We start from the raw sequence: 59,266 nt of genomic DNA on the forward strand, positions 1-59,266 counted from the left end.
GCAGAGAACAGGGCTCATTTTGCCCTATCAGAGAATGAACTATAGTAGCGACCTCAGGCCAAATCCTCTCTTTTCGTGCTGTACAAACAGGCGTCCGGGCGATAAAGATCATGCACCATCAGCACAAAGTATTGTTGGAGGCCAGACAATAAAAGAAACCGCACTCATCAATGAAAACAAGCATCCTTGACCTGGCTGTGAAAAAAATCTTTCTACTTGATTTTAATGTGACCATAGTAGGTCCTTACCCCGTAGGAAAATAACAATACTCATGACATGCTTTCAAATTCAAAGAGAAACAAACAACTAGGGGAAACTCCCGCTGTACATAATGCCCTATCTCATGTCTGATAATGCACATAATGTGCAGAACAGCTGTTTTCAGTTATTTCACTGTCTAGATGAATCACAGAAGTTCTCATTGTGATTACAATATTGATTTAATCTCACAAACACAATATAGTAAAAAGAAAATTCCCTCACTGCGGTGTTGTGCATCTGTCTGAGTAAAGATAAAAAATTTTAGGAATCATTAGCAAGTATACGTTAAGCCTTAAAGTATGCCTTAGGTTTATCACAAATCTTCCTCTCACATTCTCTGGCTTTGTTTATTCAAACAGCTGCCACTGTATGGTTTTCTGTGCCTTACCTGTAAATGTAAATTCGCAAATGTTGTAAGATTGTAGCAAGTGCTTATATTGCTCTGGGACCTATGTGAATTTGTTTTATTTGCTTCTTTTTATTTTTATTATCTGAGTTTCATTTTGTATGCGACCCCTTAGCACACACAAGAAGACCTGTCTCTAATATGATGGTTAATTCAAGTATTAACATGATAATTTAATGGTGTTAAAAACATATTAGGGCATAAAGTCGCATTTTTGAGGACATGAACACACTCCAACAGTGCAGGCTTCACCCATACTTGTGCACACCCACCCACCCACACACCCACCCACACGGTTTTGGGGGTATGATCAAATGGCTTTAGAGGAACGCCGAGAGAAGGCAGCTGTGACCCCTTTGTAACCCCCAGCCATCCCTTCGCCTCCCATAATCCAATGCTGTGTAATATGAAACAAAATGAGCCTTCATTAAATCACCAAATTGTTGAACACATTTGAGCATTTCACAGTGTTACAATTAAAGCATGATGCTGGTCTTTGTGTACATCAAAATGACTGGTAATGTATGATTTTTTGTATTTTAAGACTGTTGCATTGCCTGTATGTTTATAAGAAGACATTATTAATCTTTGAAAAAGACAAAAAAAATCCTTTTTACTAACTTGTAGTCTTCTTTGCTGATAGATGTGTGGCAGTATCTTCTTTTGGAATGTGAACCAACGCAATAAAAAAGTCACACGTGGTCAAGAAGTGTCAGTGTCAGGGTTTCTATGCTAAGTGCACGCACACATGCACGCACACACGCACGCACGCACGCAAAAAAAAAAAAAAAAACTAAGCTAACTAAAATGAAACTTCAGATGGCAAAAGATTCCATGAAAGTCCCAAATTTTGTAGTGTTTGCTGGCATTTCCTTGTCCTGATCGGACTCTTTTCATGCAGAGGGACTTCACCGTTTTTTGTTGAAAGAAGCAATACTGCAGTGTATAAATACTCTGTTACATGGAAGAATCAAACATTTTACTTATGTAAAATTACAAAGTATTAGCATCAAAATGTACTTCAAGAACCAAAAATAAAAGTACTCATTAAGCAGAAATTGCCCATTTAGAATAATCTGCATTATATTACAGGATCATAATTAGTAATGTATTAATGTGGACACATCACTATTGTTGCAGCTAAAGGGAGGGCTAATTTTAACTATTTTTTTTATACTTCTGAGTGAATTTCCTCCCAAGGATAAATAAAGTCTTATCTTGTCTTATAACAATGCATCATCATTTATTAGTTGATTAATTAATTTTCATTAATCTGAATCCGCAAAGTAACAAGCAACTAAAGCCGTCAGATAGATGTAGAGTGGAGTGGAAAATACATATACTTACTAAAATTTTGTAGTATGAAATAAAAAAATGGAAATGCTCAAATACCTCAAAATTGTCCTTAAGTACAGTACTTGAGTAAATGTACTTAGTTACCTTACACCACTGACTTCTACTCAAGTAGATTTTAGTTTTCCTAAGATGTTACTATTAACATCTTTAGTTTTAGAAATTGAGACAACCCTCACAACACTGATATTTAGTCTTAGACGAAAATTACAAAATGACAGACAACATATCAAATTCACATCTAAGGACAATACATTTACATTTGACCTATCAACACGTCTTTGGACTGTGGAAGGAAAATAATGTCAGAACAGGGAGACAATGCAAACTCCACTTTGGACTTATTACAGTCATAATGCATGCTCCATAAGGACTGAGTCTTTAAAACATTAAGTGCACAGGGGTTTACTTGTTTTACAAAAGGATAAGATAAAAAGAAAATGGGGGTTATTCAAATAGTATTATAATTGATTATTGAGGACTGATGAAAGGTTGGGTGGAGTATGATTAAATCACCACTAAGGGGCAGTATTGTAAAAGGTATTTTGATTTCTGGACCAGTCTTTCTCTCTTCTAGCAAAGGCTGGTTTAAACCGGTTTGAACAGGATTAAAAAGTGCGACCACAAGGACAAAGTAAGAACTGAGCTTATATTTATTTGAGTGAGATTTGGTTGATCAGTTTGGTATTATTTTACATCTGGTCATATGGAGATTTCCTCTGATTCCTTGAGACCCTTCTACTTATAATGTGTGTGTGTGTGTGTGTGTGTGTGTGTGTGTGTGTATGTATGTGTGTATGTATGTATGTATGTATGTATGTATGTATGTATGTAAGAACAGCAATAAACAAGCTGTTCTTTGATGTCACCAACTGTTGTTTAGTACCCTTTTTTTTTTTTTTTTTACTTTCTTAAAAAGTATCGGTTCAGGCACAGTCAATTATGTATATAATTAACGGTGCCTGAACCGATACTTTTTAAGAAAGTAAAAAAAAAATTGCTAAGGCCATATGGTCAAAATTAAATGATTTAATAATAATGTATAACAATAACTTATTTCACTAGTAAATTGCTGTTGAACACAAAAACAACAACCAGATAGGAAAAGGACATTTACAATAACTATAACCACGAGGCTATAGTTTACCAGTTTCATTGAACGCACCGTCTGTGTTGTTTCTCCAACGGCAGCTGCAGATTGTTACATACCGGTTCCTGAATCCTCTACAGTAAAACACAGTCAAACTTTACACCGTTTAGCATTAGATGTCAGCATTTTAACCGTGTTTAAACCAGCTACTAGCTAGCGGTAGGCTAACGTTAGCTGCTGTCGAGTATAGTGTTAACTAGCGTCACGTGCAGCGGTGTTTGTTTCCTGTATCGTCTGTTTCAGAGCAGCAGAGAGAAGCGCAGACCTATCAGTGGCACCAGATTTTTGTCTGTATGCAAACGTCAATATGGAATGGATTAATCTGCGTTAATTTTTTTAACACGTAATTTTTTCTCAGATTAATTAATCGAAATTGAATAATAAATAAAATAACGCGTTAATTAACGCTTAATTTTGACAGCCCTAATATATATATATATATTCGTTGTTTCTCCGAAGACGTGTGTGTGTGTGTATATATATATATATATATATATATATATATATATATATATATATATACACACATATATATATATACTACATATATATACATATATATATATCACATATATATATATACATATATATATATATATATGTATATATGTATGTATATATATGTATGTATATATATATATGTATGTATATATATATATATATGTATGTATATATATATACACACACACACACACACACACACACACACACACACACACACACACGTCTTCAGAGAACGCAACACAGACGGTGCGTTCAATGAAACTGGTAAACTACAGCCTCATGGTGCATTTGAAGTTATTGTAAATGTCCTTTACCATCTGGTGGTTGTTTTTGTCGTTTAACAGCAATTTACTAGTGAAATAAGTTATTGTTATACATTATTATTAAACATTTCATTTTGACCATGTGGCCTTAGCAATAAACAAGCCGTTCAGAACAGCAAATATGAAAACACGACAGCAAATATGAAAACACAACAGCAAATAGGAAAACACGACGGCAAATAGGAAAACACGACAGCAAATATGAAAACACGACGGCAAATATGAAAACACGACAGCAAATATGAAAACACAACGGCAAATATGAAAACACGACAGCAAATATGAAAACATGACAGCAAATAGGAAAACAAAACGGTACAAAACTTCTACCGGAAAAGGTAGGGCCTATCTAGCAGAGGACGGAGCCTCCTGATTGGACAGACGGAATGTCTCTCTGTTAAAAGTAGGCGCTTTTCCGTGTTTTTCACCTCTCCTTCCTGTTAAAAGACAGACAGTCCGTCTGTCCAATCAGGAGGGTCCATCCTCTGCTAGATAGGCCCTACCTTTTCCGGTAGAAGTTAATGCTGTCGTGTTTTCATATTTGCTGTCGTGTTTTCCTATTTTCTGTCGTGTTTTCCTATTTGCCGTCGTGTTTTCCTATTTGCCATCGTGTTTTCCTATTTGCCGTCGTGTTTTCATATTTGCTGTCGTGTTTTCATATTTTCTGTCGCGTTTTCCTATTTTCTGTCGTGTTTTCCTATTTGCCGTCGTGTTTTCCTATTTGCCGTCGTGTTTTCCTATTTGCTGTCGTGTTTTCATATTTGCTGTCGCGTTTTCCTATTTTCTGTCGTGTTTTCCTATTTGCCGTAGTGTTTTCCTATTTGCTGTTGTGTTTTATGATTTGTTGTCGTGTTTTCATGTTTGCTGTCGTGTTTTCATATATGCTGTTGTGTTTTCATATTTGCTGTTGTGTTTTCCTATTTGCTGTCGTGTTTTCCTATTTGCTGTTGTGTTTTATGATTTGTTGAAGTGTTTTTATATTTGCTGTTGTGTTTTCCTATTTGCTGTCGTGTATTCCTATTTGCCGTTGTGTTTTCCTATTTGCAGTTGTGTTTTATGATTTGCTGTTGCGTTTTTCTATTTGCTGTTGTGATATGCACTTCAGGGCCACCGTAGAATGACTGCATTAGTGTCAAATAGACTGCATTAAGACTCATGCATTAAGACTCAACCAGCCATTTGTGATTCATATGGAAGAGATGCTCCGTGTTTCTGCAACAAGCCACAAGCCTGACTTTAAAGGGGTTGCAGAAACTAAGGAATGCTAGCAGGCCCACTAAGTTGAGTAAATGCACATTAAGAAATCACCCCATTAATTATGTGTTGTTATGGAATTGGTTGTGTCTGCTCGTGCATGTTGTGATGTGGCTGATGAAAACATCCCAGCTATGTTTGTGTTCTGTCTGACTGCTTAAAGGGGAATTATATTGTATAATATAATAATATATTGTTAATATAAGGATCGGACTACATGGAAGATGGTGAAATCTTTTGTTGAAATCTCAGGGGGTGACTTGCTAGAAGACAGCGGTGTGGAACCGTTTGGGGTGGAATTTTGAGAAACACCATGTTGTGGTAAGATCAGACAAGGGAAAAATGTAGGTAACATCAGGTCAATCCTGGGTCACTGGTCATGGGACGAGAAGATCTATTTGGCCATACACTTATTCCTAAACCTGTCTTGTTTTCAAGTATGAATTTATGTGTGACTCTAAAGAGATAGAGAGAGTCTAGGCAGCTGCTTGATAAGGTTATATTGTGTTCCGGGACCGTCTCCTATGAAGGTCACTGGAAAACAGGCTAGGGGCAAAACAAGATTTAGGTGAGCATCTGTGTTTTGCATTTGTCATGGCACCACCAATATCTTTGCATAACCCAACCTTGAATGCAGAGTGCCTCAGAGTTAGGATGGCAGTACTTGACACTGCATTGTGGTTAAACTGTACTGCTTAATCCCAAGACTCCTAGATCGAGAGTTCATTACATTTTTTTTTTTTTAATCTGTTTTCATGTAAAGCACTTTGAATTGCCTTGTTGCGGAAATGTGCTATACAAATAAAGCTGCCTTGCCTTGCCTAAATGCTTCTGTGTAAGTCATCAAAGTCTTATCCAGAGTCGAGCTGTTCCTGAGTTTTTCCATAACACTTGTTATTATTATTCTTCCATATGTGGATCGTGAGTTCGAGAGATGGAGAAAGGAGTGCTGGAGAGAGATAGTTGTTTTTAAGTATAGAACGCATAGCTTAGTGTTTTCTAAACAATTTTCAATTGGGCATTTTTGAATTGTGCCAACAAAATGTGAAGCTACACTTCCCGCTGGTTTCATAGGCATTACCTTTTGGGCTAAAGTTGTGGCTAGTTGTGCTAGCTATACAGCTACAAATGGATCCTAACACTCCGGTCCATATGCTGTGCCTTGCAGACAATCAGGTCTGCAGTGTCCATTTTGACCGGGATGACTAATGTTACTTCCAGTCAAAGAGGTGAAGAAATCCTTTACCAAAGCACATTTTCCTAAAGAAAACTGCTGTTCCAAGAGTGGAGAGCTGCAGACAGAGCAGAGGCAAAACTATATAAGGTGACCAGATTTCTGAGACAAAATCCGGGGACATTTTCAGCTCAGAAGCGTAAATACCTCCAAAAAAGGTAATGTTTTTACATAACTACCGGCGCACTTCTGGCCAATCATAACGGCGGAGCCCCTGTATAAAAACAGCCAGTAGTCCTCCCAATGCCTTTCTTGCGAGTAGCACTGATAACTGTCTGTGCACGTTGCATTCTTGGAGCTTCCTCCCTCCGGATCGACTCAAATTCTGCTTGAACGGTATGTGGGCCAAATGTGGTAGGAGTTACCTTTTAGGTTTATTGGGTGTTAATTGTTGTTTTGTGTAAACACTAAGGATTGGACTGAAGCTGCCGGAGATTCTTGTTAGCCGCCGAGCATCTCAACCACCAGCTGTTTGTTTTGCCTACACTCTGATTGAATACAGACTCTACTATTTGTACTGCGGTCTGCCTTCAAGGTGCACAATCCGAACATTTGCTGCCGCAGCCGTGGAGGCTTGCTGTCCGGCCACTGATGTGTGGGCCTGGGTTCTTTTTAAGTGTGTGAATGTAGCAGAAGGGTTAGCCCCCTACATTAACAGAGAAGATCAAGTTGTTTATTTCCCTTTTTTGTTATTTTGTTTTCAATTTAGTTAAAAGTTACGTTTGTTGGTTTTCTTTTCTTTCCACTACTGAGTTTACTTTTCCATTAGTAGATTTTGAGTTTCTTTTGTTCTGTTCTAATTGTTTTGTTCTAATTATGCTAATAATTAGTATTATTGTTATTGTTTTGATTTGATAAGTGTCTTTCGTTGTTTTGAATTGATATCCTGTTTTAAGTTTCTTTCAGTTTGCTTCTTTTCATTTTCAATATTGATTTTGACTCTATTGTTGGGGAGTGAACCCCCTTTAATTGTGTGTGTGTGTGTGTTTCCCATTTCTTCCCCCATTTTTAGTTGCTGAGAGCTGAAGGTGGTGGTGTTGGTGTCCGGGTGGTGGTATCTCTTTCCTGCGTGCTGTGTGTCTCCCCGTTTTCATTTGCTGTGTTCACTGTTTTTGTTTGCGTGTTCACGGGTGACTTTCCCTGGGATCCTTAACGTCCTCATTCCCTTCTCCCCCTCCACTGATAAGCCTCAGCCCTAATTATTATCATTTCTCCCCCTTTTTGGTGTGAATGTGTTTTTAAATTGATTGTTCTTAACTTTGATTATTCTTATTGAAATAAAAAATTTACTTTTTGTGAAAATTGAAGCTTGTCTTTGGCGCTTTTGTAAACTGACCTGTGTGTCTTTAAAAATTATACTGATAGCATTACACGTAGTGATTCAAACAAATTCTCTGGGCGAAATTCCCAGGGTGGCGTTGTCGGTGTTGGGTTTTGTCAGCTCTCCTGCCGCCACATTTTGTTACAATCTTTTGCTGCAAAGTGCATCCACATTCCAGTTGCAATTGCCCCATGCGATTACTTTACAGGGTTCTCCCTCAATACTGGACCAATTTCAAAAAAGAGTCACAAAAACATAGGGAAATAGGTCCAGATTGAAAAGTACAGAAATTTCTCTTTAGGATAAACCAGCACAAATTCCAGACAACCTTGGTCAGAAAGTCCAACAGTGGAAGAGTGGTCTCTCATTGGTGCATTACAGAGGCTACGTCCTACCCTACTGCTGATGGGTGACTTCACAAAACAAGCTTGAGAGAATGCTGCCATTCTCAAAATAAAATGCAAACTGCCATTTCTGTTTCATTTTCATTTCATACGAGCTGAGCTGACATATCTCAAATTCAAATGCAAACGGCTCAGTTTTGATTGTCAAGGTGTACAGCGTCTGCCAAAATGAATATGCAAGGTCCATTTTACATACAATCTCAGGATTACTGTATTTTCCGGACTATAAATCGCATCAGTCAAAAAATGCGTCATTAAGAGGAAAAAAAAACATAAGTCGCACTGGACTATAAGTCGCATTTATTTATAAATTTATTTCACAAAATCCAAGACCAAGAACAAACATTTAATCTGGAAAGGCAAGTTATTAAACTACACAATAGCACACAGAACAAGGGGCTGAATACGGTAGGTGTCCGGTATGTTAACGTAACGTAACTGCACTGTTGACGAGCCTCTCCCAGCAGCACGTTGTTCAAGCACCCATCTGTGGACTCCTTCCTCCAGCTCTGGCCATCTGGATTTCAGCGCGCGACTAGCTTTCTTTGTTTTCTTCATTGCAGTAAGACTAACCTTTTCGCCAGTCCTTCACAAGTTTCTCACTCACTCCAAACTTTCGTTCTGCTGCTCGATTACCGTTTTCGGCTGCGTATTTTACTACCTGCAGTCGCCTGCAGTTTCTTTTCTTTCTCAGTTGTCTTTAGGAGCAGCATATAGTTGTCACAAGCCTAGAGCGCCTCTCACGGCTGTAGACGGTAATGTTTTCAGCATGAAATAACATTTAAAAAAATGTTAAATTATATATATTTTGATATATAAGTCGCACCTGACTATAAGTCGCAGGACCAGCCAAAGTATGAAAAAGAGTGCGACTTATAGTCCGGAAAATAAGGTATACTTAAAAATATTTGTCAGTGGACTTTGTGGATTTTATAAAACATGAAAAAGAAAATGAAAACGAGCAATATGATCTAAAGCCTCTCACACTCAGGAGGTAATATGGGTAGAACAGTACAGCACAGCTACATTTCTTCAAAATAGTCTTCAACAAAGTCTGAGTAAAGGTTCACAACATGTTCTGCATCCTCAGACACACACACAGTTTACATTACTCATATGGCTAGAGACCACTAAAGTAGTGACATTTACTTCCTGTATGGAAACCATTTCTGGTGTGTGTGTGTGTGTGTGTGTGTGAGGTCTAGACAGGTTTAACTTCACATTCATGTCTGACGCAGAAATAAGTAAAATGAGATTAAAATATTCTTATATATAATTTACTCCTTTTTGTTGTCTTAGTAACATTAAAGCTAGAGTTGAAGATTTCAGAAAGAGACAAAACTGCAGATGCAGATACTCAATACTGGTAAGTGTGGTTACTATATTTATCAGAATGTATGTGGGCTTTGAAAGGATCCGATTCTTTTATGATTCGTATGCACTCGCATTAGTTTGATTCTGATCTTGTGACATAGTTTGTGTTATTGCGTCTGTGACTTATTGTTATTGCTGCATATTTTGGCCGAGAAACTCTTGAAAAGGGGATTTCCAATTAATTAATTAATTGTGAATAACAACTAAAATATTCTGGCAAAATACCAATTACCTAAACCATATTTAAACTTTCTGAGTTGACCAAATACCCACATAAACATGTTGTTTACAATGAAATTGTCTTTGTTTCAAGGTGGGATGGAGGATTTTTGTAAATATTTGGGCATCAACAGGACCTTTTCTCTGATATGTTGCATGTTCTGGATTTTCTCACCAGCAGGTAAATTCAATTTACTCTGACAACGAATATGAGCTTCAGGAACAGTTTGACATTTTGGGAAACATGGTAATTCACTTTCTTGCCAAGATGAGAAGGTCGATATCCCTCTCAAGATATAAGGTGTAAATTTGTGATCTTAAGAAGTGCTTGTATGTGGCTATCTATAGACAGAGCCAGGCTAGTAGCCCCCCCGTTTTCAGTCTTTATGCTAATCTTAGCATAAACTGGTAGCAGTTTCATATTTAACAGACATAATATGGGAGTGGCATCGATCTTCTTATCTAACTCTCAGCAAGAAAATGAAGAAACATTGCTTGTACTGTAGCATAACGTGTGACATGACAACATGGTTGAAGTGAAAATGAAACTTATCATCTAAAATTGATGTTTCCCTCTCAGAAGGAAACACCATCTCACAGGTGGTTGGCACCAAAGTGACCCTGCCCTGCAGTCAAACAGTCAAACAGTCAAACAGCTCGTTGGTTCAGCTGTCATGGAAAATGGACAAGTGTATCCTGTTCACTTACAAGCCAAAGACACCCTTACACAACTATTCAATAGCTCTCAACCTGAGCCTAAGTATGTCTATGTCAGAGAGCCAAATGTTCGCTCTGGTCATAGAGAGAGTCCAGAAGTCTCATACAGCAAACTACACCTGTGAAATCAACACGTACAATGGAATTGAAAATCAGAGGTGGGAGCTGATAATAACAGGTAACTAATCTGTCCTAATATTACGTCCTTGTAAGATTTAGATGAAACATAAGTAATCCCTGTGTCAAAAGCAAAATGACGGATGAAAAAAAAAGGAACAGAGTGAATGTGGGGTTAATAAGGATAACAGAGCCAACAATTCTGCTACTGTTGCTATATGGTACCTGCATGACACACACACACACACACACACACACACACACACACACACACACACACACACACACAAAGTGAATACAGGTGAAACAGTCAAAAGAACCACACAGGTACAGTATGGCTGGCTACACTGACATTGTTTCCATGTTAGCCTACTGTGCATCAGAGTGTACAGTCATTTCAGTGAGATGTATTACTCCCTTTACTAAACTGTCAGTGTTTTTCCTCATATATTCTGTTGTTGGAACAAAGAGCTTGGATATTGTAGAGTATAACTACATCATGGCACACAATGTAAGTGCTTAGGACATTTTGAGAGGCCACAGGGTGTGAAAGCACCACTTCAACCTTTTTGAGAAAATGATCTCACACACAGACAGATATCATTACTGTTTTTAAATGAAGTTGAGCTTAATGTAACTGCATATTAGACCTATAGTGAGTTTAATACGGTTTTATTCCCTCCAGAGCTTGAGGAAGCTGGGAATATGGACAAGCTAGTGATTGCTGTGGCAGCTGTTGTTCCTTGTGTGTGTTGCCTGACCTTTGCATTAGCTTTCATCATTCTGCAAAGAGTCTGCAAACGTGCCGAGTAAGTTAAATCCAACATGTGATTCTTTGCTCATAAAGACGTACGGCTAATGGCATTATAGGCTGCTGCTCGAGTATGAACAAAATGTCTCTCTTTCAGGGATAAGGAGGAAGAAGAAGATATTTATGAAAACTGCCTATAAGGTCGACGACGTGGCTATAATCAGCCTCACCATAACAAACCCAGGGTTCACGGACATGAAGCGCAGTCCAAAGAGAGAGAGAAGAAAAGGGAAAGGGAGTACTAGAAGTAGGCACATGTGTGAAACAGCTCATTTTATAGAAACAACCATCTTTTCTGAAATATAAAAAATACATTTTATATAAAAATTGTAAAACCTGTTTTTTTCCATCCTTTTTTCCATCCAATTATTCTCTAAATTTCACTTTGAATTACTTCAGTCCTTTTACTATATTTTTTACATGCAATTTTTAAACTGATTTCTCTATAAGCGTACTGTATGTGATGAAGGTGGCAGCAGAACAAGGTTAACACCTGATATTATCACCATGTAAAGTTGTTACGGTAAATGTGTTCGCAGCTAGCCTATTTACATATATCCTTTAAAAAAGATACTGCATGGGTCCATGAAACAGAGCAGCTGTGTGCCATACAGGAATAAAACAACTGCTCCATGTTCCATAAAGTTGATGGTTATACTGTCACAGATGCTCAAGATTATGGCCTAAAAAATAACCATATTCCACTGTGAAAAGGCTGCCTTTCTCCCTTTTCACTAGGCCCTGTTCCCAAAATTAATACTGTTTGGTGTCTGCTTAATTCTTAATTTCACTGTAATGTTGTAGTTTATTGTTTTAGTTTGTTATTATTTGACATAGGCCTGTTCGGCAGGTTTTATGGGTTCATAGTGTTTTGCTATGCTTCTGCTTGTGATGTGGGGGGTAGCCTAGCTGCTCACCAGCTTAATCAGGGAGAGTGGATGCAGGTTTGCCTCATTAGGTCATTTCTGTAGGGAGGGGCTGGGCAATCCTAAAGTAAAGAACAATTGGTAAGATAGTTCTGTAGTAAATGACATTTTTATAATATTTGGGGTGCCTATTGTAGTGGGTGCACATATATGTATAAATAGTAATGTCAGCAGTAACGGATCTATCCAATTGTGTAATGATGTTTTGAGAGACTTAAGTGTTATGTTGCTTGCTCAGGTTAGCTCACCCTATAATCACCTGTGCAGGTGGTGGGGCTGAGTTAAAAGGGCATCAGGAGAAGAAAAAAGGGTTGGCAGTTTTCTGGGAGGTTTCCGTTTTGTTTGTTTGATGTTATTTTTGCCTCAGTTTAATATTGTTTCTGTATTTTGGTTTGAGTATGTTTTGGTGTTGGTTTAGTTGATAAATACAGGAATTGAGCACTGGAAAAGCTTCCTCTTCAAGTCTTCAATCGTGACACCCTCGCAAGAAATATCAGTGTGTAACGCCCTTTTAAATAAATTGCAGTGGTGCAACTGGCAATGATGTGGGTGGCAATATGTCATATGACATCATAAGACCCATAGTTAAGCTTTTGATTATACAGTAAGCCTACTGATTTAGGATATAATCAGTAAACATTTGGAATACAATTCAAACATGAAATATCAAACAGTAAAGAGTACCGTATTTTCCGGACTATAAGTCACACTTTTTTTTCATACTTTGGCTGGTCCTGCGACTTATAGTCAGGTGCGACTTATATATCAAAATATATATAATGTAACGTCTACTGCCGCGAGAGCCGCTCTAGGCTTGTGACAACTATATTGTGCTCCTAAAGACAACTGAGAAAGAAAAGAAACTGCAGGCGACTGCAGGTAGTAAAATACGTAGCCGAAAACTTGTCGCGCGCTGAAATCCAGATGGCCAGAGCTGGAGGAAGGAGTCCACAGATGGGTGCTTGAACAACGTGCTGCTGGGAGAGGCTCATCAACAGTGCAGTTACGTTACGTTAACATACCGGACACCTACCGTATTCAGCCCCTTGTTCTGTGTGCTATTGTGTAGTTTAATAACTTGCCTTTCCAGATTAAATGTCTGTTCTTGGATTTTGTGAAATAAATTTCTAAATAAATGCGATTTATAGTCCAGTGCGTCCAGTATATATACTTTTTTCCTCTTTATGACGCATTTTTTGACTGATGCGACTTATAGTCCGGAAAATACGGTATACTACTGTAAAAGACAGTAGATTTACTCACTAACATTGTTGTGGAAACAGAATAAGCATGGAAACTAAATGCACACTTCCTGCATTACTGCATTACTTCAAATACTAAGTTACTCCTCTAGTAAACTAGTATTCACATGAAATAAAACAATAAAACATTGAGACCATTCAGAAAAGCACACTGAGTAATAATCAATCGCCTACCGCAGCACGGCTGTCTTGGAACGTAATAGACAGACGGTGGCGGAATAATTCAACTAAAATGTAACAGTGAACAATCAGTGTTCGACCTACAGTCTGCTGAGATGCCTCTCCAAACGAAGCACAAACACACCATAAAATGCTAAGACACGTTAAGAAAAAAGATCCGTATTTTGCCGTAATCCAATGACACGAAGAAAAAAAAAAGCGGAGCATTGTGCATACTGACACCGACTTGATAAAGGAAGAGGTTTAAGTTAAGTGCTGTTATAAATAAAATCAGTTGGGGGCTTGGCAAATAACATATGTTCTGTTGTACACACTACACTACTGATACTACACAACACTGACAGTATCTTGCATACATGTTTGGTATCAGCCATTATTATACCATATACAGACTGTGTGTCCTCTGTAGAGGTTCTCAGGAAAGATGTCAGCTCTAGTACTGTATATACTGTATATACAACTATATTGTGCTCCTAAAGACAACTGAGAAAGAAAAGAAACTGCAGGCGACTGTAGGTAGTAAAATACGTAGCCGAAAACTTGTCGCGCGCTGAAATCCAGATGGCCAGAGCTGGAGGAAGGAGTCCACAGATGGGTGCTTGAACAACGTGCTGCTGGGAGAGGCTCGTCAACAGTGCAGTTACGTTACGTTAACATACCGGACACCTACCGTATTCAGCCCCTTGTTCTGTGTGCTATTGTGTAGTTTAATAACTTGCCTTTCCAGATTAAATGTCTGTTCTTGGATTTTGTAAAATACATTTCTAAATAAATGCGATTTATAGTCCAGTGCGTCCAGTATATATATATTTTTTCCTCTTCATGACGCATTTTTTGACTGATGCGACTTATAGTCCGGAAAATACGGTATACTACTGTAAAAGACAATATTAAGGTAAGAAAGCTACGAAGAAAGGGAGAACTGAAGACCAGAAAAGGTTGAACAGCCCATTAGAGCTTAGATTCTTTTTGTAAACAATGGTAGTTGAGCTTAAAGGGGTACTCCAGTCATTTGGTATTGCACTTTCAAAAAGTTGAGTGACTCTCAAGTGACAGCTGATTAAACAAAATATTTAAAATGGAGAAAAAAATGGGCTTTGCAAATGGTTATTGAAATAAATGATTGTAGTGTCCAGTAACTCAATGCACATATGGGTGAGTATTGTATTAAGACATACATATATGAAAAAAACTAACCTTTAAAAGAGTGTGAAATGGATGTTTTTTTTTTTTTATCACCACACTATTGTACGTGTCACATCACGTTACTATCCACAAGACTCGCAAGGACAAGGATATTTTCTTGGGACTGGCCTTGTGATCACTGCTACTTCCACCCACATGTGGACAAGTAGTCATGAGGCTGTAGTCTGTTCTACTATTTTGTCAACTCAGTGGATCCTGAATACTCTGTGTACTATTCAAGCACTGTTCGACTAACCCAAACTGTGTACACACTGTATAGAAATACTTGAGGCATTTGTAATGTTTATCTAGATTTAATTCGAGAGCAAAGGAAGAGTAATTGACAAGCTAAACACTGCCCTACCACCAAAAGAGAAGATTAAAAAGTAAACAATGAATTTTTCCACAAAACACATAGCATTTGACTTCAGTCTGGGAACTACAGCTTTTATTATTATAAATTATAATTATTATTATTTTATTGTATTATTATTACAACAAAATACCAAACATTACAGCATAATAAAGCAAATATTAAAATATTGCCATAAACACTAACAAACTAAAATAAACTGTTACATTCCTAAACCTATTAGTGCACACTGTAAAACACACAACACACAATTAATGAATGATTTAAGATTTTAAAAGAAAATAAGAACACACTACAAATGTCTGGTAAGCTCACTATCTTCTAACTCCACCCCCCCAGATTTGAAGTCTTCAGACCCAACCAATGCCAAGTGACATCACTGTCCTTGCTGCTGCAACAGTGTGAATTTCCCCATTGTGGGATTAATAAAGGATTTTAAATCTTTGAATCTTGTAGTCAATTCAAAACACCAGTAAACAGACTTTGCTGTGTAAAATCGATGGAGCTCCTTTTTTAAATTATTACAATGTTGTCAAAACTGAACCCAATAAAACATTTTTAATGCACATTTAGCTGCTTTAAATACTGTACCTTTACATAAAGCATTCCATCCATAGTTTTAATGCGTTTGACATGTCTTCAGAAGTACCAGTATTTCTTACATCTTTCTTTTTTGTACTATAAAAAACTTGTAATTATGAACTTTGCTATATTAATAAATTAGCCAGCTGTTGACCCAACTGCTGCACACGCACATTTACAATTTCAATAGTAATAAACATACATTGCATTTTGAGGTTTATTCGTCAGAATAAACATTTTCTATAATAAAATAGACCACTTGTCTAGAGTGGTGATAAGGCACATTTGATTTATTGTTTTGCACCTGCAAAACCTGCTTTATCTTGCTGTCTTGTCCCCCGTGCACTTTTGACCACAGGTAGCGTGCAACAGTTTGATGAGTTTTATTAGGGGGATATAGGAAAAGGATATGGTATGTATGTATGTTGTAACTACAATATCTACGGTTGTGAGTGTAACAGTAGTAATTGAAATAAAGGACTCCTGATGTGACTCCTGAGAGAGTGAGGTAAGTTTGTTTACTGTGTTGCCATTGATTAAATATGTTGCAGGAGAATCACTAATCGGCTTATTACCCATGACCCAGAATGGAAAGGAATGAAGCACTAAAACATAAAGATTTCAGGGTAAGAGTAAAAGTACACATAATTATAATTATGTGACTAAATATGACCAAACTCATATGGAGGACTAAGACTAAATCTAAAAAAATAGAGATGGAACAGTGAATTGGTCGATCCATCCTCGAGGAGCCTCTCGCTGCAGCCTGCGGGAAGGAGGGACTTGATGTAGAATGTTGAAAGCCCCGCCTTCCTGCAGGCTGCAGTGAGATGCACTTGCCATCCTCTGATGGCCCGCATAAGGTTGGCATTTTTTGTTTTGATTGTAATGTCTCGACAGCTATTGGATGGATTGTAAGTACATTTGGCATTCAAGGCCCCCAAAGGATGAATCCTTATAACTTTTCAACAAGGGAAACTAGCAGGCCTCAAGTTTTAATTGTGCAGTGAAATATCACTATATCTGCAGAGACATTGTAGACATTCATGGTCCCCTGATGATGTAACCTACTAAGGGACTGTTCGTTATTTATTTAAGGGGCCACCGGAGGAGTTTTGGGATCTTTCAACAACATAGACTTGACCCTCCCTTCGCCAGCAATGACCCTCTAAAATAATTGGGAAAAGAGTAATGACCCTCCCCAACATTTTATTGATGGCTTCTGTACTGGTTTGCAATTGTCAAACATACAGAAGCCCATAGTTTTTTTTTTGTTTTTATAGCAATGACATATGCAACTTAACCTCTGCTTTCTCATCTTACACATCACACCCCACTGTTATGGTGTGGTGGCCATTTCAGTAGATTTACTCACTAACATTGTTGTGGAAACAGAATAAGCATGGAAACTAAATGCACACTTCCTGCATTACTGCATTACTTCAAATACTAAGTTACTCCTCTAGTAAACTAGTATTCACATGAAATAAAACAATAAAACATTGAGACCATTCAGAAAAGCACACTGAGTAATAATCAATCGCCTACCGCAGCACGGCTGTCTTGGAACGTAATAGACAGACGGTGGCGGAATAATTCAACTAAAATGTAACAGTGAACAATCAGTGTTCGACCTACAGTCTGCTGAGATGCCTCTCCAAACGAAGCACAAACACACCATAAAATGCTAAGACACGTTAAGAAAAAAGATCCGTATTTTGCCGTAATCCAATGACACGAAGAAAAAAAAAAGCGGAGCATTGTGCATACTGACACCGACTTGATAAAGGAAGAGGTTTAAGTTAAGTGCTGTTATAAATAAAATCAGTTGGGGGCTTGGCAAATAACATATGTTCTGTTGTACACACTACACTACTGATACTACACAACACTGACAGTATCTTGCATACATGTTTGGTATCAGCCATTATTATACCATATACAGACTGTGTGTCCTCTGTAGAGGTTCTCAGGAAAGATGTCAGCTCTAGTACTGTATATACTGTATATTCAGTCAGGAAATAATTCATGAAATAATTCAAGAACTAGCTAAAAAATATTAAAAGAAACAAACCATGGAAACCTTGTCAAAGACAAATCTGGTGGCAACATTCAAATAATAAAACCAAAGTAATAATTTGCACTTAGCAGACTTCTACAGCACTTTCATAGAAAAACAGTGTTTCTCCCTTTCTCCAAATGCTTTAATATATTAGAAAACCTGAGCAAATGGATAAAAGTGTTGCAGAATGTTTCTTAATTTGTCTGCGTTTTGTCAATTTGCACCTTTTCTCTTAAGTTTAAGTGTGTTGAGCCTCTTCGGCAATACAGTATTTTTTAAGGTTTTTATTGCTTTTTCTCACGTTTTCTATTCAAATTTCTCATGATAATTTCTTGGCCAGTAACCTAGACTATTGTGTGCACGCAAACATGCTTCATAGTCCTCTTCTTTTATCAACCGTTAATGCTGTTGGTGGTTAAACAGAATTACACCGTGGCTGTTAATGATAAAGCAAACGGTCACAAGCTACATCCTACATAGATAATATTGTTGGCACTGACTGTGTTAGACACAACATCCTCTTTCTTCATTCATTTGATGGTTCTAGTTTTGCTTGAAAACTCTATCTACAGTTTTCAATCTTCATTTACCATTTTGTTGCTTCTGTTGTACAGCATTTTATAGTATTATTGTTAATGCTATTAGCAGTAGACATTACCCTATAATGTTGACTAACCAGCTGAGTGAGGAATGACAGTCAGCCCCAGGGTGTGTATGCCAGCTGCAGTCCAACTGTCGTCCAACTTGTTGCTGCCATGCATGTCAAAGCGGTACCTGTGGCAGACAATTCTAAATGTTTTATTAAAACCAAGAACTTAATTCCAAATTAATCTAAAAAGAGTTTTAAGGTTTCTGCTGAAAGAACATTTTAGAAAGACACTAAAAAAAGATAGATAGTTGTACTTTATATTAAGTCATTCACACAAAAAATATTTTTTAAGGCACACAGATCCAACTTTGAGGATCAGAATAAACTAAAAAAAGATCCACAATGCACTGTAACAAAACAAATCTAAATGTGTCCTACCTCTGCTGCTTCCTCTTCTACTCTTTGAAGCTCTTCAGGTGAGTTGGAAGTTGTTGGGACCCTTGTCCTCTCCCCACGTGTGTTCTCTCCTGTCCTGGATAATGAATCACCAATTAACATACAACAAAATATTGATATAGTATATTGATATAGTAGATGCTTTTTATACTTAGCAGTACTGTAAATTACACTTGTGCAGTACTACTGTACACAGTACCTTGTAAATCTCCCAGATATATAAAAGTACCAAAATGCTGCAGCAGCAGCAGCAACAAGGGCAATCAGCAAAAGACCAAATAAGAGCCAACCAGCAATGCCGGCATCTGTATGAAGACAGGACACAGAAAGAACACAGGGAATACAAATACACATTGCCAGTTTATAAGGTACAATCATCAGGATCATGGTGTGCTTACATATTCTAATGTATTCTTTAAATGCTTACAAATATTTGACTATCCATTTACAAGTTACATAACACACATTTTTTCATTTACTAATACAGGTAAAGACAAGCACAATACCAGGACCCTTGAACTAGCTCACCTAAATGGAATGCATGCAGTTCAATGTTATTACACCTGTGCAGCTGCATGTTTCCTGCTATGACAAGCCAAGAGGTCTGCTGTGAAAAGGACCTCTCATCATTTACTAATGAAAGCAAGTTCTGTGTTTAATGTATTTCATATTGTATGTATTTTTTCTCTGTTTCATAGCATTTCATTTTATATTACACATTACATTTAGTTGACTAACATTGCATTCAAACACCATACAAAAAAGCCCTTGCTAAATGTGATTTGACAGGATTTCCCAGCAGGTCCTGGGTATAAAGAAGCAACAGACACATAAGATGACCATGACCAGAACATTTCACGTTTAGACATGTTTTAAGCGTTGCAGTTAGTCAACCATTCTGGGTTGTGGTGGCAACAGGCCGAAGCAGGCGAGTTTTTCAGCTCTTAGGTGAATGCCAAGGCCTTCCACAACCAAATTGGATATACATTCTCTAGTGTGTCCTGGGAGAAATCCTGATAAATTACGTTCTGGGATTCAACTCCAGGCGTGGATATCCGAGCTTCTTCCATAGGTTTAACGCTTTACAAAAAATGATTTGGCTGCAATCTTTTTTTTTTTCTTCTTTTTTTTCTTTTTTTTTACATAAGAGACACAAATTACAGAGTGAAACAACTTCTAAAATAGACTCAAATGCTAAAATAGCAAAACATCCTAAAAAACACCAACATATTTGCCAAACACCCAAAGCCAAATTAAACCAGACCTCACCTGAAGCCACATGCACATAGAGGTGACTATGTTTTTTTCCATAAGGGTTACTTGCTTCACACTGGTAGAGGCCATTGAGGTCAGAGGTCATACTCTGAAACTGTAGTGTTGCACCATCTCTGACAGCAGACTGAGGCCATGACTTGCCGATTCTGAAACAGACGATCAGGGCTCAGCATGAAAATGGACAGCTAAATAAAGACAACCACAGGTCAGAAAAATGTTGTTTTTCTGACTCACCAGATAGCATTTTATATGTTGTTTGTTTATTCTGCACTATAACTGAAGTGTAAACAAGAATTTACAGTTTTCCTGGGGCTGATGTGCTGATGTATTGTTATTTAAATTATATCACATGATCTCATTGCCAGATTAAGTTTGCTTTGTTCATTTTTTTTGGACACTTTAAGAACTTTTTGTCCATGTTGGCCTAGAAGATAAGGTTCCAAGTTCACTCCTGTATAAAAGAAAGTTGACTAAGTTGGCTAACGCATCATGCTAACACACGCTAACTGCTAACGTTACCGCAGGAGCAGGCGGGCCATGGCTGTTTACTATCTCGGCAACAACCACCGTGACAGACATATGACAGAAACCGCAAGTTTGGCTTCCTCATAAGGAAACTTTGTTGTTAACTTTGCCAAAACAACCGTGTAGCCTAATTAACGTTCCTTACAGGTTGCTCTGCAATGTATAATATATTACGTTATGGAATATTCTTGTGGCTACCATTGCCAGCTTCACGGTTATGAAATGTTGGAGAGTAAGATGATTCCCACTATGATACAAAATGTTCATCTCCATTCCTGAGACAATGAGTCCGCAGTGCACTGGCTTCAGAGAGTAAACATGGGGACAGTGGAACCAGATAATTACCCCACCTTATGCAAGCATGATGTCGATTACATGAACAGACACTGAACACACAAATATTTCTCTCAGGGGTTGGAGACAAACAGAGGACAGGACAGAGCTGAAAGAAAAGTGAATTATGGATATTATATTTACATTACAATTATGATTACAATTTCCTGGTGGCCAGAAATAGGACTAAAAATCCTTATTCTAAGTTCATTGTTTTATGAACATCATTACAATCCTGAAATGTTACAATACACATACAGTGTTAGGACTGAAAATTACGATTGAATTTAGAAATTTTTAAGCTAGTCATTTAATGATGGTATTAACACTATTAGCAGTGGTGGAATGTAACTAAGTATAATGTAGTACCTTTAGTACCTAAGTAAAGTCCCATTCACAAAAAGCTACGGGCAATTTAGTCAACATTTAACCTGCATGTCTTCGGAGTGTAGGAGGAAGCCGGAAAAATTGGAAAAAAAAAAAAAAAAAAAGGGAGAAGACGCAAACTCTAAACAGAAGAGCCCAAGCCTGCCAGCGGGTTCAAAATTATGTTAATGTGTTCTGTAATAATTCACATATTCACCAACAAATCACACACCGACTAAGCTAAATTTCTCGTTACGGTATTCAAAAACATTATTCTACTGCAGCTTTTTGTTGTTGTTTTTTAAACAGAAAACTTAAAGGATTATCAGACGTGTCAAAATGTTCATACTTTCTGTTTTTCGTTTTATGTGCATTGTTTCTATTAGCAACGTTTTCACTGTACTGTAAGTCAATAACACTTTTTTTTTTTTTTTAAATCTTTGTGAATTTTTGATATCGCTATAGTTCTTATCACACATTTTCTGCAAACACCAGCGAGTTAATGTTTAATTCTTCACCCCCTCTAAAGTCTGTTCTGAAGTATAGTAACATTTTAAAATTCACTTTCAGTGCCATTAAAACTTACAAATAGTGGTTCTCTGCAACTGCAACTATAATTTAAAATGTAATTTCAAAAGACACATTTTAAATCATTCAAATCATTTTGGCCTTTCCCCATTGTACAAAGTTTGTGAGAAGGACAACATTCCTCAAGGCAAAAGATAGACATAATATTGTTTGGTTAACGTTTCCACTGAAACTGGTTTATTCAAACTGCAGTACCTGCAACTGTCTACTATTAGGATATCTACTTTAACTTATTCAACTTTAGGTAAAACCTTATCTCCCTCCTTACTTTTTTCAATATCTGCAGATTTTGTCAGGCAGTCTCAACCTCGCTTCGATAACAACAAAACTTTAATGAACTCATGACTAGAATCCCTACCTTCAAACATTTAATTTCACAGTTGGTCTTTTTTGTCTGGCAACTCCGTCTCTGCACGTAAAGAGGCACAGATTAAGGATACTGGATGAGATTTCGGATGAGTTATGGGCGAAAGGGTTAAATAGGATCAAAGCATTTTCTATCAATACTAGATTTAAACTCATTCAATTTAAGGTCATCCATCCTCTGCACTTTACCAAGACCAAACTGAACAGAATCTTTTTCAAGAGTTTCTGGTGTGACATTTTTCGTATGCAGACATGTACAGCAGATAGCTAATCCCTGACAGTCTCTCTGTGATATTGGGATTGGAATTACTCTTGCACCAGCATTACAACAAGCCGTCATGTTTAGTATAGTCATAGCAAAAACAGTTATGCTGAGAGAGTGGAAATTTGTTTCCCCTCGTTGCTTTAAAAATGGCTAAATGACATTTCTTGTCTATACCTTCAGTACATTTGGTATACTCTGTCCAATGCCCACCCCAACTTTCTTAAGATCTGGGGTCCCCTTTATTTAACCTATTAGGGACTGTTTGTTATTTATTTAAGGGGCCACCGGAGGAGTGCACAATTCCTGCATTACTTCAAATACTAAGTTACTCCTCTAGTAAACTAGTATTCACATGAAATAAAACAATAAAATATTGAGACCATTCAGCAAGGCACTCTGGGTAATATTCAACACAGAAACTGGTTGCTATGGACTCGTCACTAGGCTTTCTCCACTTCGCCGTTTAAACAAAGTGGAATAAACGTATAAAAGTCCAAATCTACACAAAACCCGCAATCAATTAGTAAGCTGACATCAAATGTGACATTTAGGAAACCTTTATTGCAACCTTGGCACGGTAAGATGTCCAGACATAGTACAACAGTCATTTACGTTTTTTGCGTCCTGCTGCTCCCATCGTCAGCCAGGTAATATTTTTTTTTATTAAAGCAGTATATGAAATCTGATGTATTACCTACCACCATTTAGTTGTTTTGTGTTATTTAAGATATTTATAAAATATCTGATAATGCCAGAATTATTCCATTCATTTTTTTAAACAATGCAATTATCCGTTTCAGCCACCAGGGGGGCAGCTCCCCCTGCCCCATATGTCTATGCCCTGCCCCACAGCAAACTCATGGGTCAGACCCATCTGGTAGCGAAGGAGGGCAGAAACTGAGAGAGCTACATGGAGCTACATGGAAAAATATGCACCAAACAAGCCACGTTGAAACTTTGCCGTTTCGTGAATACCGAACGGTCTCTTAGGAGGGGAGGTGTCAACCTGGCAACTAATTGTATTGCATGGTACTTTGATCTGCCAGGATTTCAGTTTCAGAATAGTTAGGATTTCTATTTAAAAAAAATTACTGTACCTGCTCCAGGTAAAGTCTGCATTTGGGTTGGCTTCAGTCACACATTCAAATGAGCCTTCAGATCTTTCACGGATCTTCACTTCAGTGGGTGGGACTGCAAGAAACAAAGAGAGAAAGAGAATGAGCTGTAACTCAGGGAAATACTAATTATAGCATATCAGAATAATACTGGACAGCCATTTTTAGTGAAAGCAGTTTTACCTTGCTTTCTAAGACACAATATTTATTAAACTGACAATTAGTTTCAAGGTCATTTTAGATTTGATAACTTAAAAAAATGCTTTTTAAGTTGCATTTTAGACGTTACAGAGGTCTTATCTGTTACGTGATCTTGTTAAATAACGATGTACTCACCAATGACTTTTGCAGGGGTAGAAAGAAATACGATGCACACACATGCATACATACATGTCGAAATAGAATTAATTTACTTGTCATATCTACTTTAATTACCAGCATTACAGTATCTTACAGTTTCTTACACTCCAATGTTCACATACTTTAGATAAATAGACCTACCAATACCAACACAACAGAGTGGCATCATAAAAATGTATTATAAAACTGCCATACTTTGTTCTGTAAGTCCTTAAAAAGGAAATTCTACCTCCAAAAGTCAGCTAAATAAAAGAGAAAACATGAATACATACAAAAATACAGTCGCAATGTAAAGTAGGAACAAAATAAAATAAATACGCCTATGGTCTATTTCTAATGAAACTTCTCAAGTATCAAACAAAAATCACTAACTCAAGCAAAAAAATAGTCACCTCAGAGGTTATTGACCTGCTTGTAGATCGTAATCCCACCATGCTAGCAACTCTGTCCCCCCCATTCTGTCTTTGTAGCCTTCACACAGACGGCGAGGCGCAACAGTCTGTGTTAAAGCTACTGATTTCTTAACTGCTGCAACAGGAATGACTAGTTTGGGTGCATCTACATTTTTTTATTGAAATGTATATCCAAGGTCCATTCATAGAAAAAAAAAAAAATCTAAAGCCTGTATTTCTCAAATTAACAAAATAGCTACAATTCACAAGTCCCATAAACATTACAGCTGGCAAAAGCTGGAGTCTTCATGTTTACACTGAACTAGCTGAATTTGAAAGATTGCTGTAGGCTCACTTTACAGAGGCTGCTGTTTCTCAGCACTACGACAGAGTCAGTAAATCAAGGTAAAGCTGATTCATCACACAGCCAGGTTTTAATAACTGACAATAGACAGTTGAAACTGTATCTGGGATTCTTTCATGGCAGGGCCTGATTACAGTGTTACAGGCTCAGCTTTGTGAAAGGAGGGTTGGGTGGAACAACTGAGAAGTGTTCGTTTGTTACTGTCATAAATAGCAGGGGAAATTCCTTGGGCTAGCAAAACTGCTTTGCTAGCCCAATCGTATTGTAGCTAAGACATCTGTTGAATTTTTTTTTATTCATTAGCATGATTGCCTTACTGCTTAGTTCAAAAACATCCAAAACACCGTACGAAAACATAGCTGACCAGACGCAAGCTTTTATTTTGAAAAGCCGAAACTCGGGCCGCAGACAGCACCAGCTGCCAGCCGGGAGGGCATGAGACGGGAGGTATATCCTTTCGGTCCCGGTGATTATTTGCAAGTTATTTGTAAAATGTGCAAACGATAGCCTTTTCAAGGCATTTGAGAAGGAAGAAGTGGTAACATGCAAGCTCCCAAATTTACGCTCATCTGAGAAATGGAAATGGAGATAATGTTCAGCTTCGGTCCATGAGCTTTTCTCCAATGACTGACTTCTTCTGAAAAAGAAACGACCAAACAACTGTACCGAGACCTGCTTGACGAGGTGGTCTCGGTACGTTTTCAATCAGTCCTGTTAAAGTAATCCCCAGCATCGCTTTAAGCACCTTCAACCAGAACGCCTGAGAAAACCTGTCATCAAACAAACAGTCTCTTTCAAAACCATCGTTTCCAAATAATAAAATCAATTAAATGAACAAGAATGATCAACTACATAGTTTGTAGTTTTATTTATTTATAAAAGACTTTTAAGAAATTAATTTACATTTCTGTAAATGTACCAGTGTTAGCCAGCCAGCTAATTTTCAACTGTAGTCCTGAAGCAAGATGTTTGGAGACCAGAGCAACACGAAACAGAAAGACATTCGTAAAGGATAAATGTACAGAGAGAAGTCAATAAGACACCATAAAGACAGCTAGAGCAACAAAGAAGCCATGCAGAGCGACAGGAAGCAGCAAGCCATTAGACAGACCAGAGCCTTCTTGCACCATGCAACCATGCACAGTAGTAACAAGCAGTAATAACAAATGAAATTAACTACATCACTCATGATGGAGATTTTAATAATTAACATAAGTAAGTGATGTAGGAAAGTATTTGTATACTCACAGTAGACCTGTATGTTGAAGGACAGGGTTTCTGACATGGCTGCACTGTTGACGACACACTGGACCAAATGACTGTTGATTTCTTTGGTAGGTACTCCAAACAGCGAGCTGGTTGTGGTAGTCGTACCGTTGGCATGCTGGGTGAAGTTGGTGGTTTCCCTCACTGTTTCTGCCAGACTACCCGTGAGCCACCTCACCTCTGCAGGAGGCTTGGAACCAGCAGCTATGCAAGTGACGAGGGAAACCTCTTCATTTCCCAAAGTAGGACGGTTATACTCCAGGCTTGAGACCGGGGGCACTAGGAAAGTTACAGTACATATAAAAGTCAACATGCAAGCATGGAGGTAAGAACATTTTTTTTAAATAAATAAACATTATACCAAGCAAGTTCAGATGTATGTCTGTTTTGTGATTTCCGCTGGGGAACAAAGTGAAGATACATATGTAGGTGCCTTCATCCATCAATGTGACATTGGATAACTGCAGAGATGCAATGTTTTCTTTAAAGCTCCCAATAAATTTAAATCGATCATCACGTCCGTTGACAAACTGTGGTCCATCTACCTCCAAGACGGTAAAGAAATTAACATTCACAAGTTTTCCTCTGGTAATCTTCTGCCATGAAATCTGGGATAGGGACTCCGTGGTGTTGATGAGTTTGCAGGGTAAGATAGCGATCCCTCCTTGCACAACGGTTACGTTTCCTCCAATCACCTGGAAAGCTGTAAGGTACATAAAATCTCATCAGAGAATCAGAGCCTAAGTCAGACGGTTCAAAACACAAGTAAAAACACACATGGATGGAAACATTCACACAGGACCTGAGCAAAGTTCAGGGAAATTGTGGGGAAACTGAGGATTTTTCTGAATGATGGTGTGAAAACCTAGCTGGCTTGAGTGTCGCAGCGACTGAAAAGTGGCTGATGGTATGCCACTAATGGTACAGCACCATAAGCCATTCTCCTAGTGCCTTATGTCGCTTACATCTGCCCACTTCCCCTTTTCATTTGCTAATTTTAAGTAACTATGAGTGTATTTGTTTTAAGAAGAATTTGCTTTTATATATTGTAATAAACCATTTCTACCTAAATTTGATTATCCTAATTTGATTCACCTTCATTTCTAACCATCCTCCTTTCAGGCACTTAATTATCAATAAATAAGTAGGCCTATTTCTTTTTGGAATCACGTCTCTGTCTTGCTTCAGTCAATAAACCTGTGCAGCCTTTGTATAACAGGGCAATAGCCTGTAAATACTGTATTGGTCCGAATCTAAAACTACCCTGATTAGAAGACAACCCAAAAATACTTTTTGAAGACCAAATCTTGTTTTTATAAAGAAAATAATGTAACGTGAGGGTTCGGTATGTGGTGGTGGATCACTCTTTATGAGAATAAACAACAGGATGGAGACGGATGACTTTCTCAAGCGGTACTTTACTGAACACCACTCACAACAACAACACTTCCTTGTTCAGACCTTCCACGTGACTGAACTAACCAAACAGAAGAGAATTTAGACTGAGGTAAACGTGAGGGAATCAGAGAGAGTCAACAGAATATCCTGACTGTGTTAAATATGTAAACATGTAAATATGTAACTAATAATTGTGTAACATAAATATTTAAATGATTAACTGACTAAACATTGTAAATACATTTCTAGTGAATTAACTCAAATATAAATGATATTAAATTCTGAGCCTTACACCTTTCAAATATGAATTAACTCCACTTCTAAACCTTACAATAATTTTATTTGAAAATGATTCTTATACTCCACACGTAAAATACAACTAGTACTGCAGTTACCAAATGTAAAGTTACTTTGTGAGTCGAAATAAGTGCGTTAGTGCAGCGGTCAACAGAAAGTGTTTGCTCCCAGGCTCACCCCCCTCTCTGTCAAAGCCCAAAAAACCCAGGTGAACAGGTGAAGCAAACAAATATAATGTTATCACTTCCGCTCAAGCCGCGATGAACACGCCCACCACCTACAATATAAGTGCATAAGAGATGAAATTCGCCCATGGTGGCGTTATCATATTCTGGTGGCGATCTCTAGAGCCACCCACACTTGCCACATGTACAGCGTTTTGGCATCTTATAATCCTTTAAACGTACGCATGTGTCTAACAAGCCGAGTCGAGGTTTGTTTTGTGCAGACTTTTCAAACTTAATTTAAATTGGGTAAACATCCAGACTCAGTATTTTTGGGGAATTATTTGCATACAGGTGTAGACTGGAGAACAAAAACAGGTCGGAGAAGTTGAGTAAGGTCTTTAATCCGATAATCTTATTTTTATGTGTAGGCCTACTTTATATATAAACTTTAACAGCTTATTTTGAAAACCAGAAGTTGTCCCATGTGTATCTTGCCGCTAACTAAAGACCGTTGATCTGCACCGTTTAATACATACCAAAAATACTAGTATGAGTGCGCTACAATTTCAGCGTCGGCTGATTTGACCACGGAGATCTGAGTGTCGGCTGGCTTGACCGCAGTGTATTTCCAGGGGAAAAAAACGTTTTACAGGTGCTGGTCATATAATTAGAATATCATGAAAAAGTTGATTTATTTCAGTAATTCCATTCAAAAAGTGAAACTTGTATAATGTATACATTCATTCCACACAGACTGATACTGTGCCTCTCCTCTCTTCCTCCAGACTCTGGGACCTTGATTTCCAAACGAAAGGTTCTCTGATGAAATACTTTCAACAGAGAACATAACTTTGGACCACTCAGCAGCAGTCCAGTCCTTTTTGTCTTTAGCCCAGGCGAGACGCTTCTGACGCTGGGTCTTGTTCAAGGAATGAATGTATACATTGTACAAGTTTCACTTTTTGAATGGAATTACTGAAATAAATCAACTTTTTCATGATATATATTGATAATTATATGACCAGCACCTGTATACCTTCATTCCACACAGACTGATAAATTTCAAGAGTTTATTTCTTTTACTTTTGATGATTAGAACTGACAACTAATGAAAACCCCAAATTCAGTATCTCAGAAAATTAGAATATTGTGACAAGGTTCAATATTGAAGACACCTGGTGCCACACTCTAATCAGCTAATTAACTCAAAACACCTGCAAAGGCCTTTAAATGGTCCCTCAGTCTAGTTCTGTAGGCTACACAACCATGGGGAAGACTGCTGACTGGACAGCTGTCCAAAAGATGACCATTGACACCTTGCACAAGGAGGGCAAGACACAAAAGGTCATTGCTAAAGAGGATGGCTGTTCACAGAGCTCTGTGTCCAAGCACATTAATAGAGAGTCGCAGGGAAGGAAAAGATGTGGTAGAAAAAAGTGTACAAGCAATAGGGATAACCGCACCCTGAAGAGGATTGTGAAACAAAACCCATTCAAAAATGTGGGGGAGACTCACAAAGAGTGGACTGCAGCTGGAGTTAGTGCTTCAAGAACCTAGCAGCACAGACGTACAGTGGTGTGAAAAAGTGTTTGCCCCCTTCCTCATTTCCTGTTCCTTTGCATGTTTGTCACACTTAAGTGTTTCGGAACATCAAACCAATTTAAACAAAAGTCAAGGACAACACAAGTAAACACAAAATGCAATTTGTAAATGAAGGTGTTTATTATTAAAGGAGAAAAAAAATCCAAACCATCATGGCCCTGTGTGAAAAAAGTGATTGCCCCCCCCCCTTGTTAAAACATACTATAACTGTGGTTGTCCACACCTGAGTTCAATTTCTCTAGCCACACCCAGGCCTGATTATTGCCACACCTGTTCACAATCAAGGCATCACTTAAATAGGAGCTGCTTGACACAGTAAGGTCCACCAGAAGATCCTTAAAAGCTACACATCATGCCGAGACCCAAAGAAATTCAGGAACAATTGAGAAAGAAAGTAATTGAGATCTATCAGTCTGGAAAGGGTTATAAAGCCATTTCCAAAGCTTTGGGAATCAGCGAACCACAGTGAGAGCCATTATCCACAAATGGCGAAGACATGGAACAGTGGTGAACCTTCCCAGGAGTGGCCGGCCGCCCAAAATTACCCCAAGAGCGCAGCGGCGACTCATCAAGAGGTCACAAAGACCCCACAACAACGTCCAAAGAACTGCAGGCCTCACTTGCCTCAGTTAAGGTCAGCGTTCATGCCTCCACCATCAGGAAAAGACTGGGCAAAAATGGCCTGCATGGCAGAGTTCCAAGGAGAAAACCACTGCTGAGCAAAAAGAACATCAAAGCTTGTCTCAATTTCTCCAGAACACATCTTGATGATCCCCAAGACTTTTGGGACAACATTCTGTGGACCGATGAGACAAAAGTGGAACTCTTTGGAAGGTGTGTGTCCAAGTATATCTGGCGTAGAAGGAACACTGCATTTCATAAAAAAGAACATTATACCAACTGTAAAATATGGTGGTGGTAGTGTGATGGTCTGGGGCTGTTTTGCTGCTTCAGGACCTGGAAGACTTGCCGTGATAAAAGGAACTATGAATTCTGCTGTCTACCAAGAGATCCTGAAGGAGAATGTCCGACCATCTGTTCGTGTACTCAAGCTGAAAGCGAACTTGGGTTCTGCAGCAGGACAATGATCCTAAACACACCAGCAAGTCCACCACCGAATGGCTGAAGAAAAACTAAATGAAGACTTTGGAGTGGCCTAGCCAAAGTCCTGACCTGAATCCCTATTGAGATGTTGTGGTATGACCTTAAAAAAGGCCGTTCATGCTCGAAAACCCTCTAATGTAACTGAATTAGGACAATTCTGCAAAGATGAGTGGGCCAAAATTCCTCCAGGGACGCTGTAAAAGCCTCATTGCACGTTATCGCAAAGCGCTTGGTTGCAGTTGTTGCTGCTAAGGGTGGCCCAACCAGTTATTAGGTTTGAGGGGCAATCACTTTTTCACACAGGGCCATGATGGTTTGGATTTTTTTCACCTTTAATAATTAACACCTTCATTTACAAATTGCATTTTGTGTTTACTTGTGTTGTCCTTGACTATTGTTTAAATTGGTTTGATGTTCAGAAACACTTAAGTGTGACAAACATGCAAAGGAACAGGAAATGAGGAAGGGGGCAAACACTTTTTCACACCACTGTATGCAAGACATGGGTTTCAGCTGTCTCATTCCTTGTGTCAAGCCACTCCTGAACAAGACACAGCGTCAGAAGCGTCTCGCCTGGGCTAAATACAAAAAGAACTGGACTGCTGCTGAGTGGTCCAAAGTTACTTTCTCTGATGAAAGTAAATATTGCATTTCCTTTGGAAGGTCAATGTCCCAGAGTCTGGCGGAAGAGAGGAGAGGCACAGAATCCACGTTGCTTGAAGTCCAATGTAAAGTTTCCACAGTCCGTGATGGTTTGGGGTGCCATGTCATCTGCTGGTGTTGGTCCACTGTGTTTTCTGAGGTCCAGGGTCAACACAGCCATCTACCAGGAAGTTTTAGAGGTCTTTTTTTTTTTTTTTTGGTATTGGTCTTAATATTCTAATTTTCTGAGATACTGAATTTGGGGTTTTCATTAGTTGTCAGTTATCAAAATTAAAAACACTTGAAATATATCAGTTTGTGTGGAATGACTGTATACATTATACAAGCTTCACTTTGAGTGGAATTACTGAAATCAACTTTTTCATGATATTCTAATTATGACCAGCACCTGTATATTCGGACCAATATTACAAATATTAGTCTGTGGGTGATAGTCAAGGTAGAAGTAAAGCATATCTTGGGGTGAAAATCAGGTACGTGGCGATTACTTTTCTAGAGCCACGTGTTTTGGCATCTTATCCTTTAAACGTACGCATGTCTAACAAGCCAAGTCGAGGTTTGTTTTGTGCAGCTACTTTTCAAACTTAACTTAAATTGGGTAAACATCCAGACTCAGTATTTTTGGGAATTATTTGCGTACAGGTGTAGACTGGAGAACAAAAACAGGTCGGAGAAGTTGAGTATGCAAGGTCTTTGTTTGAACCCGTGTCTTTGAAGAGCATTACATGACTTCAGTTTGCTAAATTTAACCCTTATGTTATTTTCCCGTCGACCATGCAACTTTGTTGTTTTTCTGGGTCAAACTGTTTTTTGAACTTTTTTTTTTGTGACTTTTTTTTTTTTTTTTCAACGTTCTTTTTTTAAAATGCTATAAAACTGAATAAAACACCCAAATTCAATGAGGGTAGTGAACTGATCATTTATTTTACTTCTGAAGTGTGTTGGTTGTCTGGAACCATCTGTGCTTGTCGTTACACTCTCAAAACTGCTCCAAACCTCTGTGCTTGTCGTTACAAACACACTCCAAACTGCTCCTAACCTTTACATCTCATGATTACTTGGTTTAATAAATTACTTTTTGCATTTAGTTATTGTCAAATAGAAGGGTTCTCTTTGTATATCACTGTTTTGAACATAATCAAACCTTTTAGTAGGCTGTGTCTGCAATAAAATGTCATTAATTTCCTATAAGCAAATTAGAGGCTTATAATAATGCATTTTTGTCTTCACGTCTCTGAATTGTATTTTCTTGTATTGTGATTTTAATAAAACAAATTCTGTTTGTGTAGCCCTCAACCGAGGAAATGGAAAACGAGCTTTCACAGACGGCTAAATATAGTCGTTTTAACAAAGAGAGAGAGAAGGCGTTTTCCTACCTTCTATAACTGTGCTCAGAATCAACGTAAATGCCAATAAAGGTATAGTGTTGCTTCTGGAGAAACACGATGTCCATTGTTGCACAAAGAAGCATCCATCCATTCCATTGATTGACTTTTCCTCTGTTATACATCCAGGCTTTGGTATTGCTGCTGCTGATGATGATGATGATGAAGATGATGACGATGATGCTCTTCTTCTTCTTTTGGAGCATTACCGCCACCATCTGGACTGGAGTGTGGATCAAGAGGTCACCCTACACTCCTTTTTAATAACCCAGTTATCTTAAAAAAATAAAATAAAATGTAAATTTAATGTCATCTGGTTTTCACCAAGTTGTGAAATCAATCTTTGTCTGTCTTGATGGTATTTAGGACAATACATAATTACATGCTCTATGGTCTCTTGACTATTGCAATATTCACACATTCCATCAACATGCTTTTTCATTATAAATAATGTTCCATTTAATCCTGTATGTCTAGCCTCATTCTGGACACCACCTCTTCTTCTGCTTCTTCTACTTCTGTATGTATTCCTGCTCTTCCCCACTTTTCCTTGAATTGTATACAGGTGTCTCCCAGACTGTTCATTATCCCACAAAAAACTGCCATTTTTCATTTGTTTTAGCTTTAATTATACTTTTGACTTCAGCTTTACTGTATTTAATATCCATCTCTATATCAGGCAGCTCTGCTGCTTTCTTCGCACACTTATCTGCCAAATCATTACCTCCTACACCTATATCAGCTGGTACCCATATAAATGTAGTACTAATACCTGACCTAATCAGATTGTTAGCTAGTTGCATTATTTCATACACTATGTCCTGTCTAGACTCAGAGTGAATAAACTTAAGGCTTATCAAAGCTGAGCTGGAGTCTGAGGCAATCACAACTTGCTTAGGTCTATTGCTCTCTACCCACATCAAGGCCATCCATATTGCTAACAGTTCTGCTGTGTATACAGCTAAATCATCATTAATTCTTTTAGCAGATTCAATGTTTAATTGAGGGATAACATAAGCAATTCCCATTTTCGTATCCGTCTTCTTAGATGCATCAGTATATATAATGACTCCTTCTTTATATTTCCTTAAAATGTAACTCTGAACCCTGTAATGATCCACTTCATTAACCTCCTTTTCCTCCAATAAGCCTAAGTCAACTGGAACCTCTGACAAAAGCCAAGGAGGAACAACTGGATAAACCACTGAAGGGCTTATTGTCAGTGCACTGATTCCCATCATTATTACCTTCTGCCTTATTGTCCATCCAAAACTTTTAATTAGGTCATTCTCTCTTTCTTGACATTGCCATAGAACTGACTGACTCAAATGTTTGTCACCATGACCCCTCAAATTCGCCCAGTATACAAGAGACAACTGGTCTCTTCTAAGATGGAGAGGCATCTCCCCCATCTCTACCTGAACTGCTGCCACTGGAGTGGTCTTAATTGCCCCACAGCATAGCCTCAAACCTTGATTTTGAATTACATCTAACTTCTTTAATGATGTTTTAGCAGCTGACCCATACACTATACACCCATAATCAAATACCGATCTCATCAGCCCTGTATAAATGGATTTCAAAGCAGGTCTACTTGCACCCCATTCTACTCCACGCAAACATCTCATCACATTCAACACTCTCTTGCATTTATCTATAATTTTTTGAATATGCATTGTCCAAGTCAGTTTTTTGTCAAACCAAATACCCAAATATTTGAAGAATTCCACTCGTTCTAATTCTGCTCCAGATAATTTGATTTTCACATTCATACTTATTTTCTTCCTAGAGAAGAATAAAGTCTTTGTTTTGTCTATAGAGAACCTAAATCCCCATTTAACTGCCCATTCTTGGACTTTGTTTACTGCCTGCTGCATCTTATCCACTACAAAATCTATATTTCTATCCTTTTTTCCACATTGCTCCATCATCTGCAAACAATGCTACCCCAACTGAATTTTGTATATCCTTAAAAATATCATCAATCATTATTGAAAATAATAGTGGACTGATAATGCTCCCTTGTGGGACACCATTTTCCACACTATAGCTCTTACTTAGTTCCCCATTCATTTTCACTTGAATTGTTCTTTCAGATAAAAACCCTTTTATCCACTGGAACATCCTTCCCTTTATTCCCAATATTCTTAACTTAATCAGCATAGCATCTTTCCACAACATATCATATGCCTTTTCAATATCAAAAAATACTGCCACTACAGATTCTTTATTCACCTGAGCCTTCCTTATTGTATCTTCTAGGTTTACAATGGGATCCATGGTACCTCTACCTTTCCTGAAACCACTTTGATAATTTTGCATTAAGCCTTTATGTTCCATCCAATATGTAAGCCTGTCATTTATCATCCTCTCCATAGTTTTCCCCATCTGAGACGTTAAAGCAATCGGCCTATAGTTATTCGCTATTTGAGGATCTTTCCCAGGTTTCCTAATAGGAATGATTATAGATTCCTTCCAGGTTCTAGGAATGCAACTATTTATCCATACTTTATTATACATACTCAACAACACATCCTTCCCCTTATCACTTAAGTTCTCCAACATGGAATAACAGATGTTATCTTTCCCTGGAGATGACTTACCTGCCTTATTGAGTTCAGACTTTGTAAATAATACATCCAATACTCCTCCTCCACTATCCTCATTGTCAAACACATACTGATATTTTTCAACTGTTTCTTCTCTAGCTCTGTTTTCTTCATGATGTAAATGTCCTGTGCTGTGCACTTTGGCTAATGTTTTTGCCATAACCTCTGCTTTTTCCATATTACTAGTGATAGTTCTTTGCCCCTCAATCAGCATTGGATATCCAAATTCCCTTCCATTCCCTTTCAGTTTTTTAATCATGTTCCAAATTCTCAAAGTAGTTCGACCAATAGAATCACAGAACTGTTTTCAGTGATCTTTTTTTAGCTTGCCTTATTGTTTTCCTGACTATTGCCTGAGATCTTTTATATCGAACTAAATTCTGAAAATGATGTGTTCTCTTTAACTCTTTAAACCCTCTATTTCTATCTTGTATTACTTCCTTACAGTCTTTCGACCACCATGGTACTATTTTATTTAATGTCTCAGGCTTAGTTTTTGGAATAGAAACTCCTGCTGCAACAATTATACCACTGCTAATTTCACATCATAATTTCTCGATATCATGATTATTATCAATAGATATCACTAATTCATCACTAACTTCTTTATACTTATCACAATCTGCTTTATCTAAAATCCATCTCTCTTCTCTTACTTCATGTTCCTTTCTTAATTCCATTCCTATCTGAATTCTAATAGGATAGTGATCACTCCGTACTGTATTTTCCCTCAATACCTCCCGAGTACATTTAACTGCAACTGTTTTTGTGACAATAGTAAGATCTATTGCTGTCTCTGTACCCTTTGCCACGTCTATTCTGGTACCAGAACCATCATTCAGACATACCAACTCTTTCTCTTCCATAAATTCTTCAATTACATTTCCATTAACATCATCCCTCTCTCCCCATAATGTACTATGTGCATTAAAATCCCCACACCAAACAATTCTCCCTGTCAAATCCTTCCAAATGTCCTCCAGATGTCTCATCTCCATTTGCCTGCATGGATTAGAAACGTTTATAATTGTCACCTTATCCTAATTTGAATCTTACTTCTGTAACTATGTACTCCAAGTCATTCTCTGTCTTTATCTCTCTATTCTGAAGTCCCCTTTGTATAAAAATTACAACTCCTCCTCCTTTACCTATTTCCCTATCCCTTCTTATAGAATTATACCCCTTTATTACAAAATCCAACCTAGGCACTAGCCATGTTTCCTGTACACAAATTATATTAGGTGTTTCTTTGAAACTGTCAACATATTTCTTGAATTCTTGACCGTTTGCAATTAAACTCCTAGCATTCCACTGGAGTATAATTAAAACCATTATGTATCCACAACCCATGTCTGAGATTGTTGTGCTTCATCATTAAGCATGTCTCTTACTCTTTCCCAAGGCATTCCCTTTGCATCCAAGTATTTTTCGGCAGACTTAACAATTATTTTAATTCTTTCAGTTCTACTACTGGTCTGTGCTGAACAAAAGATTATCTCAGCCATGAAGAGCACAAAATCACCTTTATTCACAATCAATGTCTCTTCTTTCAATTTATCACACTTTGCACATTCCCCTACAACTTTAGTCCTATTCTTTATTGTCTCTACCGGCACACCTTTTGGGACTTTCTTAGTTGCCTCCGCAAAGGAAACACCTTGGACTACTTTAACTCGCTGTACCTCCTGGATTCTTTTGTTAGTCTCACATCCACCATATGCTGCGCTATGTTCTCCTCCACAATTACAACATTTTGGTTTTGCCCCCTCTTCACATTTTCCATATTCCTGTTCACCACTGCATTTGCTATATCTTTGTTTCCCCTTGCATATCGCAGCTACATGCCCATATCTTTGGCATTTAAAACACCGCAGTGGCGGAGGGATGTAAACCCTGACATCATAACTCATGTAGCCAATTAAGACTCTTTCTGGGAGTTTCTCTTCCTCAAAAGTTAACAAGACTGAAAGACTGTCACGTATATTTCCATTCCATCTTGTCTTTAGTCATTTTGCTTCCCTGACTTTAACATGGTTTATTCCTTCTTTCACTGAATCCACTGACTCACTTAAAGGAATCCCTGAGATTACACCCCTAACAAGCTTCTTGTCAAACACCATTGAACACTTCACTCGCTGTCCATTTAGTTTATTTATCTTTATTGCTTTCTGTTGTTGTTCCACAATATGTTCTACATATTACCAGTAAAGAACAATTTCTCATTTTTTTAGCACTCCTTACCTCCCCAATATCTTTATGTAGAGCTTTGGTTAGTAGGATTGGACTTCACTTATCTTGCAACAGTTTGATAAATACCTTGAACTCATCATCACTCCTTTTCACCCGTAGTTGTTGCCTTATCACTGTCACTATCATCCGACTTATCCCTATCCTTATTTTTCCGGGTTTTTTTTTAACTACTTTCCACACTCCCGCGTCCAACATCCATCTCCCCAACCTCACTTCCTGATCCGTCACTTCCTAACCCCTGACCATTCACAGTCCAGTTGTTGCCAACCGCCTTAAGTTAGTGAGAATGTTGCAATTGATAACCGTTTAGACTCTTAAATTAACGATTTTAGCCACACAAAGCCTATAGTTGGCAGATTTCTGGATGTTATATTGCTGTATCCTTGATGTAGGCTATATTGTTTATTTGATGAAACCTGCGATGAAGTAACCATTTTTTTAAAATACATTTTTAATGCTTTGTTTGAAAATTGTCAACATTAAAAAAAATAGTACAAGCATAACATAAACGTAGACCTTTGCCAGGGGAGAACATATAGCTCAACAATGAAGCCACACACATGTAATACTATAAATAATACACATTTAGATGAATACAATATGAGACCACAGAAGAGTATTTCTCTTTTTGCATATTTGTCTGCCAATTCATTTCCGTCTACTCCTATATGGGCTGGAATCCAGATGAATTTCACTATTACTCCTGCTTTGTTAATCCTGAAAACATTTTGGGCTATTTCTAACACAACAACCTGTCTGATATCTCACTGCATGTTTTTGATGCACTGTTTGAAACTGATCCTACTAACACTTTGCCTTGGCTTATTGTTTTGTACCAACTCAAGGGCTAAAAGAATGGCCAACATTTGTCCCATAAACACTGAACATTATCACTGACTCTTTTATTTGACATAACATTTAATTCTGGGATAATGAATGCAATGCCTACTTTATTAATATATGTTTTTGATGCATCAGTATATATTTTAATAAACATAGAATAATGTTCCTTTAAATATCTAATAACCTAAATCTTATCTATACTTTTCTCTTTTATACACTCTAAAAGGTGGATATCTATATTATACTATTCTATCCTGTTGCAACCAACTGAACTTTGTAAAAGCAGTGTCCAAGAGTCCAACAGTGATCAGAATGAATGAATGAATGAATAAATGAAATATTGGTTTCCTCTAAGACATTGCGATTGATGTTAAACAGAAATATGTTAACAAAGACAATGCACACAGCTTGACCATAAACAGGCTAGTACAAGATATTGCTCTCAAACAAAGCAAACATTGTGAATGGGTTGCTGTAAAGCGGTACAAAGTTCTCTGTCCGAACAGTTCCTCATTGTCCAGAAAGTGTAAACAGATTGTCCGAGGGTAAATCAAAGAGAGGTGTGTTATTGAAGAACAGTGTACAGTGGTGTGAAAAAGTGTTTGCCCCCTTCCTCATTTCCTGTTCCTTTGCATGTTTGTCACACTTAAGTGTTTCGGAACATCAAACCAATTTAAACAATAGTCAAGGACAACACAAGTAAACACAAAATGCAATTTGTAAATGAAGGTGTTAATTATTAAAGGTGAAAAAAAATCCAAACCATCATGGCCCTGTGTGAAAAAGTGATTGCCCCCTAAACCTAATAACTGGTTGGGCCACCCTTAGCAGCAACAACTGCAACCAAGCGTTTGCGATAACGTGCAATGAGGCTTTTACAGCGTCCTGGAGGAATTTTGGCCCACTCATCTTTGCAGAATTGTCCTAATTCAGTTACATTAGAGGGTTTTCGAGCATGAACGGCCTTTTAAGGTCATACCACAACATCTCAATAGGATTCAGGTCAGGACTTTGGCTAGGCCACCCAAAGTCTTCATTTAGTTTTTTCTTCAGCCATTCGGTGGTGGACTTGCTGGTGTGTTTAGGATCATTGTCCTGCTGCAGAACCCAAGTTCGTTTCAGCTTGAGTACACGAACAGATGGTCGGACATTCTCCTTCAGGATCTCTTGGTAGACAGCAGAATTCATAGTTCCTTTTATCACGGCAAGTCTTCCAGGTCCTGAAGCAGCAAAACAGCCCCAGACCATCACACTACCACCACCATATTTTACAGTTGGTATAATGTTCTTTTATGAAATGCAGTGTTCCTTCTACGCCAGATATACTTGGACACACACCTTCCAAAGAGTTCCACTTTTTGTCTCATCGGTCCACAGAATGTTGTCCCAAAAGTCTTGGGGATCATCAAGATGTGTTCTGGAGAAATTGAGACAAGCTTTGATGTTCTTTTGCTCAGCAGTGGTTTTCTCCTTGGAACTCTGCCATGCAGGCCATTTTTGCCCAGTCTTTTCCTGATGGTGGAGGCATGAACGCTGACCTTAACTGAGGCAAGTGAGGCCTGCAGTTCTTTGGACGTTGTTGTGGGGTCTTTTGTGACCTCTTGATGAGTCGTCGCTGCGCTCTTGGGGTAATTTTGGGCGGTCGGCCACTCCTGGGAAGGTTCACCACTGTTCCATGTCTTCGCCATTTGTGGATAATGGCTCTCACTGTGGTTCGCTGGATTCCCAAAGCTTTGGAAATGGCTTTATAACCCTTTCCAGACTGATAGATCTCAATTACTTTCTTAATTGTTCCTGAATTTCTTTGGGTCTCGGCATGATGTGTAGCTTTTAAGGATCTTCTGGTGGACCTTAGTGTGTCAAGCAGCTCCTATTTAAGTGATGCCTTGATTGTGAACAGGTGTGGCAATAATCAGGCCTGGGTGTGGCTAGAGAAATTGAACTCAGGTGTGGACAACCACAGTTATAGTATGTTTTAACAAGGGGGGCAATCACTTTTTCACACAGGGCCATGATGGTTTGGATTTTTTTTCTCCTTTAATAATAAACACCTTCATTTACAAATTGCATTTTGTGTTTACTTGTGTTGTCCTTGACTTTTGTTTAAATTGGTTTGATGTTCCGAAACACTTAAGTGTGACAAACATGCAAAGGAACAGGAAATGAGGAAGGGGGCAAACACTTTTTCACACCACTGTATCTCTGCCTGCCACTGCATGAGGGAAACTGACTGATCTGCAATCAGGCCTCAGATATAGCCTTTTTTGTTGTTGCTTAATTTCTAGTAAAAACAAAAAAAATGTTGCATTTGTTGCAGTTAGGCATTAACAACCATTTCCTCAGTTTTCTTCAAATCTATATTACTACATTAAAAAAGTTTTTCACGAGGGATGGACTGAGGGATTTTGGACTCAGTGTTTCTAAAATGTAGTATTTTTGCATACAGTTGATGTTCTGTGTGTATAATCTTCAACTCGTCAGATCGCCAAAGTAAGTATTAGCTATACTTATACAGCTGTCAAATAAATGTAGGGCTTAATGGAGTACAATGGATTTGCCTCTGAGATGTAGTGAAGTAGAAGTATGAATTAGCATAAAATGGAAATACTCAAGAAAGTGTAAGTAGCCTACCTCAAAGCTGTACTTAAATACAGTAAATATTGTTAGCCTACTTTTCACCCCTGCACTTGCGTGATAATATCTATAAAGCTGCACCATGTTAAATTATCTTTAATTACATTTTAATATTATAATCAACTAGCTGTAAATGCAGTGGAATAAAAAGTACAATAAGTTTGTTTTCTTCCTGTCTTGGCCTTTGCCCACAGAGGGAGGGTTGACATATGTTAGAAAGATATTTCAAAAACAATTGCCCTCATTAACACATACAGTGTAAATAGAAATGTGCTCGTTATTTATATAATTTCTGCTTTTATTCAGCCAGTGATTTCAGTTTCAGTGATCATGTCCTTTTGACCCATCCTGCACGCTTCTCTATTTTCTCTGTCTTAACCGCATCCTGAAGGAAGCTGACTCCAGTGTCTACGTCTTGATTTTAAGCATTGTCCCAATTTCCATCTTTTCCTAACAATCCTACAATTTAGCAAATCATACATACCTTATCCATCTCAAACATGTAAAGCCTAAAAGCAGGTTGTCTTTTGTCTTTAAAAACACATTTATTTTAACAAATTAGGGCTTTACAAGTTATCTTGTGGCTATAATGTGACATAACAGTGGCATTGTGGAACATTTATAACAAACTTTAACACCATCTGCTGGCCACTTAACACCATTACATATATTAACATAGCACAAAAGAAATCAGCCAAAAAGCATCAAATCAAATATAATAAACATGTAAGCTGAATACAACCATCAGAAACAGAAACACAAATTTGACCTTTACTGCTGTATGCCTTTGGTCAATAGTAAAGTATTTTGAATCTGTGACTTCTCTGTATGCTTGAAGAACCATACATTCATTTAGAAATCAGATTTTAAGCTTGCCCTCTAGTGTCACATAATAGAAGGCTTGAAAACGTTGATACATCAGAGTCACAGCTATCAAAATGTGTGACCCAGTCTGTCTGAATACTATGGTAGCTTCATGTTTGGTAACAGCTATCAAAATAAAGCATGTAAAGTAAAAAAGTAAAAAAAGACTATATCTGATGTGAATGTTTGCTTTGGCCACACATAATCTGATGAGTTACAACACACCATGTAACACATACATAAAACATTTCCTGTATGTATAAGATAGTTAGTAATAATTATAAAATACAGAAGTTATAAACACGACAGTGGTGGACTCAGGCTGTCTGCAGGGGTGAAAAAAATATAAAGGGCACTAGCATGCGGCGGCTGCACATTGTTATCTCAATTTGAAGGCCACCATAGAGGGCACTTTATCATGTTTTATCTGCCATAGGGGCTTCCAAGAGGGCACCTTTGCAGTGTTTTTTTTTTTAACATGGGTCACCAAGGGGGGTCAGTTGCCATCATCAAATGTGTCGTCTCTCTTCTGTTCAACACATCTCTTGTTTCCTATTCAGCTTTATACTGAACTTCATGCTTGTCAGGATTGAATTGAGCCTCTAGAAGAACCGATTCCCTCTGTCTGGGCTGCATTGTGTATTCTGCACAACTTTGGGATGGGGCAGGAGGAGCCACCTGTATAGACAGAAAGTGGAAATTAACTTACTATAACTCCAAGACACAAAAGAGCAGATGGGCATTTAATAGGAGAGATTGCTGAGAAATGCTTTGTGAGACATGATAACAAAATAATTTGAGTAACAACAAAATTCTTCTAACCTCTCTTCCAAACTGAACACAAAACTGGGCCTCGCTCAGGGCCCTGCTGTCTTGGTCCTGGTTTGGGGTCTCGGTCCAGCTTTTTCTGCAGAGATAAAATTGTGACCAGTAATGAGACCCCTCATAACCTTCCAATAGTTTCAGACACATTATTACATGAGACAAAGTTGATAATTAGATTGATGCTTTTATTTCAGATCTGCTCCTTTACTTTACTATTCCATTAGTTTCTGTTTCTGTCCCTCTCTCTGATTTTGTCTCATCTTTCTCACCCTTTTCTTCATCGCTCAGATTTCTTTCTCTAATTTCTGATCTCCTCCCACTGTGAGTTTGTCTCCCTTTTTTCCCCTCCAGGCTCTTCTGCCTCTGACTCTACTCGCCTCTGTTATCTCCATCCATTTTTTCGTACTGCCCCATTTTTGAAATTTGTTGCTAAAAAGCTAGAGGCAGCTGTACTTTTATTCTTTCTTTTCATTTTCTCAGATCAGAAGGCCAATCAAGCTGCATTGACCTACAGTAGTCAAGATGAAAAACAATCTCTTGGTTAAAATCTGTGTTTTATATGGCTAAGATATATTATAAGATATTATATATAAGATATAAGATATTCCCATTCCAACAGTCAAGCATGCAGCCTGTTTGAAGCCTGTGTGAAGACCCATGTACTGTATATTTATCTGCTAAAGAATGCACTGTCAAGTTCCAACATTCTCTTAAGGCTGTTTACTGGACGGGATCTCTTTCTCATGTCAGCAACAATCTCTATTTTAGAATGGAGCAAATTTCCCCGCAAGAATCAATAAAGCATTTCTGATTCTGACATTACAGCATACACACTTTTATAACAAGCAAAAAAATCTTGTTTTAATGAGATAAGTCTCTTTGTCTAACTGTAATAAGTAAAAACATCTCTTCTCAAATGAGATGTTGATTTTTTACAGCAAAGTTTTGCAATACAACAAGATAAAGTGATATATTCTTATAATGACAACATGACAGAATAATATGACACGCAGTTATAAAATATGTAATTCTAAAATGAAAAAATCTTGTTATAGTATAACTTGTAAAGTATCTTGTTAAAAGGAGAAAATTATAAACTAAAAAAATGTTTTTGTCATGGTGGCAACAATAGACCCTTATCACGGCAGACCTTTTGACTTGTCGAAGCAGAAGAAGCACAGGTGAAATGAATAACATTAATGATGGCTGAATTCCATTTAGGTGAGCCAGCTCCAGGGCTCGGGTATTGTGTGTCACTGACATGGCTTACTGGGCCATGATGTAATAGAGCCATCCTTAACTAAACTTAGCTTCCTACTTTGACAAGTCAAAATGTCTGCCATGAAAGGGTCTCTGTGCCCCAGTAATCCATTAATATCATCTAAAATTACCATGATGCAATGGGAAACAGTTTTTTTAATTAAAAGTGGATAAACAATTGTATACTGTGTGAAATATATTTAGTAGAAAATACATAAATGTGTAACAAAGCAACTAGCCTGCGATTCGGATACACGACAACGACAAATGGAGTGGGGGGAGGAAGTCATTATCAGCAAAGATAAAGAAAAGGCACATGAACTAGTTTGAACTGTTTCAAAATAAAGCAAATACAAGATATCACTTTTATAATGACAATTAGCTACAATTTGCACACACAGCACTAAATGAAAACTATCACTTACCTGTAGAGGCAGACAGCTAGAGTGAAGACACATAGAACAAATCCAGTTACAGTTGTGAGTATGTGTAGAAAAGACCACGGACTGATTTCTGCACAAAATCCGATGTGAATTAATTTAAGCAGCATGCAGTTTGAGCTTTGAAATACACTATGGCTGGTATAGAGATGATTAGTCCTGTTTTGTGCCCTACATACCTTCAGGTTCCCCAGACACCGTTAAATTCCACTTGATAGTCCATGTACCTTTTTGGTCAATTATAATACATCTGTAGAGTCCTGCATCGTCATGCTGAACATTAGAAATATTCAGCTTTGAAGGTAAGTTTACGTCTATTTTGTGAGAGGTGAAATTTGAAACAGTCTTATTGTGGAAGACTTGATGAGAAAAAAAAGAGCTGCCTTTGGTCCAGGTGATTTGCGTTGCATTTGTCTTTGATTTGTTGCAAGTGAGGATGACGGGGTCTCCGATGGACACCAGCATATTCCTGTGCTCAAATGTGTCTGAAAGAATCTCTAACATTGAAAGAAACAATCAATCAATATAAAATAAAATAAAATAAAAATGAATTGAATCAACAGAAAAAGCATGCATCACAACCACAAATGTCCACTGTACCTGCAAAGACCTGACCCATAACATATAGTTGAATGGAGAGCAGAGCTGCTTGGTCCTGGTGGAACATAATGACCATCAGACACAGACTGAAACTTCAACATCAGCTCTGAGATGTATTTGTGAAGGAGGCGCAAAGAAGAGGATGTGGTTTGTTTCTAGATACGTAGTTAGTTGATTTGGCTGCTCAGAACCAATGCACATGTCGTTCTTTTTGCGGTATACAGTTTTGTTGCGTGTATACAGTTGGATGTCATACACTTGGAATTGAGAATTGAAACTTCCTTCTTCTTGAAGGTCATGTAATAAAATTATGTGTAAAATGCAAATACATGTGCAATGTTCAACTGCAGGAAAACCACTCCTGCATAGTGCTGAACACATTTTAACCACATAGTGACCCTATAGATAGAAGAGTGAGTTTTCACATTGTATAACCATTATAACCATTATAAGCAGTTCTTTATAAGGAGGCTCTGATCTTGTTCAATGTGATATAATACAACAACTATTGTACTACTGCACTATAAGTGTGAAAACCACAAACCATAAGCATCAAAAGACCTTCAGACCCAGGCACTGTCTAAGAAAACGTTTTGACATGTCACTGTAAGAAAAGCACCCTGACTCTCCTGTTCGCTGTATTGCTCCTGTTATTTTGGGATATAAGGTCTAATATACAATATATAATATAACTGAAAACTCCTGTGTGGGTGTGCAGGGCCTTAAAGTCATAATGATTCATACTCCTACAAAGTAACAAAACGTCCCCTCTCTGTAGTTACCTTATTGCAAATGTCACATGAAAAACAGTACAGTAGTAAACATGTGACATTTTAAAAGTAAAGAGGTGTGTTTCATGTTTTATTTGATTATTATTATGTATAATTTCACCCTTTTACAATAGAAAATCACATTTGTCATGAATGCATTAATAATTTATTTTTTACATTGTGCTGCATTTTAACAGATTGTATTTAAAATATTGGAATTTGCTTAAAAAATAGAATTGACGTTAACTAAAAGTTTTGAGCTCCTTGATACAATTGATGATTTGAGCCAAACATTAAAGCAACTTCATGTCATCAGAAATCAGTTATGGCTCAAAGGGAAGAAGGTCTGATATCGAGAGGCTCTGGACTATAAAACACAGTGACATCCTCCATAACTGGTCCATAAATCCACCACCCACACACTCAAAGGCTTCACAATTATACAAGATGACTCATATTTCCTTATTTCTGCCCACAGACATTCTCCAAAGACTCAACTGTCAAAACCGAACAGGAACAGGAAACTTGCACTTTAAAGTCAGATGCAAACGACAGAAAGGTGACACATGATGAATGATACAGGTCACAACGATACATCACTTACAGGATATGTAGAGCCTCTGGGTAGATCACAAATATGTCATAAGCATGTCGCTCTTCTCCCTGTTTTTTTGTTTTTTGATTTGGCCTTCTATTCAGATTGTCATTTTGATTGCCAGGAAGTGCTGCATATAGCATAATAAACACTGGGCTGTGCATGCTCCAGTCTTTTAAAAGCAGAGTTGATTATGTATGGGGTGGTACTTTGAAGGTAAGTTTACGTCTATTTTGTGAGAGGTGAAATTTGAAACAGTCTTATTGTGGAAGACTAGATCATAAAAAAAAGAGCTGCCTTTGGTCCAGGTGCTTTGCGTTGCATTTGTCTTTGATTTGTTGCAAGTGAGGATGACGGGGTCTCCCCTGGACACCAGCATATTCCTGTGCTCAACTGTGTCTGACAACATTGAAAGAAACAATCAATCAATATAAAATAAAATCTGTAATTGAATCTATAAGATTGCATCTCAAACAAACAAACAAACAAATGTCCACTGTACCTGCAAAGACTTTGCACATAATTAATACTTGATTGGAAAGCAGAGCTGCTTGGTGTAGGCTGAACATAATGGCCATCAGATAAAGACTGAAACTTCACCATCAGCTTTTACATGTATTTGTGGAGGAGGCGCAGAGAAAAGGAAGTGGTTGGCTGCTCAAAACTAAGGTGTGTGACCATTCTGCTAAGTGTATATTTAGAGCATGTTGAAAATAAAAATAAACATACCGTGAAAATTATTTAATTAGTGATCATTACATGTTCAACTGTAGGAAAAGCACCTCTGCATAGTGTTGAACACACTTTAGTCACATAGTGTGACCCTGCTGCTGAGTGTACTTTAAGAACATGTCAAATACTTTTGATGCTTGAAGCATAATAACCTGACCTAATAAAAGAGCTGTTGCTCAGTGGGTTACATATGCATTCCTCCAGAGGAGTCAACAGCTTCTACTTTGGAATACTTCACTGTTTTGATCACAAGACACTTTGACACTATTACAAGAACAAGAACTGTTACTTTACAATTACAAAATATCCTGTCTCTCTCTGCCAGCATACATCTTGTCTGTGAGTAAAACAGCAGAGCGACACACACTCAGAGATGTCCTCCACTGGAATAATTGAACATAAAACTATACTTGACTGTAGTCTCTGAAATGCAATGTATTGTAATTTAAAATACCCCCTGTAATTCCCTCACAGAACAGTAGGGGGCAGTTGAGATACCTTTATTGTCATTACAACTAACATTGACATTGACAGACATGAAAACATCCAACACAGCATACTACTCATAAAACCAACTTATACATAACAACATACTAAAATACACAGAGTACCATGAATTCACAAGTTTAAAAAAATCCCTAAAGTGACAGCTCTGGTTTTAATGTATTAATGTTAGATAAGCCAAAGGCGTCAGGGACCCAGTTGTCCTCCCTCTGATTGGCTTCCCTTGAAGCCCCTGGTTTGTCCATGTCTCTTGTTTAACTTTCATTTAAATGCCCCGTCAGCTCAGAGACCGTAGATTGAATTGAGCCTCTCCATGTACTGACTCCTGTGCTTGTAATTTGCCCTACTGTCTGTGACACCCTGCGGCTGAGGGAGACCCACCTACAGAAATAGGAAATAAAAAATAAAGTTAATCGCTGTTTCCGAGAATGAATAAAAAAGAAGAGACACGTGAGAAAGAGTGACAAAGTCCCTCTGACCTCTCCTTCCGACTGAAGATCAAACTGCTCCTGGACTGGGTTCTGGTTTGGTGTCCTGGCCCTGAGTTTTCTGCAGTGATAAACTTCAAAAGTTAAACACAAGAAGGATACACTGAAAGTCTCATGATGGCAATTTATTCACAAACAGTTGTCGAAGGAGTACTCAGATGTGAGTAATACATTATATACTGTATGACATTTTTAGGTTACTGTGCTCCTGAATAAAATTGCACACAAATACAAACTGGCCATTAATGAAAAATGGAGCAAAGGTAAATGATGTGTCTTTTCAAAGACTTTGTGGAGACATTCTGCTCGTTTTTTTTTTTTTGTAACAAAAAGATCCACAGGATTATTGTTATGTCTTAACTGACTCCTGTAAACTTTTTTTTGCAATCCTTTTTCATTGTAGTGATTACAATTATAGGGTTACATTCACTAACATTTGGTCATGCTTATGTATGACAACAATGCTTTTGTTGGGAATGCTTTAAGTTAAGCAATAGTTTGTCAAAGCCCATTGCATCAACTCTTTATAGTTATTCTGTTTGCATGAATCTTTAGTGACATCAAAACATTCATACAGTCTCTGTGTATGTAACTACACTATAGATATATGCATCAAAGCTCATTTACATGTACAGGAAGGCTAAATACAGACTAAGCTCTGTAGCAACCATGGCCCTAGCCAGGATATTAGGTCACGAGTGCCACATCCACCAAAGTCAAAAACACGTTATCCAAATTGTTTTAAGTTTTTACATTTCTTTTTTTCTTTTGCTTAATTATATTCCTATTTTATGTTGAAATATGTAAATTTCATTTCCCAGCATTAAAGTCTAAATGTTTCAAAACCTTCAACACTGCCAGGCATGAAACTGATGGTGGAGAAATACTGATAATTACATGGCTGGGTATCAAATCTCAAACTTCAATTAGTAATCAAAATGTCCGTAGCACACAGTATTGAAAAGTGCATCAAAAGTCGGTGTTGAAAGCTTTATCAGATCTTAAGGCTCTTTGACTTATTCTTTGATTAGATATTTCCTGATTCATTTTGGGAAATATCTCTAACCTTAGAGTATATCTTACGTAGGCAAAGCTTTTTATTCAGCACTGATGCATTGAGCAGTTTGATATGTTTTGTTAAATCAAAAGAAAAAGGTCAATAGTTTAATGTTTATATTCCCTAAAGATATTGTATAGATACTTATATTGATACTCAGTCCTTGTTGTTTTCTAATTTAGAATGTTTTGGCCAAAAAGTAGTCTGATTTAAGCATATTGAATTTAAACACAGTTGATTCAGCCTGGAAAAAAACTATCATGAATAAATTACACAGGACATGAGCTCAGTGTTCTCAATGGCAGTTATGACCTTGACCTCATGCGTATGACTTTGTGCACTTCCACAAGTAAAGGACATTTTAAGGTCAGTGAAATAGCATTAGCAGCTTGTACAATTTTTTGTTGCCACAAAAATAGAGCCATTAAGGGTTGAATCACCCTTATTATTTTAAGATTTCTGCACAACCCTGATATAATGTAGATAAATGAAACTGTATTCGTCTCCATTTAGGGACCCCTTTTCTGGAAAAGGTGTTTATTTAATTAAATTAAATTAGTTTTTTAAACGTTATATTTTAATTGACAAAACAATCTCACCACAAGCTTTGCTTAAAGCAGAGCTATGGGCCCAATGCATTGCTCATGGACCAATGCCATGAGCATCACAAAGAAAATTCCATTTACCTTTTATTTTTATTTGAATGGAAATATGTATTGATATGGCTTAAATAAAGCTACTAGGGCAGCACTATAATTTGATAGTTTAGTGCCACACAACGGATATTCCTGGCAGCGCCCTTCCTCAGATCAGGGCCTGATCTGGATTGGTTGTGGCTCCCTCCGTTGGAATTGAAGGGCTAGTTGTGGATGATTTACTCCACCTGGGCAGTTTGGGTTGAATAGTTAAATCCACCTGTGTGTGGAGTATTGTTTGTAATTGCCTGTGCACACGCTGAGGAAGGGCGCTGCCCGAAACGTCCGTTGTGTGGCAATAAACTATCAAATTGGAGTGCTGTCCTAGTAGCTTTATTTATGATTATTCACTTTTAGGATCCAGCACCCAACATTCAAAGTTTTCTAAGTGTCTACATGAGTTAAGCGCGTCCAGTCCTATTTTTTATCTGAATGGAGCCAAAATGCAGACCTGGACATAATAAACATAAAACCAAGACTAACTCTATTACAAGATAATAATAATAATAATAATAATAATAATAATAATAATAATAATAATAATCTTTATTCATTTAACTTTTCAAAATTCACATTACTCACTAAGAAGAAATATAAAACAGACAAGTCCTAAAATCATCAGGGTTTTAAAGAAAACAAATGAAAAACTATTTGGTGTATAAAGACCTGTACAGTGTACAGTATGTAAGAAAAGGAAAAACATTTTAAAAAGAAATAAAATACATTCACAAGGTGGCTCAAATAAAATCAGGAAAGTCCCTCTGATAGAAGTATGTTTAGTTTTCCGCCGGGCACCTAGAACAAATGAAAAACCTCTGCGCGAGGATCTCAAAGTATGTACCGACATGTACTAGAAGGTCAGAGATATAGCAGGGTGCGATGCCATTAAGAGCCTTAAAAGTGATCAGTAAAATCACAAAATCTATTCTAAAACATACTGGGAGCTGAGTCAAGAGGCTAAAAGAGGAGCAATGTGATCACGTATTGGTTCTGGTTAAAGGCTTGGCAGCCAAGTTCTGTACAGTCTGGATTCATCGATTTTTGGTTCAAGCAAATAAAGAGGCTGTTGCAGTAATCCAGGCGTGATGAGATGAAGATATGTCAAATTGTCTCTGTGTCTTTAAAAGCTAGGTTGGATCATATTTTTAAAATATTTTAAGATAATAAAAACATGATTGCACCAGGTTTGTGGTGTGCCACTCAAACTGTCAAACCAGACACCAAGATTACTTGCAACAGGCTTGATTTTGTCCAATAGGGGACCAGTCATAGGCAGAATTTGTTCTGCTATGTGCTGGGATCTATGACAAGGATCTCTGTTTTGACATTCCAGGGTCTGTGGCTCTAACAGGCAGGAACATCTGCTTATCATCAGCATACAAATGAAGAGAGACACCATATCTATGAATAACGGGCCCAAGAGGTAGGATGATGCATAGGGGTGAGTCAGAAATTATCATTTGTTTGTAATTTAGCTTAACTGACACTTTTAATGCCGCCACACACAATATCTGTGATTTAGCTCTATACTAAAATCAACTTAAGTTCCCAGAAGGCCTACTGCTCTGCAGCAGAGAAGAGTCAAATCAAGCTGTACAAACTGAAAACTTAAAGGTATCACTCACCTGTGGAGGCAGACAGCTGAAGTCAAGACACATAGTAGCAATCCAGTTACAGCTGTGAGTATGTGTAGAAAAGACCACGGACTGATTTCTGCACAAAATCCGATGTGAATTAATTTAAGCAGCATGCAGTTTGAGCTTTGAAATACACTATGGCTGGTATAGAGATGATTAGTCCTGTTTTGTGCCCTACATACCTTCAGGTTCCCCAGACACCGTTAAATTCCACTTGATAGTCCATGAACCTTTTTGGTCAACTATAATACATCTGTAGAGTCCTGCATCGTCATGCTGAACATTAGAAATATTCAGCTTTGAAGGTAAGTTTACGTCTATTTTGTGAGAGGTGAAATTTGAAACAGTCTTATTGTGGGAGACTTGATGAGAAAAAAAAGAGCTGCCTTTGGCCCAGGTGATTTGCGTTGCATTTGTCTTTGATTTGTTGCAAGTGAGGATGACGGGGTCTCCGATGGACACCAGCATATTCCTGTGCTCAAATGTGTCTGAAAGAATCTCTAACATTGAAAGAAACAATCAATCAATATAAAATAAAATAAAATAAAAATGAATTGAATCAACAGAAAAGCATGCATCACAACCACAAATGTCCACTGTACCTGCAAAGACCTGACCCATAACATATAGTTGAATGGAGAGCAGAGCTGCTTGGTCCTGGTGGAACATAATGACCATCAGACACAGACTGAAACTTCAACATCAGCTCTGAGATGTATTTGTGAAGGAGGCGCAAAGAAGAGGATGTGGTTTGTTTCTAGATACGTAGTTAGTTGATTTGGCTGCTCAGAACCAATGCACATGTCGTTCTTTTTGCGGTATACAGTTTTGTTGCGTGTATACAGTTGGATGTCATACACTTGGAATTGAGAATTGAAACTTCCTTCTTCTTGAAGGTCATGTAATAAAATTATGTGTAAAATGCAAATACATGTGCAATGTTCAACTGCAGGAAAACCACTCCTGCATAGTGCTGAACACATTTTAACCACATAGTGACCCTATAGATAGAAGAGTGAGTTTTCACATTGTATAACCATTATAACCATTATAAGCAGTTCTTTATAAGGAGGCTCTGATCTTGTTCAATGTGATATAATACAACAACTATTGTACTACTGCACTATAAGTGTGAAAACCACAAACCATAAGCATCAAAAGACCTTCAGACCCAGGCACTGTCTAAGAAAACGTTTTAACATGTCACTGTAAGAAAAGCACCCTGACTCTCCTGTTCGCTGTATTGCTCCTGTTATTTTGGGATATAAGGTCTAATATACAATATATAATATAACTGAAAACTCCTGTGTGGGTGTGCAGGGCCTTAAAGTCATAATGATTCATACTCCTACAAAGTAACAAAACGTCCCCTCTCTGTAGTTACCTTATTGCAAATGTCACATGAAAAACAGTACAGTAGTAAACATGTGACATTTTAAAAGTAAAGAGGTGTGTTAAATGTTTTATTTGATTATTATTATGTATAATTTCACCCTTTTACAATAGAAAATCACATTTGTCATGAATGCATTAATAATTTATTTTTCACATTGTGCTGCATTTTAACAGATTGTATTTAAAATATTGGAATTTGCTTAAAAAATAGAATTGACGTTAACTAAAAGTTTTGAGCTCCTTGATACAATTGATGATTTGAGCCAAACATTAAAGCAACTTCATGTCATCAGAAATCAGTTATGGCTCAAAGGGAAGAAGGTCTGATATCGAGAGGCTCTGGAATATAAAACACAGTGACATCCTCCATAACTGGTCCATAAATCCACCACCCACACACTCAAAGGCTTCACAATTATACAAGATGACTCTTATTTCCTTATTTCTGCCCACAGACATTCTCCAAAGACTCAACTGTCAAAACCGAACAGGAACAGGAAACTTGCACTTTAAAGTCAGATGCAAACGACAGAAAGGTGACACATGATGAATGATACAGGTCACAACGATACATCACTTACAGGATATGTAGAGCCTCTGGGTAGATCACAAATATGTCATAAGCATGTCGCTCTTCTCCCTGTTTTTTTGTTTTTTGATTTGGCCTTCTAATCAGATTGTCATTTCGATTGCCAGGAAGTGCTGCATATAGCATAATAAACACTGGGCTGTGCATGCTCCAGTCTTTTAAAAGCAGAGTTGATTATGTATGGGGAGAGGGAAAGCAGTGGTGGAGGTGAGTAAAGAGTAAAAAGCTGAGGGCTTTGAAGCAGTGAATGGTGAGGAAGTGCTTTAGTTGTACTGTGCACCAGCAAGGGCTGCTGTAATCACCTTATTCCTACTTCTCCTCACATGAGCAAAGCAGTAGGTCAACACATGCAGAATAAGTGTGTGTGTATACCTACGGGGTACAAATATTCTTATAGAGTATAATTTATTTCTTCTTTTCTCTAAAAGGCCCAATTGTTCTCCATAGTCTTGTTTTCCACCACTGTACATTTAAATACGAACTGGTAAGAACAGTAGAATTACACTGTAAATCTTGTGATATATAATAAAAGGTTACTGTGTAAGCTTTTTCACTGTCATATCACTCTCTCTGTCTCTCTCTCAGTCTCTCTGTCTCTCTCTCTCTGTCTCTCTCTCTCTCTCTCTCTCTCTCTCTCTCTCTCTCTGTCTTAGAGCAGAATTTGATTATAGGATGAAGATCAATTTAAAGGGCACAGGTTGACAAAAGGGTTGCAAAGGTCTGCCAGAAGAAAAAAAAAGTGTGTGTGTGTGTGTGTGTGTGTGTGTTTGTGTATGTGTGAAGGGACATCAGTGTTTATAGATGTGTCACATCTGATGTAATACCTATGCTGGTTTGCACCATAGTCTGTATACACTTGACCCCTCCCGCTCTGTATACCCTGTGGATGGAAATGTGTTTGTTGTTGTGGTATGAGTTTGTACATGCAAGTGTGTGTGTGTGTGTGTGTGTGTGTGTGTGTGTGTGTGTGTGTGTGTGTGTGTGTGTGTGTGTGTGTGTGTGTGTGTGTGTAGTGCACATGCTGAAGGGTTTTCTTTTCATCCAAATGCCAGTGAATGAGGTCTTGGGTAATGGCAGTCAGCAGGTGCTCTTGGCCATATTCACTAGAGACTGAGTGAGAAGAGGCCAAGCTAACAAGCATGAAAAGACAACATTGCTTTCCAACAACAACATATGAATCCCTCCAGCATCATCTCATTTGTTTGCCATTAACATAAAAAAAGCACTGATTAGATGCTTTGATTGCGTTTGTTATCCGTCCTTCGTGCTCTTCGATATTTGCAACTGGGAAATCATGAGGGCAGAACAATATTGTGAGCACTACAGAGTGAAACCTTAAGCATGATCATATTATCAGATTCTACAGGGCCATCCCACACACAATTGCACCTACTTCAAGAACCCTGAAACCTCACACACACACACACACACACACACACACACACACACACACACACACACACACACACACACACACACACACACACACACACACAGACACACAGAAGAGATAAATAAAAAAACGTGATTAAAAAAAAGTAATTGAATGTGTATGCATGCATTTGTGTGTGTGTTTTTGCCTGTGAGTGTGTGTATGTGTGTGATTCTGTGTGACCGTGGCTCTGACCCTTTCAGGCATTGATGGATGTTTGTGAATATTTGAGATGCCTCTCGGAAAACCCCTGGCAGAACACGGGAGACATCAGAGGAGCTAATGCCTCTGTTCTCCATTCTGAATACTGTATGATTTGCTTGTATGTACGTGCACAGTGCATAAATTTAAATTAGGGGTAGCAGAGAGCAGTTTTACTCTGATGGCTTGGAGAGAGAATATTTATTGTTTGTTGGACGTTACAGCAAGAGGAGAGATTAAACAGTTTGTCTGATTAAGTATTCATCTTCTCAACACTGCTGGCAGAACATGGTGAAAGCAAATCGGCTGTAAATGTGTGTTCTTTTTGGAGTCAGTGTTTAATATTTCACGCATATCTGTACGTGATTGAGCGTGTGTGTGTGTCTATGTGCACAGGCAAAGAATAAGAGAAAAGCTAAACAGATGGCAAAAACTGGAAGAGCAGATGACAGGACAAACCAGCTGTCAGCTTTTGCATTACATATCAATCCACCTGCTCTTAGAAACATTTTGTATCTTTTACAATTTATTTATTTATTTTGAGGGAGGTGGACATGAATAGGAAAAAAAGGGTAGGCAAATAAAGCGTGTGTAAGTGGTTAGGAACAGATAAATCTACTGTTGATTTTAATCAATCGTTGATTTGAACTGATCTCAATTGATGTTCATATGTTAAAAACCCTACTGTGGTGCTATTTTCGCGACCCTGCCTTGCAGACATTATCTTTAGCGTATTTCTTCTGACAAATAGGTCTTAATGGACACGTACAAAGCACAGGACACCATAGACCCGGGTTTGCGTCATGAGTCACATGTGGTTAAGTCCAGGCAACATTGTGGTTTCAGTTAAATGTTCATGAAACCAGTATCTCATGCTTAAAGTTACTTTTGACTCTTTCAAAATGTAACCGAGATAACAAACTGTCCCTTACTTTAACCATGTGCGGTGAGTAGGCCTGTATAAACAAAACAATGAAACACAGTAATCATGCTGTAGCTGCTACAAGCAGATGTTGCATTGCAAAAGTGGAGGGAAAACAAATCAAATGCATTGTCAGGAAACACTTTGCAAATACTGTATTTTATAAAGAGTACTCCACAGACTTAGCGTTGAACTCCTGTAACATTGTTGAACAGTGAGCCGTTAGAAAAAAGGATCTTGATGCTGCAGAACAAGAAATATAGTCGTTTTCATTCCAAGCATTCGGTCAGAGATTCCAGTGTGCTATGCTAGTAGCAGATGGTGTAGCCTCACACCTCAAGCAGAGATGTGAAGCGGGCTACATATCGGTCAGTGTATCTTTTGGTCATTCAATTTTCATTTCATAAACAGGTATTAAAAAACAAAATAACGAATTTGATTTTCATTTTAAAATACAAAATTTGAAATTGAAATTCAAGGCGTTTTTTCCTTTTCCTGGTCAAAAGGGGGTGCGAGATATTTAAAAATATGCTTTGATATTCATTTTCTATTTCATATAACAAAAAATAAAATCACTCGAAAATAGAAATGACAAAAGGCCTGTTTTTTCATATTCAGAGACCGGATGTTGTCATTTCTAATGCAACAGCACCAGTGTTGCTTTCAGCACAGGCTAAAATGACTTGCCAGAAACATGCCAGTTAGATAGTAAATGCCTCAGATTAATTAATCAAAATTAACGCGTTATTTTGACAGCCCTAATATATATATATATATATATATATATATATATGTACATATAATACATGCAGCATAAAACAGAAAACTAAACTAAAAACTAAAGTTTTTCACTGCTCATTATTCAAGAAAGAAATATAGAACCCACACATTCAAATACACACAATTATACAAAAAGCCTTGGAGTGTCAAATAATCACAGCATCTATTTAAACAGGTAGATTTCCTCAGAGGGGATTAAGTTAAATATAATTGATGGCTTGCAGTGGGAAAAAAAAAATTCATCCACTTCTTTCTGTTCAAAATTCTGTGTACCGCGGTGTTCAGTGCCTCAGTCTGCCCATCACTTGTGAATAACTCCTCGCTGGAGCATGCACACAAATGGTGGTTTGTAATCCTGAAATACTTAAATCATAAGAACCTTTGAACATTAAAGGTCCCATGGCATGACATTTTCACTTTATGACGTTTTTTAACATTAATATGCGTTCCCCCAGCCTGCCTATGGTCCCCCAGTGGCTAGAAATGGCGATAGGTGTAAACCGAACCCTGGGTATCCTGCTCTGCCTTTGAGAAAATGAAAGCTCAGATGAGGTCATAAGGAGCAAGGTTACCTCCCCTTTCTCTGCTTTGCCCGCCCAGAGAATTTGGCCCGACCATGAGAAAGAGGCATCATGGCTTTCAAACGAGCAAAGTGGCAGTTGGTCAAGGCCACACCCCCACTCTCCACCTTGCCCCCCCCCTTCTCTCTCCTTTTCAATAGCTACAGACACAGAAATGGCACATCCTAAGGAAAGCTCATTGTGCGACTGGCTCTAGTGGCTGTAATTCTGCACCAAGCCTGAATTTCGGGAAAGAGACTTCAGATACAGTATTAGGGGACCACTAAGGTCTATATAAAAGCATCCAAAGAGCACCATGTCATGGGACCTTTAATCTTTTAGTAGGCTACATGGGGGAAAGGGGGGATTTTTACACAGGACTTCTATAGATGTATCTAACTAAATGACATTGTGCCAGTATATAGCTGAATACCACACAGCATGAAGGGCCTACAAATGACAACTAAAAACATAAAATGTGATCGTGCTGAACTTTTTGTTTATAATTTACATGTATGTGTTAACTGGGCCGTGGGCAAGTAAAATCAAAAAAGAGACACAAAACGTTGTGCATCACTTTATAATATCATCCAATTGTATTGCTTTTAGACAGAAGCTATGTTACAGCAGGGGTAATTCTTGATTGAAATAAAGTAATACCTTTTAAATTTAGTAAATATAATGTGAATATGGTGTTTGTGTGTGTTTCACCATGTGTGCTGGCTGTATAAACAGAAATAGAAACTTTTTTGCATTACCCATACCACTTTTATCTAAAGGCGCTGACACACCAACCCGATTATCGGCTGTCGGACAGTCTGGCGAGGTCAGTGACTCGAGTCTGTTCGGTGTGTTCCGTGCCGTCGTCAGTCAGAGGAGCCGTCGATATCCATTTGGGCCGATTTGACTTGTTGAATAGGAAGGCAGGCAGTCGGACTCAATGACCAACCTGATTGGTGGAGTGCTAACCAGGACATGGTCTAGTTCTCACTTAAAATGTTTTCAGAAACATGTTTCGGTGAACTATTTTCGTAAAATATGAGATCGTATTCTGAACGAGCTACAATTATGGTCTGGCTTTGAAATTCGGGAGAAGCCAGACCCACGTGACACATTCGTCCAATCGGCTGCCGTTTTTCATTTTTTGGGCGACAATACAGATTAGCGCCGCCTGCTGTTATGGAGACATATTACGTCTCGCGCACCTGCAGAACGTACACTCAAGTCGGCGTCTCTTCGGTGTGTTCCGAGGCACTTTTTGACCAACTCGGGAGGCAGTCAGTCCAACTGCCTTTTTCTGCCAAAGGTCGGCTGTTGGGTTGGTGTGTCAGAGCCTTAAGGATGTGCATCTGTCAGCATGGTTTGAAGTTCTTCTGCCCCCTACTGGGCCCAAAAAAGCAATAATGCAGCTTTACCTAACTGGTGAAACCAAACTGACCATTAGGGAATTTAACTATAAACAAAAAAAACCTGATGTCTTGATAATTCTTGTATTTTTTTCAGTGATATAGAAAAAATGGACTACAGGATGCATGCAAATTTATCTTACAGTAGACTGTCTTATATAGGCTAAGATTAAGATCGTGGTGGATGTTAATGTGGTATGATGGACCTACACACACACACACACACACACACACACACACAGCAGCCATTACGACCTTTTAGTAGTAAAAGGTCATTTTTTAGG

General features: G+C 37.9%; 4 protein-coding genes and 1 long non-coding RNA gene across 7 annotated transcripts; 2 read left to right on the forward strand and 3 right to left on the reverse strand.

Moving 5' to 3' along the window:
• Positions 1–2,614: 2,614 nt before the first annotated feature.
• On the forward strand, positions 2,615–13,526 carry LOC144525335 (uncharacterized). 3 transcript variants are annotated; one of them, XM_078262057.1, is made up of 5 exons: positions 2,615–2,654; positions 9,898–9,984; positions 10,384–10,698; positions 11,323–11,446; positions 11,546–13,526. In XM_078262057.1, the coding sequence occupies exons 2-5, from the start codon at positions 9,903–9,905 to the stop codon at positions 11,586–11,588; spliced, it is 564 nt and encodes a 187-aa protein (XP_078118183.1). In that variant the 5' UTR covers positions 2,615–2,654; positions 9,898–9,902; the 3' UTR covers positions 11,589–13,526. The 3 variants fall into 3 exon arrangements, with proteins under 3 accessions (XP_078118183.1, XP_078118182.1, XP_078118181.1); XM_078262056.1 differs by lacking the exon at positions 2,615–2,654 and adding an exon at positions 6,108–6,821; XM_078262055.1 differs by lacking the exon at positions 2,615–2,654 and adding an exon at positions 9,361–9,576.
• Positions 13,527–15,431: 1,905 nt separating this feature from the next.
• LOC144525332 (nectin-3) lies at positions 15,432–33,112 on the reverse strand. The gene is given in 9 exon segments (XM_078262053.1): positions 15,432–18,792; positions 19,046–19,139; positions 19,263–19,368; positions 20,333–20,484; positions 23,879–23,972; positions 26,261–26,557; positions 26,640–26,981; positions 32,886–32,932; positions 32,934–33,112. Coding segments are annotated over 9 exon segments (1,323 nt in total). The 3' UTR covers positions 15,432–18,780.
• Positions 26,516–33,206, forward strand: LOC144525336 (uncharacterized). Its single transcript, XR_013502679.1, has 2 exons — positions 26,516–26,603; positions 33,024–33,206. It is a non-coding gene; the product is annotated as an uncharacterized LOC144525336 (long non-coding RNA).
• Positions 33,207–41,750: 8,544 nt separating this feature from the next.
• LOC144525337 (uncharacterized) lies at positions 41,751–45,324 on the reverse strand. Its single transcript, XM_078262059.1, has 5 exons — positions 45,220–45,324; positions 44,799–45,116; positions 44,605–44,692; positions 42,917–43,001; positions 41,751–42,772 (listed from the first exon to the last, which is right to left on the reverse strand). Exons 1-5 carry the CDS (start codon positions 45,293–45,295, stop codon positions 42,647–42,649), a joined length of 693 nt encoding a protein of 230 aa, XP_078118185.1. The 5' UTR covers positions 45,296–45,324; the 3' UTR covers positions 41,751–42,646.
• Positions 45,325–47,800: 2,476 nt separating this feature from the next.
• LOC144525338 (uncharacterized) lies at positions 47,801–52,405 on the reverse strand. Its single transcript, XM_078262060.1, has 5 exons — positions 52,300–52,405; positions 51,880–52,197; positions 51,686–51,773; positions 48,300–48,369; positions 47,801–48,201 (listed from the first exon to the last, which is right to left on the reverse strand). The coding sequence occupies exons 1-5, from the start codon at positions 52,373–52,375 to the stop codon at positions 48,103–48,105; spliced, it is 651 nt and encodes a 216-aa protein (XP_078118186.1). The 5' UTR covers positions 52,376–52,405; the 3' UTR covers positions 47,801–48,102.
• Between the last annotated feature and the right edge of the window lie 6,861 nt (positions 52,406–59,266).

This window comes from Sander vitreus, chromosome 11 (genome assembly GCF_031162955.1).
Source record: "Sander vitreus isolate 19-12246 chromosome 11, sanVit1, whole genome shotgun sequence".
Classification (NCBI taxonomy): domain Eukaryota; kingdom Metazoa; phylum Chordata; class Actinopteri; order Perciformes; family Percidae; genus Sander; species Sander vitreus.

What these genes read in the sequence shown, in the direction of transcription:
- LOC144525335 (XM_078262055.1), top strand. An exon ending in GTGGGAGCTGATAATAACAG is followed by an intron (nt 10,699 to 11,322) that starts GTAACTAATCTG and finishes TATTCCCTCCAG; the next exon opens with AGCTTGAGGAAGCTGGGAAT. An exon ending in AGAGTCTGCAAACGTGCCGA is followed by an intron (nt 11,447 to 11,545) that starts GTAAGTTAAATC and finishes TCTCTCTTTCAG; the next exon opens with GGATAAGGAGGAAGAAGAAG.
- LOC144525337 (XM_078262059.1), bottom strand. Translation starts at nt 45,295, where the DNA reads ATGGTCATTATGTTCCACCAGGACCAAGCAGCTCTGCTCTCCATTCAA. An exon ending in TATGGGTCAGGTCTTTGCAG is followed by an intron (nt 45,117 to 45,219) that starts GTACAGTGGACA and finishes TTTCAATGTTAG; the next exon opens with AGATTCTTTCAGACACATTT. An exon ending in CTAGCTGTCTGCCTCTACAG is followed by an intron (nt 43,002 to 44,604) that starts GTAAGTGATAGT and finishes TTATCTCTGCAG; the next exon opens with AAAAAGCTGGACCGAGACCC.
- LOC144525338 (XM_078262060.1), bottom strand. Translation starts at nt 52,375, where the DNA reads ATGGTCATTATGTTCCACCAGGACCAAGCAGCTCTGCTCTCCATTCAA. An exon ending in GGTGTCTGGGGAACCTGAAG is followed by an intron (nt 51,774 to 51,879) that starts GTATGTAGGGCA and finishes GATTTTGTGCAG; the next exon opens with AAATCAGTCCGTGGTCTTTT. An exon ending in ATCTTCAGTCGGAAGGAGAG is followed by an intron (nt 48,202 to 48,299) that starts GTCAGAGGGACT and finishes CTATTTCTGTAG; the next exon opens with GTGGGTCTCCCTCAGCCGCA.